Source organism: Vigna radiata, chromosome 9 (assembly GCF_000741045.1).
Source record: "Vigna radiata var. radiata cultivar VC1973A chromosome 9, Vradiata_ver6, whole genome shotgun sequence".
Lineage (NCBI taxonomy): Eukaryota > Viridiplantae > Streptophyta > Magnoliopsida > Fabales > Fabaceae > Vigna > Vigna radiata.
In genome coordinates, this window is record NC_028359.1 from 4,825,917 (window position 1) to 4,898,005 (window position 72,089).

The 72,089-nt window shown below is 30.8% G+C and overlaps 7 protein-coding genes and 1 long non-coding RNA gene across 13 annotated transcripts in view; 3 read left to right on the forward strand and 5 right to left on the reverse strand.

The window, feature by feature from the left end:
- Window positions 1-10,753: 10,753 nt before the first annotated feature.
- Window positions 10,754-18,154, forward strand: LOC106773177 (glyoxylate/succinic semialdehyde reductase 1). The gene is made up of 8 exons (XM_014659892.2): window positions 10,754-10,954; window positions 11,976-12,086; window positions 12,167-12,265; window positions 13,026-13,127; window positions 16,939-17,054; window positions 17,252-17,330; window positions 17,416-17,586; window positions 17,807-18,154. The coding sequence occupies exons 1-8, from the start codon at window positions 10,850-10,852 to the stop codon at window positions 17,894-17,896; spliced, it is 873 nt and encodes a 290-aa protein (XP_014515378.1). The 5' UTR covers window positions 10,754-10,849; the 3' UTR covers window positions 17,897-18,154.
- A 2,967-nt stretch (window positions 18,155-21,121) lies between these two features.
- On the reverse strand, window positions 21,122-25,552 carry LOC106773167 (common plant regulatory factor 1-like). Of its 6 annotated transcripts, none has more exons than XM_022786077.1 (14): window positions 25,344-25,552; window positions 24,355-24,473; window positions 24,205-24,267; window positions 23,855-23,947; window positions 23,651-23,731; window positions 23,397-23,438; window positions 23,133-23,293; window positions 22,940-22,988; window positions 22,769-22,817; window positions 22,475-22,603; window positions 22,365-22,390; window positions 22,145-22,222; window positions 21,807-21,932; window positions 21,122-21,719 (listed from the first exon to the last, which is right to left on the reverse strand). In XM_022786077.1, exons 2-14 carry the CDS (start codon window positions 24,415-24,417, stop codon window positions 21,480-21,482), a joined length of 1,200 nt encoding a protein of 399 aa, XP_022641798.1. In that variant the 5' UTR covers window positions 24,418-24,473; window positions 25,344-25,552; the 3' UTR covers window positions 21,122-21,479. The 6 variants fall into 6 exon arrangements, with proteins under 6 accessions (XP_022641798.1, XP_014515365.1, XP_022641796.1 ...); XM_014659879.2 differs by having other exon boundaries at window positions 22,475-22,600; window positions 25,344-25,550; XM_022786075.1 differs by having other exon boundaries at window positions 22,365-22,603; window positions 24,205-24,261.
- Window positions 25,553-50,700: 25,148 nt separating this feature from the next.
- LOC106773169 (GDSL esterase/lipase At4g01130) lies at window positions 50,701-53,201 on the forward strand. Its single transcript, XM_014659882.2, has 5 exons — window positions 50,701-51,023; window positions 51,108-51,317; window positions 51,415-51,584; window positions 52,280-52,550; window positions 52,718-53,201. Exons 1-5 carry the CDS (start codon window positions 50,768-50,770, stop codon window positions 52,960-52,962), a joined length of 1,152 nt encoding a protein of 383 aa, XP_014515368.1. The 5' UTR covers window positions 50,701-50,767; the 3' UTR covers window positions 52,963-53,201.
- A 279-nt stretch (window positions 53,202-53,480) lies between these two features.
- On the reverse strand, window positions 53,481-54,755 carry LOC106773134. The gene has a single exon (XM_014659823.2). The coding sequence runs from the start codon at window positions 54,549-54,551 to the stop codon at window positions 53,664-53,666; it is 888 nt and encodes a 295-aa protein (XP_014515309.1). The 5' UTR covers window positions 54,552-54,755; the 3' UTR covers window positions 53,481-53,663.
- A 2,678-nt stretch (window positions 54,756-57,433) lies between these two features.
- Window positions 57,434-59,975, reverse strand: LOC106773192 (protein CURVATURE THYLAKOID 1A, chloroplastic). The gene is made up of 5 exons (XM_014659906.2): window positions 59,711-59,975; window positions 58,570-58,664; window positions 58,282-58,389; window positions 58,076-58,147; window positions 57,434-57,768 (listed from the first exon to the last, which is right to left on the reverse strand). The coding sequence occupies exons 1-5, from the start codon at window positions 59,853-59,855 to the stop codon at window positions 57,703-57,705; spliced, it is 486 nt and encodes a 161-aa protein (XP_014515392.1). The 5' UTR covers window positions 59,856-59,975; the 3' UTR covers window positions 57,434-57,702.
- A 744-nt stretch (window positions 59,976-60,719) lies between these two features.
- LOC106773186 lies at window positions 60,720-61,850 on the forward strand. Its single transcript, XM_014659899.2, has one exon. It carries the CDS (start codon window positions 60,833-60,835, stop codon window positions 61,553-61,555), a length of 723 nt encoding a protein of 240 aa, XP_014515385.1. The 5' UTR covers window positions 60,720-60,832; the 3' UTR covers window positions 61,556-61,850.
- A 4,771-nt stretch (window positions 61,851-66,621) lies between these two features.
- LOC106773194 (eukaryotic translation initiation factor 1A-like) lies at window positions 66,622-67,378 on the reverse strand. The gene has a single exon (XM_014659909.2). The coding sequence runs from the start codon at window positions 67,214-67,216 to the stop codon at window positions 66,779-66,781; it is 438 nt and encodes a 145-aa protein (XP_014515395.1). The 5' UTR covers window positions 67,217-67,378; the 3' UTR covers window positions 66,622-66,778.
- Window positions 67,379-70,713: 3,335 nt separating this feature from the next.
- LOC106773196 overlaps window positions 70,714-72,089 on the reverse strand; it is a 4,820-nt gene continuing 3,444 nt past the window's right edge. The window contains exon 5 of the long non-coding RNA XR_001376659.2: window positions 70,714-70,742. This is a non-coding gene — a long non-coding RNA (uncharacterized LOC106773196). The remainder of the gene's footprint in view (window positions 70,743-72,089) is intronic.

A 72,089-nucleotide genomic window follows, 5' to 3' on the forward strand; every position in this document is an offset into this window, starting at 1 on the left:
AAATTATCACATTAATAATAATAATTTATATTGCAAATTAAATTTAAAAGTCCAAATTAAAATTATACGTAAAACTTTTTATAATTTATTTAGCTTTAAAATTATTTTTTCCTTCTCCTCACCCCAAATCAAAATTAAATCCATCATTTCTAATTATTGATTTTTCTTTCAATTATTTTATATTTTTCTCTTCCATTCCCTCCTTTTAATTTAAAAAAAAAAAAGGAAGAAAAAAAAAACTAACAGGAAATCAGCTAATTTTCCATTACTGGTACAAGGTATTTCAAGTTCGGGATGCGTTATTTTCTAATGCGTAATATTTATATAAAATAACCACTCCACAGTAATAACTAAGCACGTAATACTCAATCTATCAATAAAAGTCTAAGCATAACAATAATATATAATTTTATATTAGCATTTTCTACCATAAATTATTACATGTACTTTTACAATTATATAAATGATGATTTCATCAATGGGTTAATAATATATATACATAACTGATTATTAAATGACCGATAGGGTTGCTTTTGTTATTGTCCGTCTATCATATTTATACTTGCATATTATTTCATGTTTTATATTGTTTAAAAATTGATGGTTTTTTGCAATTGTGAAAATTGAAAGACCATTGAAATTGAATTTTATCTGTTATAATTTAAATGTAATTTTTTTTTTCTAACATACGTGTTGTGCAAGGCAGTTTAAACAGCTGTTTTAGGTCTGGATATTCTAATTTCAATTTCATAATCCATGAGATTTTATATAAATAATGGAAAATATATCTTTAAAAATTTTGATTTACAACTTTTTTACCATTATTTATAGGAGAATATGTAATTAACCTGTACATAGCAATCCAAATTCAAAAGGGGAAACAAATGAATAACAACCTTGAAAGTTAGTTAGTAGGAGGAACAGCTACGTGCTTCTTGGTGTTGTTCAAAGTTATCGTCCTCCACACCCACGCAACCATCTTCTTCACTGTCCATTTCTTGCGCCTTTCACTTTTCCCTATCTTCATTGCAAAAACAACTCATCACTATAATAGTCACAACGTGATGCTGGAAAGCATAGGTATATATGAGAGTATTAGAAATAGTTACATAAACGTTAGACGTCACCTCATTATTCTTCGTCTCGGCGCCGGAAACATGTCTCCGCCGTCGTCCATTATAACCACCTGCCATATGAACCCACGAAGAATATTGAAAATTGAGAGGAGTTTGCAGGTATGCTGCCATTCTATTCCTATATTTATTCCTCGAAAGGAAATAAAAGTCCTCTTGGACACAAAATATCACTATCTGGTAAGTGCTCTTGGACACAAAATATCACTATCTGGTCTCCTACGGCTACACAAGGAAATAAAAGATCCTCTACGGCAGAACGTTTTCTACTCCACAAACTCAACCTTCCATCACACATTTCTTCTCTTTTTACAATTATTGTTATTATTAATCAATGGTTAAGATTTAGTTGGAACAAAAATTATGCAAAACGGTATACAATAAGACTTTGCTATATAATAGTCAGACCCACAGGGTTATATTATCATGATTCTTTACCAATGAGAAAAAAAAAAGAAAATGATATTTTAATACCAATTTTTTATACTATTTTAATATTGTACATATTAAAATATGATTGGACGATTTCAAATTAAAAGAAGTTAAGACAAGAATATATTTGGAAGAGAAAAATTAAAGTTTATTTTTTAATTTGAAATCGTCTAATCACATTTTAACACGTATGCTATGTAGTATCAAAAAATTGATGTTAAAATATATTTTAAAAAAAAAAAAAAAACGTATCCAAATATTGGGAAATGCTTCATGAAGTCGTTTCCGCATATAATAATTCAACGGAAGTGACTGTCCCCTCATAGGGATTTTGGCTCAACAACCATCATGGTTTAAACAAAACACATTTAATTAACTCATTTATGGATATAGATTCGCATTCAAACAACAATCTCTTTTCCAGGAGTGGTAATTTCATCAATGGGTTGATATATGCAGAATAATTATAATAACAATGCATAGTTACTTTTTAATTATTAAATGACGGATAAGGTTTACTTTTGTTATTGTCCGTCTATCATATTTATAATTGCATATTATTTCATGTTTTATATATTTTTAGAAAAATTGATGTCGTAATTATGAAAATTAATTCGAATTTAATTTTATCTGTCATCATTTTAACGTAAAAAATAATTGTATTTTATTAATTGATGAATCATGATTAAGAGGTGGGGACACCCTTCAGTTTATCAAATTCTAAAATTTATGAATGAATCTATCTTAAGTTGACTTTTAAGCACGCGACTGAAAAAGATTAAGAAGGGTAAACGATACTTGGACGGTATAAGCTTTAAAAAATATTAAATGTTTCTAGAAAATAATTATTATTCTTATTCCTCTAAATTTTAAATATATCTTTTAGTTCTTACTAATAATACCAATGGAACAAAAGTTAATATGGATGTTCTTTTACAGTATAATCAGAACACATTGTTTTTGTTACTAAAAGTTCTTTTGATTTCGTTAAACTGTGTATGAAGACGGTAATCTAAGTAAACTTTTTGCTTTACAGTCATATTAAAGAAGATAGTGAGATTCAAGTTTTAAGAAGCTCTATGCTATGCTATGTAGCTTAACAAATATGTCTAAATAACATAATAATAGATTTAAATAAACAACTTAAAAGAACTATGCGTGGTTATTATTAGGTAGCTTTATCTTGTAAATGAGATTTTGAAATTTAGTATGAGTCTAAGAATAAAAATGAAAAAGTATAACATTATATAAAAGAAAAAGATTTTATGAAACTATATATTTTATGAAAGATTAATTATATAAAAATTATAAACAATATTTTAATTTGATAAAAAGTCAAATAAAAATTATTGAAACCTAAAAAAGTAATCGACCGAAAAAATCAACCATCAAAAAATAAACAGAAAAAAGAAGAAGGTATTATAGTCCCCGTATACGTAGCATGTATTTTGCTTTATATTGTCAGGAAAGAAAAACTTAAGATGAATTTAAGTTATTCCAATAATTAACTCAGATACACACATACTATTATATGAAATATTAGAAATTATTCCTTTAATTAAAGGGTTTAATTGTTTTTTATTTATAATTGATGTGGTTTTGGATATATAATATGTGCTCCTTATTGCTACAAACAAAATAAACGGTGGCCGTCCCCAAAACGCTGTTGTTGTCACTTTTAAGGTTCAATGTTGTGGTTGTGGATCTACAACCATATTGGTTTCTATTCAACCACTACTGTTTACAAATAACCTATATCATACACCTACATTTTTTTTTAAATTAAATATTATAATAAAATATAATTTATTTAATTATAGACTAAAAGTAGAAAAAAAAAAGTGTCAACTTATCAATACTCTTCCAACTATTACATCAATTACCTCTATTTCATTAACCTCAGTAGCAATAGAATATCAAATCAAGTTATTTATTAAAATATTACTTAAATTATTGAATAAAAATTTGATAAAAATAATTACAAAAGAGAAGAATAAATTTTGAATAGTATCAATCTATACTTTCTCGTTATTTACTTTTAAAAATGATATTTTAATACTTAACAAAAATTATAGTTATAAAGAGAAAATAAAAAATAAAATTTATAAATATAAAAGGAATATAAAAGTTTAACATTCATTTTAAAACTCCCAATACTATTATTTTATTAATTTTTTAAATTACAGTTTTTTATTATATGTTTCTTTTTAAAACAAGCGCGGTTGTATACAGTCCCTACATGTCAGTTTTTTAAGATGTATATTTTCAAAAGTTTATCCAGACGTGATTTTCGTTGTTTTTTCCTTGCCACCTTTCACCCTACGTCCTTTCACTCTATGCATTGCATGCGCCACGTGGCAAAAAGATAATAGTTAGCAAATAGTTTCAGATTCTTGAAATATAAAATAATTACTTTACAACTTAATCTAATAATATAATATTAAAAATAATTAAAATATTAGTATATTATTTATCACGTAACTGCCGTGTGGTTTATGATCAAAAGCAACTTTGGCATTTTCAGTGCTCGTCTATCATATTATTTCATGTTTTATAGGGTTACTTTTGAATTTTATTTGTTATCACATTTAAATGTAAAAGTGACTGTTTTTCTACTCATAGATGAATCATGGTTATCAGGTAGGGACAACCTCTTGAATTTGTCACATTTTGAATATTATAAACTCGTGTATCTATTTTACTCTCTTAATGTTCCGATAAAAAAATACCGTACACGATAAAAAAAGCTGACTTCTAAGAACGTTACTGAAAAAACTAAAAAGGTTAAAATATATTTTTACGGTAAAATTTTCAAAATATTAAATATGTCTCCAGGAAAAAAAATTATTAATTGAAAAGTTTTCCCTAACAAAAAGAAAGTTTAATTTTAAAAATATAAATTAAACTTTTTATTATGATTTTTTTTAGATAACTGGTATCCGCTAATTGGATAATAAATATTCATAAATAGTAACTGAGATTTTATAAGAAGGTGGTCTAAGTAACTAAACTTTTGTGCATAGTGATTATTAAGAAAGAATTCAAAAGATATGTATAAATTTTAAGAAGTGAAAATTATATATATAATGCTGAAAAGAAATACATATTTAAATGTTAAAAGTTTGACATGTACTTATAATAATAATTTTGCAAAAACGCATTAAAAGATCGGACGCTTATTATAAAGTTGACTTGGTAGAGGGATCTGAGATCTGAATAGTGTAATTTGCTTAAGGTTTCAAGAGAATCATATTCTTAAAAATAACCATCACAAATTTAATATTTTGGTAATTATGGCCATGGCAATGAAGATTGAAAGCAGAAACAATAATTACAACACATCATCACAGATTATTGAAGTCTAGCTTATAATTAGATGTGATGTTTGAAGCTTGAGTCAGTTAGTAGCAGAAGCAGCTGCATCCCTCTTCATGTTCTTCAAAGTTATCTTCCTCCACACCCACGCAAGCATCTTCTTAGCCACCCATTTCTTGCGCCTGCTACTTATCTTCATTGCAAAAGCAGCTCATCAGTATATAGTAACTCTATAAATTAACCCAACGAATCACGTAATAGTCTCTTATCTATTTCTCCTTGAAGAGGGTTCAAAACTGATGAAATACGAAAAGATGAATGTAAACTCATGTTCATATCCATGCAAACCCTTCACTTTGTACACAACGTGATATTCGAATGCATAGGTATCCATTAACTACCACCACAGTTTTACATGAGAGTATCAGAAACAGTAAAATAAACATTAGAACTCACCTCATTATTCTTCGTCGTCGCGTCGCCGAAAACATGCCTCCGTCGTCCATTATCACCACCTGCCATCGGTGCCACGGAGAGGGGTTGCATTACGATCTCTTATTTATTAGCTAAGACCGTGGTTAAAACAGCGATCGGCATTGTGGTTAAGTTTTGACCCTGGTTAACAAAGGGATACAAAAGTCAATAGTGTTAACTTTATCGAATAAGTTAAGACCCGAAATTTTCCCAGTTCTTTTCACGAATGAGGAATGGGAACAGGGTTTTACAATTATTTATTATCTCTCTTTTTTAATTTAAAATAATTAAATGAAATTAGTTACTACATATAAAAAACTATTTATGTATTCTACTTTTAAATTACAATCAATTGTTAATAAAATAAGTGGTATTTTATTTTTATGAACAAATTTTCATATTTTCAATTTTTCTATTAATTACTATTGAAATTAAGTATTTGTTTTAGGAATTCTTTTTTCTGAAAACTATTATAGTTCAAACTTAAATTTAAGGTTTTTATTTTTCTTAAGCTTATTCAATTTATTTTTAATATATTTTTTTAATTGTCTAAATTTTTGTCAACTTTGTTTAATTTAGTCTTTTTTTATTTTGAATAAACTGTGTTACTTAGTGATTTTTTAGTTTTTATTAATGTTTTATATTCAATTTATTTTGTTTAATTTAGTTCTATTTTTTAAATGAAACAATGTTTTATATTGTAATAATACTTTAATCAAAATTTAATTTTTTATTAAATATTTTTAATTTAAAGTTAAACTTGATTTAAAATTAGAATATTTTTAAACTAATGGTGCTATTCTTTGGTTAACTCTAAATAAAAATAATTAATAAAAATATGATTATAATATTTATATAAAAACTAAATTTGATTTTAATTTAAAAAAAGATAAAATTATTCTATTTTAAAATAAATAAAAGAGTAAATTAAAAAATTATAAGAACTAAATTCAATATTAAACATTGATCCTCATATATATTGACCCTAATTAATATGTACCATGACGTTGTATTAACACATGAATAATCTTTTATATTAAAAAAATTAAGAAAATTAAAAAAAAAATCCAAAAATTCACGAAATAAAATGGGACAAATATAATTAAGTGTTTGTTAATTATTTAGACAATATTAAAAAAATCAAACTCAGCAAAATTCACAAAAAATAAAATAAAATTTAAAACAAAATTAACTGAATTAAATAAAATCAAAAAAATAAAAACCAATATTTAAACCTAAATTTAAACATTAGTAATATAGTAGTATAGTAACCCATTATTCTTGTTTTGATAAGTAAAAGTTAATGGTATATATTATTTTATGCCTAACCATAACTTTGTTTTTCATGGTGGAAGACATTATTTTGATTGACTCAATAAAATGACAGTGGTTTTGTTGCCATGAAAGCGGTTTTCCCCTCCGACGTCCTCTCCGCGTGATGTAGTGTTTTATCTACGTGGCGAAAAATATATATAGTTTGAGATTCTTATCCAATAAAAATAATTACTTTATAACTCAGTTTAATAATATATTAATAAATAATACAAAACTATTAATATATTAATGGTTAAGTCATTGTCGTTTGTGACCAGTGTTAAATATGCTGCTAGTCTTAATTCTTTTTTATATTCTCAAAATGCATGGTAGATAATAATGGTTTAAACATTTTTTGTCCCTAAGTTAAGTATTGATGTTCAGTTTAGTCTTCGCTTTTAAAAATGTTAATCTTTAATTTCTATGATATGAAAAATGTATGTCCTTATCAGAACACTTAATGAACAATAAATCATAAGTTTTCGTACCTAGGTATCCAATATTTTTTGTTACGTTAACAAATCACAAAATATTGGATACCTAGGTACGAAAACTTATGATTTATTGTTCATTAAGTGTTCTCATGAGGACTGATTTGATACATTTTTCATATCTTAGGGACTAAAGATTGACATTTTTAAAAGCGGAGACTAAACTGAACATCAGAACTTTAGTGACCAAAAAAGGGTATAAACCATAATAATTTTATGTTTTAAAATATATTAATTTTTTTGATACATTATATGTTTATAAAGTTAAGTTGAATATCTACTTCACAAAACCTTCAACAATTTCATAATTTTTTTTAACTTTCAATTTCTAAATTTCTAAAATAGTCATATTCCTCTATGGTATATGACATTGATAAAATAAATGATACTATGCATAGAAGAGACTCCAATATTCAAATAAATGAGTATAATATTAAATGTGTAATTAATAAAAACGTAAATAAAAAGCCTCGATACAAATATAAAAAGAGTTTCAAGTGTTTTGATTATCTTTATGTCTAATTGAGTTACGAATTGTGAAAGTTGTCGAGTGCACAAGTTTTTTTAGAAGAGAATTATATTTATTATTTACTACACTATGACGACAACTCTCACAATTTACAACTCACTTAGACACAAAGATAACAAAAACACAAGAAACTTTCTTTGTATTTTTATCAAACAGTTAGTGTGCACGAAAATATAACATATAATATTTACATCTTGTTAAGAATAGAGTTCATTCACTTCATTCTCATGCATTAACAAACACCTCAATTTCATATGCATGTCAAAATCAACTCACCAATATACTCAAATCTCATCCCTAGTGACTCTGAACCTATGATAATTCATTAAGTTTCAATCCCTTAAATCCTCAACCAACAATCAAACATTAAGTCAAGAGGTCTTAAGATTACTAATGAATCATTTTCTATCTCTAGATACAAGCTTCATTAGGTATTAAATTTCAATTATAGGTTCAAGTCATATTTTCCAATACATAAAGAACCACACATCAAGCAAAGGATAATCAAGTCATAACAAACATTAAGCATATAAATCAAATACTAACTTTGAAATAAAAAAGCTTATGCATTAACATCACAAAATACATAAGATTCAATTTATTACATTTAATCTCAACAAATAAGAATTCCCTTCTCTGGTGGACAACTTAGGGTTTTATAAATTGAACATATAAGAAAGATATTGAAACCAAAGACAGACGCACACCCTTTCCCAAGGTTTTTTGGCAACTGCTCCATGTTCTAATTATGCCTCTTCTTTGCATCAACACCTATAATTTGTGAACCATCTTCCTCTCAAGCCCAACAGACGGAAAACTACCATGGATGAAGGAGGAAACCCAAGGAGCAAAAAGAGATCTTCCTAGTTCTCCACACAACCTCTAAAAGTCTTTGCCCAACACCCTAGGTGATTTTATTAGTGTAATATTAAGGAATTATAAAAACTCGCAAAAACATGATTAAATGCCCACTTTCGTGTATCAAGACTGACAAACTCGCCCATCAACTTCATATCGCTCAAGAAAGCCTAAAAATTGATGCTTTCTGACTTGTAGCTCGTTGCGCGAGCCATTTTTTGCCTAGCGACTCACATACTACAAATTTGGGCTATCATTTTGACCTAATGAGCACCCAACTCACCCATCGAGTTAGCCTGACACCCAATGATGATTTTTTTGTCGTCCATGGGTGGTCCGTGGCAACATAACCCTATAAGTGAGTCTTTTCTTCATTCTTGCAACCTTGGGTGTGATTCTAGAGTCCTTTAAGTGGGTATTTGTTTAAAAATAATTCTTTCTTGTCCAATCATGCTTTCTTGAATTCCAACTTATTTTCCTTCACCAGAATTGTTTTCTATTTACTTATTTTACACACTTAAAGAGAAATTAAAGGTAAAACAAGCATATACTAACTAAAACATAAAAACACACTAAACTTGGGGAAAAATAAGGTAAAAGTTGTAAAAGAGTATATTTATTCATGAAAATATACACACAAAACACATAAACTCAATAGTTATAAGTGTCCAAAGACATTGTGTCTCTTAAGAAGGTAAGTGTCATTCACAATGTCTATCATGGCCGAAAGGAGTATGAGGAGGAGCTCTTTTTTTTTATATAGAATTTTTTGTTCAATTACACGTTCGTCTACCCTTTGACGAGTTTACAATGGGTGTACTTAGACTTCTGAACGTAGCTTCAATACTATTACATCTGAATAGTTGGGATTGTCTTTAAGCCTTTAGGTTAATATGTAAAGCTTTATATCTTTCTCCTTCTCTCGAGTGTTTTTTTATACTTTTACCTTACATGATAAAGGGATCCGATTACCTAGTTTTCCTTGGTAAGCAAGCCAGGTACCTGCCTCTTAGGTGCATACTTTCAATCCTTCAAGAAATTAAAGAATGGATTTCTTAGGATAGTGATTAACCCTGCTGGTCACTCACACTTTTATGATGATAAAAGTAATAAGAACTTTCCTTTCTATTGGACCACAACTCTTTAGGTACAAGGAAGGATTGAAGGACATCTTGTCTGAGGAGAACCAAAGAATAATGGGGATATTGGAACAAATTCGAAAGAAGTTGCTAACCAAGAATATTGTTAGGGTTTACTTGTCCACTAAGCTAGTTACCGAGTTGAGTGGTAAGTGTAGTAGAATATATTGTAACTTGAATATTTTTTGAACAAGTCTAAACATTTTGTGGTGCTTCTAGGTTACATGGCTCAACATTATGCTAAGGTAGGAACAAATGAGGACATATTTCACCTCCTAAAGAACCAATTGGCCAATGAGGCCAAGAAGACGGGAACATTGTTCTTTCCAACTTGCAAGGATCGATGGTGGATGCCCATCAGCCAACAAGTGACAATAAGAAGCTCATTCCTTCTAAGCAGATATGTGTTAGAAAAGATAGAAAGAAACTGAGGGTTGAGTTGTTTGGCCATGTTGGAGGTTCAATCCTGAGAAGTAAATCATTTGACTTAGGTGATTTCGAAGATCCTCTAGTCCTTATGAGAAAAGGATTGTTGATCGGCCTAAAGACAATGAGTTAAAGTCGATGAAATAGACTAATATGACTATTCTTATCTGAGTCATGCTCTAATTCTAAATATCGACCAATCACAATTCAATTTAACCAATACATATTCTAAACAAGAAAATATAAACAATAAATATAAAAAAAGAAAACAATAACAAGACCTAGGTTATACAAATTTTAAAACAAATGTCATAGAGATTTTAGTCCCTTTGTTAAATTCTTCAATACAAATGTCTAAATTTAGTTTTTTAAAATTGTTACTGTACACAATAAACTTAAAAGATTTTACCAAAATATATTATTAACATATTTTAACTTATTATATTACTGGAATAATCATCACTTAAAAAAAATTTAACGGGTTAATAATATATAAAAAAATTTTGCTAGTTCTTCATTCTCAAAATTGCCATTATTTATAAATTAAAAGATTTTAAATATTTACAAACAAATTAATATTTGCCATTTTCTTTCGAAAGAACAAATGGTGACTACAAAAATGTGTTGTTTATAAACGATACTACCGATATTTGTTATGGTAAAGGAAGGGGCTTTCCTGAGAAGTTGGGAAGAAGAGAGTGGTGAGTGAGCGTGAGAAATCAGAAGAGAGGGAAAGAGATGGAGGTTGGATTTTTAGGTTTGGGGATAATGGGCAAGGCTATGGCAACCAACTTGCTACGCCATGGCTTCAAAGTCACTGTTTGGAACAGAACCCTCTCCAAGGTCTCAATACACATTCCTCCAACTTTTTCAAGTTTCACTTTTTTTCTTTACTCTTACGTTTGTGTGTGTCCTTATAATCATTTCTTTCTATAGTTCTGCTTGATTATTATGGTTAATATAAGTTTCTGCATTTTTTTTGTGTAATTTCAATTTGGGGTTCCGTAGCATAGTTTCTTCTCATATGTCATTAACCATACTTCAAGTTGCACAGAAATTTATGAGCTGAGGTATTGCTCCTGGCGTTTTGGAATGCAGCTTAGCAAATCTATCTGTTTTCTTATAGATGATGTCAGACAAGTGACTTCAGAAAATTGTTTGTGTGACAGATTTAGCTCTCTAAAATAAGGGTTAAGTAAGTAATCTCATCTGTTGTTGAGAAAATCAACTGTTGATATTGTCGTAAAAAAGCTGACAGAAGATAATAAAAGTAACAAACAAAGATTTCCCTAGATCACTGTCAACATTTTTACAACAATTTTAAGGACGCGATGTGTTATACAAGTTTTTTCATATACAACAGGAACTTCTTGATAATTTCGAGGATACAAAACTAGCAAGTAATAACGAAAACTAGGATATAAAGAAGATAAGAAAAGAAAGAAGAACCGAGAATAAAGTTCGTGGAATAATATTTCTTTTTGAGAGGGACGAAAGAGCTTGTTTTTGGTTATCCTCTTGGAATGAGGTGCTCTATTTATAGAGCTATAATCAGAAGGGTAACGACCCAATGGTCAAGACTTGCGGACTACTCTTTGCATAACGGTTTTGGCTAACATTCATCCGCACAAAAGGAACAGTGTTTTGCAATACTTATCCAATGCGTATAACAGATATTACAGCACATCCATTTTTTGTTGTGATGGTTTGTGTGACATCAATTTTTAATTCTTTTATGGGATTCCTTAGTTTACCTTCAGACATGAGTTTCAGTTTAGATATACTTTGTAGTCAGCAAATTAGAGTGTTTATTAACTATGGAGCTCACAATATATGTGTTGGCTTAGCAACTTTCTGATTGTAGTGTGAAGAACTTGTGCAACATGGTGCTTCTATTGGAGAAACGCCAGCTACTGTAGTCAAGAAATGCAAGTATACAATTGCAATGCTATCCGATCCTTCCGCTGCTTTATCGGTCAGTTGTTGTGGATATTATTTTGACTAGTAACTTCTTTTTTAGCTCTTATTTGAATTCTGTTTGTGGTGACTTTCTAGGTTGTGTTTGATAAAGATGGTGTTCTTGATCATATTAATGGAAAAGGTTACGTTGACATGTCAACAGTTGATGCTGATACATCCTCCAAGATATCTGAGGTTGGTATACCCAGCTGATGTTGTGATTTGTGTAAAATGTAGTCTCTCTACAAACTCTTGTTGCTAAACAGAAACTTGTAAATTAAAGAGAGGTTGCATCTAGTAATGTTGCATGACTTCATTTTTCATACTGCCCAGGGTATTTTGTGTGTAAATTTGTATCATTTTTGTTCTGTATTCTATTTCATCTTCGAGGCCCCCATTTTATTAAGTATTTTATAGCCGAAAAACATTGCTCTAATCCTCCCTCTTCTCTCTCTTCCCCTGGTTTGAAATCAGAATAATGTAATTTAGTTTGCAGTTTAGTTTGTAGGAATGTCGTGCATGGCAAGTTTTTATCTAATGATAAGTTTGTGATGATAGTCATTATCTGGTATTTTGCCATTCAAAATTCCCGTATAAAGGAAGTTAAATTAGCTGGGGAGTCAACAGTACTGGGGATATGTTTTTGAATGAGGAATACTTTATGTGAAGTTAATCTTTCCCAACCGTTTAAATGTGAATGGGAATGCTATATGTTACATTATTTGCAGATTCTTGCTGTAGAAATGTTTGAACATCTGCAACCCCTAAATAAATAAATGTATGCTTCGTTATATTTGTTCTTTTGTGCTATATGCATTGCTTAGGTTATTGTAGTATACTATCTCTGCCCGTTCATACTATAGCATAAGATGGTACTTCGCATTTTACCTACTCAACTTTTCAAATGGAAAGAAATCCATAGGCAAGTTGCCATTTACAGACCTGATCTCAACAGGCAATCAAAGCAAAAGGTGGTTACTTCCTTGAAGCTCCTGTTTCGGGTAGCAAGAAGCCTGCAGAAGATGGCCAGCTGGTTATACTTGCCGCTGGGGACAAGGTATTTCTAAATGTTATTCTATAAATAGTTGATAAATATTCTTCGCAAGCTTCTCTGTTTTTCCTTTAACTATGCGAGGGCAATGAAATATTCAGATGCCTCTTCTCTTCATCAAATGGCATGTTTGCATGACTGGATGTTTTCAGAGTATAGGATGCATAAGATATATCAGCAACCCGTTAATGCCCTCAAAACCTTTTAATGAATGTATATTGATGATCATGTTCTCCTGAAGTATTCTGTTGATTTCCCAAAACAAAATAAATTGATGTATATTTGAGCTATTTAAGCAATATTTTTGTTGTAAAAGGAAATCGGATGACAATAATGTGAAGGTAATATCTTCAAATTATGCAAACATCTTTTGCTTATTGTTATTCAGACTGGCTACTGACAGCAGTCAGAACTTTCAACTAGAAAGCTTAAAATACCAGGAGAGAGTCCCACCACTCAATTTTAAAATGCATAAGCAAAGGAAATTGTTGTGAACCTCATGAGAAAAATGGAGAAGTAAGCAAGGTTGCAAGACAGATGTGTCTGGTGCCCTCAATTTGTAACATATAAAGGGTGGCCAATGCAGTTTTACCCCACCAAGGAGACTGTTTCTAGGTTTTGAACCCGCTGACTTCCTATTCCAGATCACTAGGTAGTGCCTATGCTCCTCATCTTGTGTAACATGTGTACAACTAAATAAGAATATTGTTTTTGATGGGTTGGAACCCCTTGCAATTATTGCAGCCATTTAGAAGGAGAGATAAAAATAAAGCTAGTTGTCTCACAATTTAATGTTAGTAGGACACTGGTGCTCTTTTTATCTTTTGGGCCTTTTATCTCCCATTGGTATTTTAAGTGTTGTAAGGGCCATTGGAAATAGTCATCTATTGGTAGAAATGTGTATGTTCTATAGTATTGGTGCTAGTTCAGTGAAGGAGCAACCATAGTTGACCTTTTCTAAATTTATTATGAAGGTTAGGCCATGTATTTGCTGTCTGGGAATGTCCTGATAGAATTTTGTAAATTAAATGTTTCATGCCTTCTTCGTTGTATGAGCCCTTAATGGAACGTGTGAATAACCTGCAAATCACACTTGAAGCCCGTTGAGTCAAGTCAAAAACTATAAGAGAAAGAGTAAAGTATTCTCTGCCAAGGCATTACTATGTTGTCAGATGTTTGTTCGAGTAGGGTATGTAATTTTGACGTTAGGCTTTGTCGATATCGTGTGTGTTGGGAGCTGTGACCTGTGTGAAGTTTGAGTTATTTGTTTTTGTTCTGGTTCAATTAGATTTATTCTCTGATTAGGATTGATTGGTCAAACTTGTTGTATTCATGTTGATGTCTGGTATACTATAATTCGCCTCAAGTTTATGCAAATAATGGTTTTCCCCTTTAATGTAGTATAGGGTCAACCAAGAATCAATCCAAGGATAGATCAATCAATTAACTAGTTATAGTGTATGTGATGTGATTTGAGTGGGGAACAAATCTATCTAAACTTATTTATCACACACACACAGAATGCTAAAACTGCTAAAACAGAATGCAACCTAAATCTGACCCTAAGCTAGTGCTGGCATGCAAGATGAACTATAATTCTTATATTTTAGCTTCTAAATGCAAATGCAACGTCTAGGATGATGATATGAATGTATGAAATACCTAAACTAACTAATCCTAAACAAACCTGAACTCTAACAGTACCTAAAATGATGTAGAAAAGGTTATATACAAGCTGTTTGATGAAATTCCTGAGAGAAACCTAAATGCACTCTAAGTGTTTGATGAAATGTTGGTGTGAATGGAAGTGGAACTATGCCGTGCTAAGCTACAGAAATGGTATCAACACTGAATAAAACTAAAACCTATGAACAAAACTACTAAAGTCTACCTAAACTACCTAATTCGAACCGAAATGTGATAAAACTCGAAAATGAACTATGGAATGGCTGAGAATATATGCGACACACAATTATGTAATTCGAAAATCCATAACTATGAACCCTATATTATGAAAATAACTGTCAGTGAAATTTACTAAATTCTACTTCTAATGTGATGCGAATTGAATCTTGGAGGTTTTGGAAACATGTACAGCATAGAGAATAACACAATTCAACAGCAATGCAATACCGAAGAAGTACGAATGGAACCATACACAAAAAAACGGAATTAACAGTCAAACCACGTATTTGCTCCTAATCAATTTCAAATCGATTCAATTTCTGATGTTCAAGAGCCACTATGTGCTTCTTGAATGAAAGAAAAGCCTCTATGTGCTCGTTGTATTACAACAAAGACTATGCATTTTCTATAATGCAACATTATACAGAAATTTGATCAAGTTAATCTTGAATACGAGCGAAAATGGGATTTGCAATGCAAAAAACTGAAAACATGTTTAACACTACGTTTGAGTACAACAATCAGTTTGAGTAGTCCAGGATTCTTTGTATCTTCAAGAGAAAATCTACTTTACAAATTGAAGAAATGCTGTTAAAAGGTATATCTCTAGCTTTCTATGTTCAACAATTTTGAATCTTTCCTTCTCTGCCCAAGCTTCGTCCACAAATCTCCAGAACTCCACCCCCTTTATTCTATTACAAATTTCCTATTTATATCTAGCTACCTCTAAATTGGTTTTACCTACAATTACAAGTCAAAGAGACTTCCTACAGCGGGTAAACATTGGTGCAGGGGCTCCTTTCAAGTACATTTGATAATCCTGGTTCAGCAGGTCGCTGGTTTCCAGGTTAAGGTTACTTCAGCCTTCAAAAATGACTATTAGAATTCTTCACTTGCTGCAGCTCACGGTCCAGCCCTTCTCCAGTCATATATATAACACCAGGTACAGCAGCTGATGCAGTTCAAAACTAGTGCAGGTTGTCCGGGTTTTATTCTAGCTTAAGTGCTTTGATCACCTTCAATTGTAGGTCAGCGTTCCTTAACTAATGCACCTGGAACCTATCAAAAGTTGAAATAGTTTTCGTGAAAAGGAAGCTCTATGTTCTGCTGCAATTATTCATTAATAAACTGAAAGAAAACATTAACTATTTAAGCTACGAAAATATATTATACGATACTATAATGTTAACAGTCTAACATGCTAAGGAATAAAAGATATTAAAAACTTGGTTGTCAGCAACTACCACCTAAGCTGGAATTAGCATTCAACTAAGTAAAGCTAGATACAATTTAAACCAAAACAGCAAATGAGATTAAATATCCTATTTTCGGAAACAGCAACTAAAATGTAATTAGGTCTACAGTAATACTAGACAACTACAAGAGTCTACTACTAACACTACTTAACTACTACAGGCACACTAGAACCAACCTAGGATTTAAACTAATAATACAAAGTAATCAAAGCCAAAATGAGAATGAGAATGTAATGGAACAATCCTATGCTATCAACTAAAGACTAAACTAGAACAAATGAAACTTAAGAAAATCTAAGACAACACTACTATACTTCTAGATAGTCACTAAACTAAGCTAAAAACGTCCTAATAGACTAAGAATCACACAAACTTGGCCCCGAAAGAGTGATTTTAAGCTAAAAAAATTCTAGCACTTGAGGATTCATCAATGTCCATAATTCTAGTGTAGTTCAAAGCTGTACAAATAGTGTTCCTTGTTATACTCTAATTATCTGAAAACAATATTCACATTTCCTCATATTTAAGTCTGTGTGAAAGTGCTCTCATTCGGATTCCTTGTTGTGAACTGCTCCATACTGTGGAAAATATAAGAGAATTAATATGCATTGGGCATATTTCTGTAAATTACAGTTGTTGATTCTTTTGACATGCAGGCATTGTATGATGAAGCACTTCCAGCATTTGACATACTGGGGAAGAAGTCTTTCTTTTTGGGTGACGTTGGAAATGGTGCAAAAATGAAACTTGTTGTTAACATGATAATGGGCAGGTAATGTTTTCTTCCCCCTTTTCCTGGCTCCATCATTTTTAATTTGGAGTGGATAGGGGGGATTGCAGTATTTTATGAATCAGCTAACAAGAAATGATCATCCACATTATACTATTAGTATTCCTTCTTTGGCTGCAAGCCAAATGCATGTCCATATTTTCTGTCTTGTTCTGTAAATTACTTTTTCTCCGTTACAGTATGATGAATGCTTTCTCTGAGGGACTCACACTAGCTGAAAGAAGTGGTTTGAACCCTGCAACCCTTCTTGATGTGCTGGTAATTGATTTCAACCACGGAGATTCTTATTGCTACCTTTCTTTAGTACCATTTTAAACAATAATTGGGGAATTTTTGTGTGCAGGATCTTGGTGCCATAAGTAACGGCATGTTTAAATTGAAAGGACCTACAATGCTTCAAAATAGTTACTCCCCAGCTTTTCCCCTAAAACACCAGCAGAAGGACATGAGATTAGCTCTTGCTCTTGGAGATGAAAATGCTGTATCAATGCCAATAGCAGCTGCAGCAAATGAGGTAAAACTATTTTTCAAATATTCTTTTAATGGAAAAAAACGAGAGGATCTTTAGTTCACATGACTGCAAGTCCAGTGAATATAACGACTGGTGCTCAAATTACTGAATTGGCTTCATTTGTTTCTTTAGAGATGCAACCCTTTTATTTTCTATATTATGCTTTTATGTTTAGTGACTATCATGGAAGTTTCATGAAGTACTAAAAAAACCGTTTTTGTAGGCTTTCAAGAAGGCCAGAAGTTTGGGGTTGGGAGACCTTGATTTTTCTGCAGTTCATGAGACATACAAAGCACCTGATCGTTCATCTTGACTGGATAACTTTCTGAAGTGATTAAGTCACCATCTGGTCAACAGTATGACGTGAACCTTTTAAAATATCTGTTTTAGCATTGGTCATTATTGTAGAATCTTATTGAGATGAATGATCCTTTTAAAATTTTGACACCATTGCAAAAGTAAGCCTTAATATGTGAAAACGAGTTTATAAGTTCAACTCATTGCAACTGTTCAGTTACATTAATGTTTCAGTTTAAGTGAGTGGTTTGGAATAGGTTTAAGACGAATCTGACATCTGTGATAAACTCTCTTCCATATCTTTCTTCTTCGCCACATTCGTCTTATTTTGTTTCACACAATCTTTTACATGTTTCACGTATCACCAAATAACACTAAAGGTTAATTGAAAGAATAAAAAATAATTAATTACAAACTTTTGATATTCGTGCATAATATTATATATGATGACATCAATTCAAAAAACATTTACAAAAATCATATAAACATTCAATCCAAAATTTCAAAGCAATAAATCAAGCTATGACACAAAGTATTTAAGATTGTTAACAGTTTAACATGATAATTATAAAATATAAAAACATTATATTTCTTTAACTAATAAGAAACCAATATACTTAGTTGTGGTAGACTTTCACCTTTGCATAAATTACATAATAATAGGTTGTCATGTCTTAAAAATTAGCATATTGGTGTATTATTTTCTAATTATAATTTGAAGCTTCTTACAATTAAGAAAGTTTATCCATGTATTGATTCAACAACAAAAAAAATAAAAATTCAGTGTTATGAAATTGAATAATGTGAAGTGATTTTGTTGTTCTTTCAACTTCTTCATCATTCAATATTTATAAAAAATTGCAACCCTAATTAAAACTCACCCGAGAAAGTCACCACCATTAAAAAAGCATAGTTTCTAACTTCATATGTTATATAGAGATTTTAGATCATTGGTATGCACCCATCATTGTTGTGAATGGAAACATAAATGAAAAGAAAACATCACAGTTTGGCTACAATAATTTTCTAATTTATTATTGGCTGTCCTTAGTTTTGGTCTATGATCTTGATCAAATGTTATCTTATGGGATACTTTTTTTTCGGAAGACTAAGTCGTGTTCACTTGGGGTAATTGGAGGTGATTGGGAGAGAATGATTGAGTGGATTTGAGAGTAATTTTTGTTGTTGTTTATTTGAGTGAATTTGGAGGTAAATGAGAATGAATTTTGAAATAAAGTTTGTGAGAATTGGTGTAGGATTTAGTTTATATGACAAATTAAAAAAATTTACTTCAAAATTCACTCTCGTTTAATTTAGGAGTGGTACACTTTTACATTTATTTAATACAAAGTACAAGGATAAAATGATCATAAAAGTGTAAGTTTTTATATTTTTTTAAGAGAGAAAAGAGTACAAAGTAAATAAGAATAATGTTTAATAGATGTAAAAATTTTAAGTGTGTTAAAAAATATATTCTTTTTAAATTAATACAAATTTGTCTTTGAAACCCAATACTTTCATATACCAATGATTTTTTCATTCCATAATTGGCAAGATTTTGATTTTGAGAGCTTTGTATGGATAACATTAAATGATATGTACTAAAAGTATAAACTTTCACAAAAGAAAATGAAAAAGATCAACTAGATAAGTCACATATCTCATTTATGCTTAGATAAACAAGACCAAAGCATCAATCATACAAAATATAATATTCCCTTCAATTGCACCGGTGATACCCATCATTTATATTTTTATATCAATATAAATTAACATCATGTTGTATACAATAGGTATCATAAATGACCTAACTTATACTTATTATTAAGTGCCATATCTATAAACAAATGACCATAAAACATGCAAACTTAAAACACTTGAAAAACCATACACATGAAATTCATTTTTGAGACAACAAATAAGAAAATTTAACATAAAAGTTAAAACTACTTTTTATATTCACTTATTGTATTTTTCTTTAATACTTAACTTGATCTTGATCAACATGCAAATTTTCTTTTTAGTAAAACAAATCGGAACACTTGTACGTTTTAATTTAATAACTTTTTCATATAAATTTTGTAACATTCCATTTTAGCAGTAAAAAATTATTAAAATAAAATATTACATAATTAATATTCAGCAAACAAAAAAGTTATAGAATAAAATATACTAATAGAATCATCCAAAAGATAAAATTATAATAAGATAGCATTTATATATATTAAGACCAACTAAACTGTATTTCAAAACGATACAATTGGTAACAACATAATAACGTGTTTCTTTAGTGATTAACAACATAATTAAACATCTCAAAATTATGTAAAATTTTTTCCTAAAATTTACATCCGTTACTATCAATATTTATTATAGAATGATTTTTCTATTCATTGTAAAATAAACTTTGAAAATAATGAATGAAAATAATGAAGAACGTTCCATGAAGGCTTTCCCCAATCATTCAACCACATATCATGTGTACTCACTAACCGCCAAACCTCGTCTAAGTCATCAACTGTCAACATTACATAAAACATTATCTTAAATAAATATAATTAAGATTAAAAAATTAGTCATAAGTTCGATTTTTGTAAATAGAAAAAAAAAAGTGAATAAAGAGAAAAAAAAACCCACCTAAGTAATTTCGTTTAAATATGTAACAAACAATTTTAAATAAATGTTGAATAATCATGCACTGCATAATTTTGAATTTAATCTAGAGTCTAAAAAGACGAGTTTCTCTCTATAAAATAATTGGTAAAATCTATCCAAAATTTTCCAAATCTTTATTTTGTTCTTATAAAACACGACTTATTTTGCGACATTCTTTACTTTAAAAAAAAAACTAAAATCTAGACGATATCGTAATTTGTATCTTCGATTATTATTCAAATTACATAAACCAAATAAAATCAGCAAGCAGGGTTTTAAATTCAATCCGTACACAAAATTATTACTATACACACTTATTAATATTTTAATAAACTTTTTCATTTTTAACTTAAGTACTAAATATATTATTATATTATTAAATGATTAATAAAATGAAAATTTGAGAGTGTCAGTATATTTTTGTTATTTATATAATAACATCAATGATTTTTTATCATTCAAATTATAATCTCTATAAAGTTAATTCAATCCAAATGTACACTGGGAAGTTTGTTGCAAAGACATATCAAAAAGGTAACCATTGCCACACAACATGAGAAATTGCTTGCAAAATATACAAACGAAAAGAAAGAAAAGGTGAGAATACCTCAACTCAGATACCATAGGAAAGTTCACACCAATATAGTTAATACACAACCAATTATACAGAGTGTGACAACCCTATCTTTAAAGTCTAAGCTAGATCCCTAATACTCATCAATTTACAAACTTCTTTAAAGTTGTCATCCATTTCTGTCAATTCTAATAAAATACAGAGTTCATGTCCTAAGAAACTGATAAGCAAAGAATTAGTTCTGGTCTATAGATGGATTTAGGTTGTAAAACTCAGCTGATCCATCCCTCTGAAAACTGTTAGCACCAAGCTGTAATTTTGGACTTGTAATATGCCAAAATTACAAAATAAGCCAGTGCAGTTACTGGTTTCACCCAGCAGCAACAGCATCAGCTCTAGGATTTGTATCCAGTAGTTGATGCAGCTTTGCACCAGAATTTGGTTTGTTCTCACAGAAATCACTCTCATTGTCTGCACTTCTATCGTTAGAACTGGAATTATTAACTCTTGATAGCAGGTTCTCAGTACTTACTGGTGTAGACCTCTTGCTGTCAATGCTTTCCAAAATTATCTCTTCCCTTTGTCCCAGTTGAGTATTTATCAGTTTTTCCTGAGTTAAAATCAATGAAGAACTCAATCAATATCACAGAATACCTATGAAATGTCACAATAGTATGAAGGAATATTATAGCAATACCCTCAATGCAGAATTTTCCATCCTCATCTGCTCAGAACCTTCAGTCAATTTAGTTATTTCTGACTTCAGTGACACATTTTCAGCAGTTAACATCTCAACTTTTCGGGCCAATTCTTCAGTCTCGGCCTAAACAGAGAAAATATGAGAGCATTATTCATCAACTTTTCTCATTTCAGATCAGCCCTTTTCCTATTTAGTTATTCAATTTCAATTTTTGAGGGCTACATGCACGGAACTGAATAAGCATGTGATAGGAAAGAAACCAAGATTCATGTCTTTTACCAGGCAACAATAGAAACTATGGAAGATTAGCAGGTCAACAACAGAATAATTTATACCTGCTTCCTCAGCCTGGACCTTCTAGCAGATTCACGGTTAGATTGTTTCCTCCTCTCCCGTTTCAACTCACGCTCATTCTAAGGAATTCAAAGATACACACAGAATTTACCATCAGTAAAAGATTGAGGGTGCAGCATAATTATTCTAGTATGTTTCACAAGCATCTCTCTATATTAAACGTGATATAAAAGATTAGAATGAACCATTATCTGACCAGACCTGTATCCAAGCTTCAGGAGGCACAGCTGCACAAGGTTGTGGGGCACTCGTGAGATTTTCCTTAGAATGAACAGTCAAAGAGTTCCTAAGCTCCAATGCTGTGGTCATACCTGAAGAAATTACAGGACCTACAAACTTTCCTGCAATACTAGCTGGGGTAGCAGGCACAACTATTTTCGAAGATGCAGTCTCTTTGGAAATTGGGCCATCTTGTGTCTCAGTTTTCCCTTCTCCATCTGCTTGTACAGTGTGATAAAATATAACCGTCAAAACACGTATTAAACAAACAACTTAACTCCTCAAGTGAAGAGTTTAAGATGCTTAAATCAAAAGTATAATTGTGATCCAAGACAACTCAATCATTCATCAAGATGCAACAGTGAATAGGACTATTAGAGTCATACCAGTGGTTGATGTTTCCTCTCGGCTTCTTTTCATTTTTGTTTGATTAGCCTGAGCATAAAATTATAACATAGCATAAAACTTAATTCTTCAATTTGTAGAATCATTATAAATGAAACACTGTTAGTGCACAAGGACAAGAAAAAATATGTTAATAGTGAAAAAGTTCTCACCCCTGCAGTGTTGCCATCACTTCCATCGCTAGAACCCTCAGTATCCACACTGTTCATATCATCATAAAATTATTCAGTTACTCATATCGACTTACTAGTATAACACTCAGACCAAAATTCTATTACACGGGAGAAGAGGGAAGTAGAGTTCATTCTGGTAATAATCATACAGAAAGAATTTGGATCAACAAACCTCTGTGACAGCCTGTTTTCAGCTCCAAGCTCAGCACTCTCTGCATTGCAATTGCCTATTGACATTGCAAGCCCATCAAATCCTTTCAATTTCTTCATTAACCCCTGATCAGTATTTCCAGATAATTTTGTCGGTGAATCCACACTTGAAGGAGTCCCAGCCTGCATCATTTTTCCATGTCAAACTCATCATAATTCATAGTATTCGGGGATCAAGTATAAGATTAAAACTAAGAAGACAGTTAAGAGAAAATAAAAAACTTACAGCAGGTGGAGATGGAACTCCCTGGCCGTGTGAATGTGGCCCCTACATTATACCAATATAATTTATGAGTACATTGGAAATTTTCCAATCACGAAGGTTTGTTACATTAAGAAGATCATAGAATCAAAAGGTCAATAACAGCTCAAAGGCACCCACATATGAATAACATGAAAAAACCAAGGAAAAAAGGAATCCCGTCTTCATATATTCCTAACCCTTAAAAGTAAAGATTTATAAATAAGAAGTACACTTACAATAGCAACTGCAGGGTGAGTATAAACTCCACCAGGAGGATAAAATGCTGCATATGGTGGCCCATAAGGTGGCATCATAGGCTGCAAGAAACAATCAGTTGGAAAATTATTCATCGCTTCCATCTAGGATATATATCAGGAACATCCAAAAAAGCATAGAAATGGCAATGGTAAAGCAAAATAAATGTCTCTTGGGGTCACTACCTGTGGCGGACCCCACATGAATGGGTGTGGAGCATGACCAGAAGCCACAGTTGAGTTGAAGTATGGAGGAACGTTGACTCTTGGCCCATAATACTAATATATGGCAAAAATGGTTAGCAATTCGCAAGTGGGAAAAAAATAATAGGTTTCATCAGATCATTGGTTTAAGAATAGCTAAAAATAGAAATACATGAACTAAAATTGTTGATTGATCAAGTGAGTTTACAGTGCTAAAATTTTTTAGAGCAGGTATTTTATTTACATTAAAGTTATTTAGCTAAAACAATGACTTTGACATGAAGAGTTGTGTAATTAAGGCACAAAGGAAATTATGGCAAGAGGTAGGTAACCTGCATGGCAGCCCAATCAGGATAGACATGAATGTTAGGCTGATATGTCTGATTGGCCTGATCCTGTCAACAAGGTTAGAAATAAGTATTTTGGAAGACTATTTATAAAATGTGTCCTCACACATAGTGCATAAACAGTTCTCAGCTTACAGTTGTTGCTGGTGAAGAAGGACTTCCAGTTTTAACAGATTTCCCTTCCTCACTGTTTCCCATGAGGCAATCACCAGAAGAAAAGCACCGAGTCAAATATGTCCCAACAAGTTATTCAGCTGCATTCAAAGAAGCTATGTTGTTGTCAGCAAGAAAATGTTGCACAGACTAAAATATCATATAAAAGGTTCTATCTAGCAACAGTACAATATCACTGAAAATGTTGGTTTACTCTATTAATGACTTAGTTAGCATTCAGACAACACATACTACAAAATTACCCACTGCAGTTTGACATTATGCAGGTGTAAATATTATACAGATAGCATCAAACAAATATTGCTCTTTTCTTGCAAAAAAATACCACAGACAGAATGAATACTCAATCAATAACAGAATGGTAGAGGGTCAACTATGTCTTTTTGTTACCCCACAATGGATAGAAAGCGATAAACACAAACCACCAGAGCATTACATAACAAATAAAACCCAAAAGGACAATCTGAGAGCACAATGACAAAAAACCCCTCCAAATCAAAAATCTTTTTCCACCCTCATGCTAAGAGAGGAGTATTGAGACTCTAGAATTTGCTACCTGAACCTCCATACTTTACAATTTACAGGCTTAACCCCTGATCCAAAATACCACCACTTCTTCCCTTGTTATTTTTTCCAGCTATTTCATAGAAGAAAACTAAATTCCCAACAACAAAAAATTGAAAAACAAGAATCAAAGCACAGAAGGCACCAAATTCAAATAATTTAGCTCACACAACACGAGATCCAGGGCACTCAAAACTCTAATCCTTTGCTCAATTAACTAGAACATATATTTGAAAAAAAAAATATATGAACAAAAACCACCTTATGCTTGCGTTCCTTGTTTCTATAAATTTTCTAACACCTTTTCCCTAATCATAAAACTTCAAACCCAAAAATAAAAATCAAATCTTTCTGAGCTAGAATCACAGCACCGAAATTCGACGTACCTGATACCTGAAGGGATTAAGATATCAAACTCTTGACCAAAACAAGGAAAAAGAAAATCCCAGAATGAAAAAGCAAAAAAGGAACAACAATTGGTTCTGGTGGGTTGAAAATATCCTGAAATTAAGGTTTGGAAAAACAATTCCGGTGGTTCTCTATCTACTTTCTCTCTCTTAAAAAACGAGGGAAAGAGCTTGCTTGGGTTTCAGAGAGAAGGAAGGGGTGGTGAAAAAGAAAGAGAGGAGAGAGAAGGGGCCATATCCACGTCACCACACACGTGTCTAATACAGAAGCTTGCGTATGCCTACGCGTATATACGATAGGTTGGGCGAGTGTGGTGGTTGTTGAGGTGGCCATTAATTTATTCCAGTGTCATTGACATCGCACACGTGGTCATCTTTTGTGGGGTCCACACCAGTTTATCCGGTCATGTGAGCTTACGTGTCTTTTGGATTTAAATACTTTTTTATTAATTAATTAATCAGAAGATATTTCTTACCGCTAAAATTAATAGATATATAGTACGTGATTGAAATTATCTTTCTTTCAAAAATGATATTAAAATGAATGCTGATGTAATGTAATTCTACTGTTAATATTTGTAAACAACCGTTAATGTTCATATTTATCTTGTGAAGGTATATAATAAAATAGTTATAAGAAAATTAGTATAAACATATTGAATAAAAACAAATATTATACAAAGAATAAACTTATTAAATGAGATAAAAATTAATTAATTTGTTTGCATTTGAAAAATTTATATGTTATAGATTCTTTTAGCATTTGAAAAATGTTTCTTAATTCATTCTTTTCAATATATGTTTTACTGTTTGTTAAATGTACTTTTATAACTCTTTCCTCGTATTTAACAAGTTTTGCAATCCAAATCTTTAAAATATGAATTAACTTTTTTCTTTAAAATATTATTTTTTATAATAATAAAATTATTATTATTATATTTACAAAATTAAATATAAATATAATTTATAATTTCATTATAAATATTTTTATTTATTTTATAGATAGTTTTATACTTAGAAAAATTATTAAATTTAAGATGAAACTAAAAATACGATTAAATTTAGAAAAAGGTAAAATTGATAATATGTTTTTTTTTAATTTAAAAGAATTTGTGTAAGGATAAGTTTGGCAAATAAATGTGGAAATCCTTTTAAATGTATATTTCTACCATAATATTAATCAATATAAAAAAATTAGGTTAAAGATTTGAGTGAAAGAATAATAACTAATTAAGTCTTTTGGTAAAAACAAATAATTATGAATAACAGTTATATATATATATATATATATATATATATATATATATATATATATATATATATATATATATATCAATTCACACAAGCTAAATAAAACGTGTTAAGTGAAATGTTTAATGTTTCAATAAGTTTTTATTTTCATTCGTAATCTTAAATAGTTTTCTTTTTTTTTTCTCAATTATTTCTTGTTTTTGTAAAATTAAAGTAATTAGAGGTTTATTGTCAAATTGGACAAGCATTCGTTTAAGTTTGGATTACGTGACAATAGTTAGTGTATTGATTAATCACATGTGGCATTAAAAGCGAGTTTGAATTGATTTTTGTATTAAAAAATGGATTGTACATAGCTCAAATCAGATGTACTCAAAGGCAAATTGGACAAACCCCTTCTCTTCTTTGATTGGAAGCGCGAGGACGGGGAACCCCTTTTCTTCTTATGAACCCTAAAATCCTAAGGGATATGCACAAAAAGGGAAAAAAAGAAATGCCTCTTCTTTCAACCTCCAACGTGGCAGTCCTTACCCTTCGTCATGCCTTGATAAAGGTTGATTTAACGTGTTTATTTGTGTATATTTTATGAACAAATCAACTCCTTCATAGCTTTTACCTTCTTTTATCCTCACGTTTAGTGTGTTTTCTAGTTTTCTTGTGTTTTATTTAGTATATGCTTGTTTTTACCTCTAATCTCTTTGTTTGAGTGTGTGAAATAAATGAATAGGAAGCTAGTGGAGGAAAACAAGCAAGAACTCAAGGAAACATGTTTTGGGACAATAAAAGATTAATTTGAAGCAAACACCCATGTTGGACACCTTTGGAATTGCACAAGAACTTGAATTTTAGAATGCTGTCAAAAATGCCTGTAACTGAGCTACAGTTGAGCTATATGTCTTTGGAATGTTGCAGCTAGGGTACAGCTGAGGTACAACTGAGTGCCCTGCTCTCTGGAATGCTGGCGCTGGGGTGTAGCTGAGCGCTCTATCATTGGAAATTTGTCGCTGGGCTGCAGCTGAGCGCCCTGCTCTCTGGAATGCTGCAACTGAGGTGCAGTTAAGCGGTGACGACGCTGATGTGTCAAAATGGGTTATTTAAACATGGTCTCGCAATTTTTTGGGCATTCTTCTCCTCCTACACTTCATTCTTCACCTAGAGAGATTGGGAGAGGCCCTTGGAGGCTATTTGGGGTGTTGGGAAGCTCTCCCACTCCTCCTTAGGTCTTCAAGCTTCATCAATGGTGATTTTATCCCTTTTGGGTTGAGGAAAAAGATGGGTCACAAATTGGAGATGGAGATGCGAAGGGGAGGCGCAAATGGAGCATGGAGTAGCTGCGAAGAACCTTGGGAAAGGCTTCGCATCTTCTCTTTGGTTCCAATTTCTTCCCTATCTCTTCAATTTTGTAGAACCATAAGTTCTCCACCATGGAGGGCTTTTCCTATTTGTTGAGATTATTTGTAAAACATGGAATTCTTATGTATTTTGTGATGTTAATGATATATGTTTTTTCAATTCATGTTAGTATTTGATTTCTATGCTTAATGTTTGTTGTGGCATGATCACCCATGGCATGAATTTTGCTTCTTGATGTATTGAGAAATATGATTGAACCTAGAATTGAAATTGAAGACTTATTGGATGGAATNGAGATGTTTGTGAATGCATGAGAATGAAATGGATGAATTCTAGTCTTGACAAANTGNAAATACACTATGTTAAATTCCTTGCACACCAACTGTTTGATAAAATACCAAAAAGAGTTTCTTGTGTTGTTTTTGTGCACTTTGATGTCTAATTGAGTTATAAAAGGAAGAATTGTCATGTGTTGTATAAGTCCCTTGGGAGAGAACGATATTTATCACTTGCTATGCTGCGACCGGTGCACTTGCCGTTGGTTTTGCAGCCAACATGCCTTCCTTTCACCGGCCAAGAGCGTTGCCGACGACGCCACCCACGCCAGACAGAGCAACCCAAACTTTGTCCTCCTTTTTGCGTGCGAGAGAGAAATCTCGTCTCTCCCTGCGACGTCGCTGGCACGAACCAGGATCGCCACCATCGACGTCGTCCTCAATAATTAGTCGGAGTCGTGAGGACTAGTCTCCTCTGCCACCGTTAGTCATCGTCGAACCACTCTCTTTAGTCGGGATGTTCGAGACACCAACCACCACCTCCCACCGTGTTTCTCCGCCTCAATCCATCGCACCTCCTCTTCCTACTACTAGGATAACCTTTGCTTTATGAGGGTTGCCATGAACAACCAGCTTCGGTTCGATGGTGTCTGCACGAGATAGCAATGGTAGCTTCGGGGTTTTTGATGCAAATGAAAAATGAGCTTGAGATGAAGAGGGTAAGTTGGTATCTTGCTTGGGAGAAGATATGGAACCATGGAAGATTAAATTCCGGTCAGTGTTGGTATTGAAAGGAATTGAGGACCAATTTCATGGATTGTGTATGTTGGATAGGATCTATCTCACTTAGTGGGATATTTAGAAGAAAACTAAACCTTGCTTATAGAGTCATGCGACTCCAGCCATACTAGAGACTGCAGATTTTGTTGTTACCCAGGTTGATGGTGTGGAAGAAGTTGCACTTCCAATCAAAGAAGAAAAGAAGATTGCCCAATTTGTCCTTGAGTATATCTGATTTTCCCTCTTTGCAATCCATTTTTAAATACAAAATACAATTCAAACTCCTTTTTAATGTCACGTATGATTAAACAAATGTCAGGTCTGATTAAACAATACACTGATCATGCCATGTAATCTTAAATGGTTATCTCTAATTTAAGGACAAACCTCTAATTGTTTCAATTTTACAAAAATAAGGATCCAATAAAGACAATGAACAAAAAAAAATAACCTATTTGAAATTTTGGACAAAAATAGAAACCTACCAAAACATTAATAGAAAATTAATATATGTAGATAATTAACTTTAACTTTTTTTTTATATATACTTCAGTTAAGATTTCATTTTGATAATATGCTATAACAAATCTGTTATTTAATTTTATATTTATATATTTTTTTAAGCAAACTGAATTAAATTACTTATTATATTTAAATATAATATTATATTCAGAATTACTTAAAAAAATATGATTACAATTTTTTTTTATATTTAATTATATTATAACTATAATTTTGACACAGTGGTAGCAAACATGGAAATATGTACAGTAGTTTTTGGCAAGATTAGTAATTTATTTATCTAATTAGATGGCAAACATAGTAATTATAAAAAAACACCGCATTTTTATTTTATAATTTTCTAAATATATTAATTATTTTATAGTTATAAAATTAAAAGATCAAATCGAAACTAAATTGTAAAGTATTATTTAATTTGATTATATATTACATTAAAATAATACAAAATTAAATTAAATAATCAATTTTTATATTTGATTCCGTTTGCTTTAATTAAACTCGTGTTTTCGTGAAAGAAAATTTATGAACTACTATAAAATCTTATTAAATAAAATATACTGAATTCTTTTTAAATTTATCATCTAACATCTCATTTTAAAAGTATAAAACTACTAGTAGCTGCTTTAATAAATTTATGAACTACTAGAAAATTTTATTAAATAAAATGGAGGGTTTTTCCTATTTGTTGAGATTAGTTATAAACCATGAAATTCTTATGTATTTTGTGAGGTTAATGATATATGTTTTTCCAATTCATGTAGTATTCAATTTCTATGCTTAATGCTTGCTTTGGATTGATCACCCATGAATGAATTTTGGTTCTTGATGTATTGAGAAATATGGTTGAACCTAGAATTGAAATTGAATACCTATTGGATAGAATTGAGATGTTTGTGAATGNATGAGAATGAAATGGATGAATTCTAGGCTTGACAAATTGGAAAAGCCCTCCATGGTGGAGAACTTAGGGTTCTACAAAATTGAAGAGATAAGGAAGAAATTGGAACCAAAGAGAAAATGCACGGCCTTTCCCAAGGTTTTAGGCAACTGCTCCATGTTCCATTTCTGCCTCCCTTTCGCAATTTTATCTCCAATCTGGACCCATCTTCTTCCTCAACCTAAAAGGGATTAAATCACCATTGATGAAGCTTGAAGACCCAAGGAGGAGTGAGAGAGCTTCCCAAAACCCCAAACAGCCTCCAAGGGTCTCTCTCAATCTCTCTAGGTGAAGAATGAAGTGTAGGAGGAGAAGAATGCTCAAAAAATCGCGAGACCCATGTTTAAATAACCCATTTTGACACATTAGCGTCGCCACCACTCAGCTGCACCCCAGCGGCAGCATTCCAGAGAGCAGGGTGCTCAGCTGCACCCCATCTATATCCCAGCGGCAGAATTCCAGTGATAGAGCGCTCAGTTGCACCCTAACGCCAGCAATCCATAGACCGGTAGCTCAGCTGCACCCTGACTGCAGCATTCCAAAAACATATAGCTCAACTGCCACTTAGCTTCCGCTCAACTATAGGCAGTTTTAACAATGTTATAGAATTCAAGTTCTTGTGCAATTCCAAATGCTTCCACATGGGTATTTGCTTCAAATTGATCTTTTATTGTCCCAAAACATGTTCCCTTGAGTTCTTGCTTGTTTTCCTCCACTAGAATTGCTTCCTATTTATTTATTTCACACACTCAAATAAAGAGATTAAGGTAAAAACAAGCATATACTAAATAAAACACAAGAAAACTAGGAAACACACTAAACTTTAGGATAAAACAAGGTAAAAGCTATGAAGGAGTTTATTTATTCACAAAATCTACACACAAAAACACGTAAAATCAATCGTTATCAGTATCCCTGCTAAAAAGAAGATGATGTAGTCGTGAAGTAGTTAACTTTGTGCTCATGGCATTTGATGCTCTTAACAGAAGACTCTACCAACTTGAAGAGGCTAAGGAATTGAGCTTGTGTCCGATCAAGCATGCAGATTTGAAAGCCTGCAATACTTTGATGACCAAAGGAATTCAGACAAACATGAGGAAGAGAATAGGATCAACTCCTGGGGTTGAGATTGGTGACATTTTCTTTTTCAAAAAAAAAAAAGAGAAACATGATACACACATATCAAGAAACTGGTATCATAGCCACCTCACAGAAAATCTAACATCGTTACTTTTAAAGACTAAAAATACGAGTTTCTAAAGAAGATAAAAATGAGCAAACCTTTCGAGAATAGGCGAAACCAAAATAGTATGATAATTCAGAAATTAAAAACATATTTAACCATAAAATTAATTATTTTAAATAAGTAGAAAGTTTACTTATATTTGTTTTTAGTAATATGTTTTATAGGATGTTAGCTCACTGAAATGTCAAAATTTATATACTGTATAGTAATATTTAACATATTTTATAAAAAGATAATTAGAAAATGACGGTTATTTATTAATATTTATCTGTACTGAATAACCAAACACAGTAGTAAAAAAAGGTGCAGTGGCAGGCACATTCTGCTTTCAGATGTGGAGAGCACTGAATGTATCATGCACGCAGCTGCAGCTTTCATTTCATCTTTTACGCACCAAATTCACCTTCCATTTCTCACGTCACATCCTTTATCTTCCCATATCTTCATCTCACTTTTTAAGTATAAAGTTATAAACATAAGAAATTTCAAACCTCATTCTAAAAATATTTCGTCATTTTTTCTAACTTCTTCCTAATTTTTTAAAGAATCTATCATTTCTTTCTTTTATCGAAGCCCATCATAGAGTCCTTAATAAAGAATAAAAGAAGTCTATTTGATAAAAAAAGAAATTGGAATATAAGTTCATCTTTATCTTTTTTTTTTGAGTTGATTTTTTTTTATTAAAAGCATATTAGTAGTTCTTGCATGTGGCATTTTTTGAGCAAATATGTTAGTCGAAGATCATATAAGTGTGTTCAGATTATCAATATGATGGTTTTGATAGTACTTTAAGATAAAACATATAGACCCTCAAGGTGTGACATAGTTATAATAGTATATATTTTACATAGTGGTGTTCTCTGATAAAAGTTTTCAAAATTATATATTTTGGAAGTGTAAAGATGTGATGAAATTTTCGTTTCATATTTAAATTTTGATTTTGATGTTGTAATATTGAATGATATTATGTATGAATTGTTTGAAGTTTAAATAGTTGTGAAATGTGTTATTCTAATTAGTTGAGTTTTGAAGTCTTAGATATATATCTGTGAGTTTATGTTATATTTGAGCACTTTAAAACCTTAGAAATCTTTATATATGTATAAAAGTTGTAAAATTTTATAATAAGGTTGCATAAAGACTTTGAAATCATGTTTTAGGTTTTATGGCTTTTTTGATATTTTTGTTCATGCAAAACTAGAGCAAAAATAAGAATATGTTCAACCCTTTTCGCTACAAAAATTTACTGTAAATCGATCATTTTTTCTTAAGCGAAAATAGTACTACAAATAAAATCTGTTTCTGTTAGATTTTCGACAAATGAGTTCAAACGAGACAACTCCCATTTAAGCTAAAATTAATTTGAAAAGAAAGAATCTTTATTTTCTTCTATGTTATTTGTTTGTTGTCTCTTTTAATTGATTTAAATATAAATGTTAATTATTCATGCGATTTTAATTATTTATGTGATTAGTTTTACATGATAAATTATAGACTTATTTATTTTAATAAAAAAAATAGTATATTAAAATATTTAGGTTACTTATTGAATTGAGATTCGTGAAGATATATTTTAAATATACAAATATTAGAATCACAGAGTTAAATATTAGCTAGAGAGAATTGAAGGAGGTTCTTATGACGTAGTTTATAGAGTGAAAGAAAAAATATATGGATAGATTTTAGGGATTTATCCTGTTATATGAGTGGAAAGATATTCTTAATATTTAGTTTTGTTGTCTTTATAACTTAATGAAGATAGTGTGCATATCTTTGAGTCTAACTCAATGCCCATGTTTTGTAAAAGCAGAGTCAAGTATACGTGGATATTATTGTTATTAGTATTTTGACATGTGATGTAGCTATTGAGCCGTTATTTAGACACTTGATTCTATTGTTGAATAAATTAATGGATTAAAATTGTATTCATTTTATTATGTCAATGCAATGTAAATAGAATGTGTGTATGATTTGATTTATAGGCATATATGAAAGTATTTTCTAAAACTTTGAGTTTATCCTGTTTTGTGTGGTATTATTGTTTATCAATTGTGGTACTTGTGTGTTACATGAAAAAAATGATGTTATAAGAGGACAATCTAAACAAATATGAATTAAAGGTAGAAATTGTGAGAACTCCTAATTTTATTTTATTTTTTTTAGAAAACCATTCCTTAATCATCCTTTTTCCCTAGATATCATCTTTCTAACCACAACTCACATGTCTCGCTTCTTTTTTTCTCACCAAGAGAGCATAACAGACAAAACCCTCAACTTTCCCCAGCATCGATTAGCTTCTAGTAAGATCCAATCACCATTATCATCCTAACTAGTATCCATCACTCCAACTGATTTGGGGTCCTCTTGACAAGAACTACCACGTATCAAACATAGCTACCGACTTCCATTACCACACTCATTGGATGAAGTCACCTCCATTTTAGCCCTTGGAATCCTTCAATATTAGAGCCTACGTGTCTTTTTGTCTTTGTCGTTGATGTCACCACCATTGGAGTTGTCATCTAGTAACTGTTACCGCATTGTCTCATCTTTGGTGAGCTTTATTTGTCATTGCCTTTCACTGCCAGACCTTCATCGGGCTAGACCTTCCTTTATCCAACACCATTGTAGTGATGTCAAAAATGGTTTTTTCCTTATTAGATAATATTACACCAGCTTCATTATTTATCAAAATATTTCACAAAATTCTTTTTTATTCATAAAGCTAATATTTTACATCAGTGTACACCATAATCATACAAGATAGACTTATATTACATACATATTATTTATTTATTTATTTGTACATGCATTTAAACGTTAAACGTTAAACGTTCATTAACATTTAGCTTGATACATGTACTATAGCATCATGCGTTTAGGATGTTTACACAAATATAACATTTAGTTTAGGATGTTTACACAAATATAACATTTAGTGTGTTATCCTATAAAGTTTTATTTCATTAGATACTATTTCATTCGACACTATTATTAAATTTCAGACAAAGATTAGTAGACAATCTTGTCTTAACATGAGATTCCTTTTTACCCAACCTTATCACAATAACAGTATTATTATAAGTACATGATATATGCTTATATATGATACTATCCTTTCAAAATATTATGATTATATTTTTATTATTGGAGAAGAGGGGTGGAAAGAGAGACAGAGGGGGAAGAGAGAGAGAGAGAGGAAGAGGGAGAGAGAGAGGTCAATTTATATATAAAAAATTAATGATAAACTTAATACATTAAGGTGAGTTCCAATTTATGTTCTTTTCTCCATTGAGCAATCTATTTCCCCTTGCATGCATGTTTTCTATTAATTGCATGTTGTCTCTATTTGTTCTTGATGAAACCTCCTCCAGTTGAAATCCTAAGATTTTATCTTGATATGTTGTTTGGGCTTTTTTGTGTGTAGATAGAGTGATTCTATAAGTGAAGGTTGTTTCGGGGAAAAGAGTAGTGCTAGGAAAAGTTTACAAGGTTATGGAAGTTGATCATTTAAATTGTTTTAAAATAAAATTGATAATTGTAGAACATTTGAATGATTACTTAATATTGATTTAGTTAATTTTTTGGTGGCTTTGAGTGTTTTATGTTGCATTTTAGAAATGGGTATGTTTGGTTGTTGATGAAGTATAGAGTGATGAAATATTTGATTGGATAAATTGCGTGAAATGATGCTGAATAGAAATTATACTGATGAGTATTGAAATTATGTTAATGCATAATGATGATGGTGTTAAGATGATTGAGGCTTTTTATTTGAATCTTGATATATCATATCTTGAAGAAAATGGTTCTTGATAGAAGCCATATGTGTATGAATTTCGTCTTATGGAAAGAGAGAAACATAGGTAATGAAAACTGATATGTTAGACTCTTTGTGAGATTCTTAAATCTATTATGACATTGTGTGATATGAATGTGAGTTATAATTTGTTTAGTGAGCAAAATTTAAGAAAATTTATAGTAGTATCACTATGCTAGTGGAACTTGAAAAGATTGGAAGCTTATTGTGTCGAATATGAAATAATTGTTATGAGATTTTTATGATGGTTCTGGGATATTATTGCGTGGAACTTGAAAAGATTGGAAGCTTATTGTGTTGGATATGAAATAATTGTTATGAGATTTTTATGATGGTGTTGGAATATTATTGCTTTGGAATGTTGTACATGTAAACGAAATTTTTGTATGATTGGTGGACAATGTTTAAGTGTGCTTATTGAAATTGAAGGTACAATAGAAATAGAAATGGTCTTGAAAGGGTTGGGTTTTAAGTAGTTTGATAGTTTGAAATGCTAAAGGGCTTTAGCATGACTTTCATGCACTATACTTTATAAGATTGGTAAATAATATTATTTAGTTTTCAAATTCATTTAAGTTGATGTTGTTACTGAATATGGAATGGGATGATTTGATAACATGGTTTTATGTTATTAGAGTTTTGAAAATATAAAGATTTTAGAACTTGGTTTGAAGTAGTGATGTATAGTTGAGTTCTAGTAGTTATTTTCATGAAAAAATACTACTACTTAGGGTGTCAAAGTGTATTGAAGGAGATTTTGAAGGTGATAGTATCTTGACTCAACTAGTACCTTACTCACATAGAGTTTGATATATGGGTGATGTGAGTTGAAGAAGACTCCACATGACAGACGATATGATATGAAAGATGATCATATTTAAGGAACTAATGGAGTTTACCTTGTCATGGTTTGGTTTGGGACATTGGTCCTAAATGTTGAAACATGAAAGATTATGGAGCAAGCATGACACATGCAGAGATTAAAAAAAATCTATGTGTTATAGTAGTTTGATGTTTAAAACTAAGTTAAATACTTTTATATTATATATTTTACAAAAAATTATTTATACAAATTTTGTAAAAGATAGTATGTATTTAAAAATTTGAGTTTATTATTGTGAAAATTAGTTTACCGTTATATTTTGTGTGTTCTTTTATTTTTTTATTTATTTTGACGATAATAGTGTATTCTATATATGTATGAGGAGTTAATGGTAATAATGATCCTAAAAATGAAAGATTGGGATAGAAATATTACAGTAATAATGAATTATAATTTTAAAAATTTGTATTAAGTTTCCTAATTTATAATTTAAAGTACTTATAGATTATTTTAAATGTATTTTTAAGTATCTCATTGTCTAATATAAGAACTATAAAATCAAAATTGATTTAATGTTATATATGTTAATTAAGTATTACTAAATATTATGTAGATATAGAAATTATATTTTTATTGACTCGTATAATTTAGTGAAAAATTGTTAAATTTTTGTTAACTATTGAGTTATTCGGAAATACTTTATTGTGGTTATAATTTAGAAATATTTTTACTTTAGAATAATAAAAGAAAGACCAACAACCATTTATCATCCGTTAATTTTGGTTCTTAACAAGATACGGTGTTCACTTTTTATTTAATCTTTTTCTACAAAATACTTTATCACCAAATGACAACTCATATTCAAAGAAAACCGGATGAACTCTTTTCAACATCAGTTCCTAGCACCATCATCCCCATAATAATAGAGTCAGATGAGCTAGTGTAACAATGTTTATAAACTTAACGTAGTATAGAATAACAAATTTTAATTGGAGGACCAAAATAAACCCTAACCCTAATTTAAATGGGTAAAAATATATTTAATTTAAATATAAAATATTCAACTTATTTCTAAAAAAAGATATTGAAGGATTATGGTAAAGATTGATATAAGAAATAAGATTTTAGATTTGAAAATGACATGCAAGGTGGTGGGACCTAGTGTGGTATGGCACATTATCTTGCTCTGAAGCATCTCATCTCACAATATATAGAATAAAAAAGGATAATGAGTGAAGGCACACTCATACTTATCACAATATATACTTGTTTCAAAAACAAGTTATAGACAAATAAGGAAAAAAAATATATATTTAAATTATTTTTCTTTTCTTATTTATTTAGTGACTTACATTTATCAATATATTCATATTTTAAATTACTTTTCTTTTATCTTTATTCTTATTTTAATTATAATTTTTTTATTTCTTTACATTTATCCCTCTTAGGCCTAGACTAGCTTATGGAACAAGTATTTAAAAAAAAAAACTGAAAAGTGGTTAAAAACATAAACTAAAAAGACAATCTCGAGCTTCAACTAAATAACGTTCAAACAAAAATAGATATATATGGTATGAGTCTCAATTTCATTTAATCAGAAATAAGTCTTGATAATTTTTTATACACGCTTTATCATATATAGTATAATATTTTACAGCCTGGTTAGTGCTACTAAAATAAAGATAATAATATAAAATAACTAAAAAAAACGTTTTTTTATCAGCAAAAATAAAAAAATACGTAAGGACTTGTTTTTCACGTGTGAATAAAATAGTTCATGAAATATATTGTAAGGAATAATTTAATTGGTTTTATGTTTCTACTTCAAACCCATTAATTATATTTTCCTTCCTCCATGCCAGAGAGATTAAAATATCTTCCTTCTTCTTCGAATTCTCCCTTAAAGATATATATGCATATGGATTTATTTCACATGAGTTTGTTTATAGGTAATTAGATTTTATTACTCGAACGATTAATGAATTTTTAGAATGTTTTGTTCCGTTGTCTCCTTCAAAATTCAAGAAAATAAAAGGTAAGACAAACTACCTTTATTCTAAATTTTAAATTAAATTATGATTAGACGAGTGATTTTAGGTTGTAGAAATGAGTTTGCATACTTATGATAACCAATTTATAGGTAGTTCACAAATGAAATTAAGAAATTATTTAGTACTAGTATGTGAAGTTATATATAAAAGCCTAGAATTTTGGTATTAGTGTAGACTTAGTTGATCTTTTGTGTGATATAAATTCTGTTAATAAAGTGGTATAATAGATGAATAATGATACTTCTTAATTGATTTTGGTTTAATATGGTTATTTACATGATTCCGTGTGAATGATTTTGGTATACCATTCTAATTTTATATGACCATATTAAATTGTAATTGATTTTAGAAGCTTAAATAATTTGATCAATATATTTTAAAATTTTATTATATTTTTATTTTTGTTGAATTTTATTAACAAAATTGTTGATGTTATTGATTGAAAGGTGGATTGTGAGGAAGGTATAATCTAACCTTGTATGGTATAATGTGTATTGAATTATGAAATGAATAGATAAGATATATCTAAACTTTTTATTGATTATCATGCTATAAGTTTATAAATATGGTCAATTTATAATATATATTTGGATGAAAATCTCATTTTATAAGTTAATTTTATGAGATTGAATTAAATTTTAATTTCACTTCTTAATAATGGTATGAGAATCATGGGTTAAAGTTTATTTTAACAAAATTTGTATTTATTTGACATACCATTTCATCTATTATGAAACTATTTATTAATGTTTGTTTATACATGAGATATAACTCTTAAATGGTCAAAAGTGGATGAAAACTCTTTTTTTCAATTTATCATAAAATGAAAAAGATATTGAAAACTAAATGAATGTATAAGAAACTACTTCATAGAGAATTTGAAGTTGAACAAAATTCAAAATCAAATTACAGAATTTGAAGTCTAACAAAATTGAAAATCAAATTGAATGATTAAGTATATAATAATGTATTATAAATATTTGTATATATTAAATTCAATACAATATTTCCAAATCCATAGTGTGTTATTTGTTTTGTGATACTTTTGTTAAATAAGTATGATAACATTATTAAATGAGTAATAAAATTTCCTTAATAATGATAAAATTGTAAATTTTTTTATGTGTTATCTTTGAATAATGATCATGTTTTTAATATGGGAGAAGATAATAGTTAAGATATTGGACCATGGTTATAAATAATAATTGACGAGAAGATATATGTTTCAAATTTTGTTTTTATTCTAGAGAATTTTATATTTCATAGTGTGTGTATATAATACTTGGAACTCGGACATGTTTTTTTGTTAGTAGTTAAGCTATATTATATTTGCTCTTTGTTACATACACTTTCTTATTCTTCCCATTATTCTTCATCCAAACTTTGAAATCTATCCTTCTTGAATTTCTTTTAAATAAACATTAATATCATAGACTCACATTCACTGTACAATCTTGACTTCCTATGAATGAATTATCATTGACGTCGACAATCATACCAATAAGGTTTTTTCTTCTTCTTTTTTTTTAACACAACCACTAATTTCTCTTATGGGATTTGATGTTTTTTTTATAGGAAGGGTGGGATACATTTTTTATTTGGTATGAAAAAACATAATTATACAATATGTTTTAATTCATTTTTTATAATTTAATGTATCAAATTAATTTCTATTTTTCAAGTCTATATTGATCTTCTATTGATACTAAACTATGCACTTTATATTCAATTCGCCTTAACACAAATAACTAATATACATGTTATAATATAACATACAATATCCCAACGATTATAAAAACTCTAACATAGATACATTAAATAGTAAAAATGCAATGATAAAATTTGCAAGAGAAAAATATATTTAGACTGATTTTTTCTACTAATTTAAAAATAAAAAGTAAATTATTTTATATATAAGTGGGCCCCTCCAAGTGATGTCGGTGATTGTGGTCCAGACGAAAAGAGAGTGGTGACGTGTGTCTAAGTGCGTTGTGAATGAATGATTGATACGATAGAAGCTGTTTGTTGCGTACCCAACTCAACGCGTTTTTTCTTCATAAACCTTCTTTTCACACCAAATCTGCTTCTACGTACCCCACCAATATCAATATATCAAAATAAGTTTACTCCTTTCTCTCGAATCTTTACGTTTTAATTGTAAAAGATACAACAAGAAAAGTAAATAATTAGTAAAGTACTTTTCAATAAACTTTAATTTTATTTTGTCACGTTGTAAAAAAATTGGAAAATGATACTTTGACAATCTTGAGGATGACAAATTTTTTACACCGATGTCGTGTCACATTGTCATTGGTCGATTTTTAAGAAAATGAAAAAAATAAATCTTATTTTCTTAAAAGTCGACCAATGACAACGTGACACGTTATCGGTGTCAAAAATTTGTCATCCAGAAGTTGTCAAATATCATTTTCCAAAAAAATTATAGAGTAATTTTGATCTTCGTATGTTTGTGCCAGGAAGGTGAAAATGAAATTATAAATCGGGTTATTTTGTTTTTAGTTCAGAATAAATAATGAGGACTTTATTATATTAATTTTTTTTAACACACTTGATAATATATATTTTTCTTAGTTGTAGAAGATTTTAATTTTTTGTAATCAAACCAGTAACATCCAGTTATTTATTTATTTATTATAGAGAGATGATTTAAAAAATAAAATAAAGGTATAAGTATTACTTTATATTTAATGTTAAATTGAAATTTTAATCTTCAAGTTATTTTTTGTACAAAATATAGTTCACAATTTTAAATTTTGTTCTTTCACATTCTTTTTAAACTCTTGCGATTTTTCTTTTTCAATTTTTTAATCAGAAAATCTAATTTATGTGACAACAAAATTAAAAAAACCTAATTTAATCAAACTTTTGTTTTAAATAAGTTTTCTTTTACCTCATGTTCCAATTTTTTTTTCTAGTGAAGCTTGCGTGTATAATTTTTTTTTTAATTATAGATAAGATTTAGACCTAACAGATTTAGTTTTATGTTTTACAATTGAGTTTTAGGTTATTTTAAGCACTTCGAAAAATTTAATTACCAATTGTTTTGAATTCTATGTAGTAGAAACATGAAATTTATGTTTGTAATGAAATATGTATAAATTGTTTGTTTATGTGTTGATATATAATGTATGAAGTTTGTTCATGTAAAGAAATGAAGGGTTAATATATCAAATGGATTGATATCAACTTGGTAAAAAAATGATTTTTTTTTTCAAAGTCATTCTAAGTTCTTCCTAGGATAAACCTACTTGAACTTAGGTGGATAATACATTATGAAATTATCAAAATCATGTTGTATCACATGTATTATTTCTGTATAGATACAAAAGTATATCAATAACATTATTTGGTTTAAACATTATCAGCCAATTGATTTAACATTAACTCAAAATTATTAATCATGTTATTAACAACACTGACTTAATAACACTGTAATAATGATTATTAGAGTGTATTGGAGTTTCTAATATAGATCAAGGTTCATTAAAGGAGATATAAATAGGTAAACATCTCAAAGTAAAAGTGTTATATTTAACATTGAACCCGCTTTGAAGAATTGATTTGAGTATTATAATATTATTATGGTATGTCGTGTCAAGATTGAAGAGTGAAAGTTTAAATATAAAATCCTGGGACATCAACTAGTATGACAAGTGGTTTTATAAGAATAATTCAATTTTATAAGAATAAATATGAACAAGGTGCGAACTACATTTGTTTATTTGACTATGTGAACTACATTTAGTTTTCAATCAAATAATTAACTTCTACAAAATAAACTAAAACTTCGATGAATAAGATGAATATTCTTTAGAACTTCATACCACTTAACAAACTCATTAAGTATTATTTAGACTCGTAACTACTTTTAACTAATATCTTAAGCATGGTTTAAACTCATAATAATTCATAAATAGTCTTTTAGTATTCCTTCAACAAGGTGTCATTAAAAATCAAAATATTGGAATTGGACTTTTCAATCGATTTAAAACCTTTCAATCACAACTAATGTTTATACGGACTCCTTTCACTTATAGGAATATATTTTTGATCTATTGATTATATTATGACCAAAGTCTTACTCAAGACTATTGTTCCGGTATGAGGTCGAGTCACCTAATCCCTTCACAATTTTCCTTCTCCACCGACTGTCTTCTCCGTCTTCCTTCGTCCAAGTCCGTCCGGGAGGTACCTGCCAAAGGTTCTCCGATGCCAAAGTCAGTTAATGAATCCGCTCGGTAATCAGGGTGTAATATTAAATGTGCAATAAATGAATCCACTCACCTTGTACCTTTGACCTCTATATATAGTGTTGGCTATGGGATCAGGATTAGGGTGATCCTAATCACGACCCAATCACAGCCCAATAATATTAAACCTCATCTCCCCTAATTAAATTCATCTTACCTTAATCTCCCCACACTCCTTCAGATTTGGTCGTTCGGTTCTCTGTATTACTGGTTGTCCGTGCCATCCGATGGGTCCCAGTACAGTTATTCTGTGAAATTAGGAGAAGTTGAAGGTATTATTGTGTGACAATCATTGAAGAATCAAACATTTAATGAACATTTCATTAATGTATTTAAATTTTTTCAAAAATATAAATTCCTATACCATAAAATGAGTTTTAGCTTAGAATCTAATGAATATAAGATTGTTTTCGTTCAATGAAAAATTCCATAATATAATAGTATATGAGATTAGAGTGATAAACATTATACTAGAGTTTCAAGAATAAATATTTTACCTTTTTTTGTTAACTTCTATATTTTTATTGAAAAATTTAAAGTAGTTTTTTTTAATTAATTAATTTTATGAAATGTTTAAATTAAAAAAATCTAGTGTTTGATCGAAAACGAAAATAGTATGATGTAGAACTGTCAAAATGGGTCACAATACGCAGGTCAACCTGGCCCACCACGGGTTCGGATCGGGCTAGGTTTGAAAATTTGTATTTTTTATGCGGATCAGATTTCAACCTAGCTTGTTTAAACCCGGCTCATGCGGGTTGAACCCGTGCTGGGCTGGGTTGGCCCACCAACCTACCTACCTAATTTTGTTTTATTAAAATTTAATTTTAATTTTATAAAAAGATATTTATTTATTTTTTTGCTTAAAAAAATTATTTAAGTTTCCTATTTTTAAAATTAATTAAATACCCATGTTAAGATTGAAATTTGAGAGTGAAATTTGTTTAGATTTGAATTATAGAAAGTTTGTAATTTTTTTATTTTTAAAAAATTGTAATTAAGTGAGCCAACCCGTTTACCCACCAACCCGTGGTGGGTCGAGCCGGGTTCAAATTTTTTTGACTCGCTAATAAATGAGTCGGGTTGGGTTGACTCACTAAGTGACCAACCCGTGATGGGCCGGGCCGAGTTGGGCTGGGTTACCCGTTTTGACAGCTCATTGAAAAATTTAAATTAGTTTTTATTAATTAGGCTTAATATCCCTGATGGTCCCTATTTTCGTCAAGTGCATTCACTTTGGTCCCCATGTTTTTTTCTGTTCAATATTGTCCTAAAGAATGTAAATTTTGTTCAATTTGGTCCATTTTGCTAACGCCGTTTAAATTGTTAACGACAGACAGTCCAAGTGTGTACAACAGTGTTGAGATGGCATTTAACTACTGCCACATCACCATCTTCTTCAACCTTCAGTTCACCGAACCCTACTGCCACCGAACCCTAACGCCACCGCCGCCACAAAGATCGTTCGAAGTCACCATGTTGTCATGAAGTCGCACCTGCAGAGAACCATGGCAGCCATCATGCGCAACCTCCATGGCCACCACCATCAAAGTCGCAATCTCCCCCAAATCACGAAACCCTAATCTCGAACTACATTCGAATCTTCATTCTCGCGCATCAGCCATGAATCATCCAAATCGAGAGCTTCATCGTCAACGCGACAATCCTTGCCGTCATTGTGCAAAGCTCTAGGGCCATCATCTTCTCCAACCTACAGAGAACTACGACGAAATCCAGAAAAATCCCACATCAAAGAAACCTAGAATCGCGCCGCTGCTTGCCTTTGTAAGGTCCCGGCAACTCACAGGAATGCTGACTGCCATCCCACAGATCACCACAACGCTTTCCAGTGTGCTTTGTCCTCACTCACACACTTTCCGGGAAAACTTCCCAGAAGGTCACCCATCCCAGAATTTCTCCAAGTTAAGCATGCTTAACTATGGAGTTCTTATGGGTTAGGCTACCGAAAAGCAAATGCATTTGGTGATATGAGTTGCCAAATCAATTCCTTTAAGCTATCCTTCAACTGTATAGTCCCATACCTATACAGTCTCTGGATCCCTCTCATTCCAGTGTTTGTTCGATTCATCCATGTGTCCCTTCCACTTCGAAGCCTGCCAGGAGCCGCACTCCGTGCCTCTCGCATCGGCAGTCACTCCCCGCCCTCGCTAGTGCCCGGGTGTCACATGCCCACCAGCTTCCGCTCTGGTTTGCTGACTGCCATCCCACAGATCACCACAACGCTTTCCGGGAAAACTTCCCAGAAGGTCACCCATCCCAGAATTTCTCCAAGTTAAGCACGCTTAACTATGGAGTTCTTATGGGTTAGGCTGCCGAAAAGCAAATGCATTTGGTGATATGAGTTGCCAAATCAATTCCTTTAAGCTATCCTTCAACTGTATAGTCTCATACCTATACAGTCTCTGGATCCCTTTCATTCCAGTGTTTGTTCGATTCATCCATGTGTCCCTTCCACTTCGAAGCCTGCCAGGAGCCGCACTCTGTGCCTCTCGCATCGACAGTCACTCCCCGCCCTCACCAGTGCCCGGGTGTCACAGCCTTCACCGGTCACCATGAGTGCTTTCTTACACAACTAGGTTTTTCTTCTTCATGCTACCATGAGCTGCACAATTTGCGAAATCATCCTACATTGAAGCAAAACGAGCAACGTTTTCCTTCTTCTCGCGGCGCAGGTGCAGTAAGGTTTCCCCCAAATGCATAACCCTAATTTTGGGGTGGGGCTGCCACGAAACTCTACTTTAGGTGATGTGACAGTAGTTAAATGTCATCTTAGCACTGTTGTGCACACCTGGACTGTCTGTCGTTAATGATTTAAACAATATTAGTAAAAAGGACCAAATTGAACAAAATTTACACCCTTTAGGACAACATTGAACAAAAAAAAAAACACATGAGGACCAAAGTGAACGCGCGTGACGAAAATAGAGACCATCAGAAGTATTAAGCCTTTTAATTCATTAATTTTATGAAATGTTTAAATTAAAAGAAATCTAGTGTTTGATCGAAAACGAAAATAGTATGATGGATAAAAATATATATATTGAAAATGGAGAATTTAATTTCTCATCTTAACAATATCTTTTTTTTTTCTTCTATTCTTCAAGTTTTGTTTGTTAGACTAATTCCGGGTAAATATTTATTCTTTTTCCTGTTTATAGATCACAATATGTATGTTCTCGTTTTTAAACTAATGTTCATTTGGAACAAAGAAATAATTGTATATATACCACTGGAAATACATCCGTCATCGTGCTTACCTCTTCATATATTTTCTCGTGATAATTAAAAATCATTAATGTAATTACTTTAGTATAACTGTTATATTATAATAAAAATAATTATTAAGACATAAAGAGTACATTTATAATAATATGAAACATAAAAAAGGTAAAATAAAAAAAAAAGTGTATAAAAAGTGTTTTCCTTAACTCAACTTTCAATCCTAAGGCGATGATCATGTAATAGCGTAGTCATTGGTTGGAAGCAAGAAAACTCATTAGAATTAAATAAAACTTAAACATAAAGTTATTTAAATTAAGTAAAACTAAAATGTAGTTTCTCTATTCATTTAAACAATATTATAATTATAATTATAATTATAATTTCATTTTAAACAAAGACATTTGGCTTTCCATTTTTTAAAATAGATGGTTTTAATCAAATTGTATGAATTAAAATTCGAAATTGAAGATATCAACAGTGACCAACGCATATATAATTGACATTTGACATTTCATGAGTATATATATTTAAATTGTTGTCTTAAAATAAAAGAAGATGATATTTATAAGAATTGACTAGAGATGAGAAAAAATCCGCAAATACGAATATTTATGGATAAAATCCACGGTCAATAGTTATTACTTACGGATATTTAATATCAACAGATAATGGATAGTGAATATTTTAATATTCATCTTTAAACGGATTGAGTACAGATAGTCTATTACCCGCGGATACTCATTATCTACAAAAAATAATAACAAAAGTTAATTTACATATTTTTTAATTAAATTTAATTAAAACATAAATTAAATTATATTTTATTAGGTTAAATTTAATTTAATTTAATTTATATTACATTATATATATATATATATATATATATTGTAATTTTATTTCAAAATGTATAAAATATTTTTTTTAGATATCTACTAGTACCTACATATTTTAAATATTCATAAATATTTTTTAAACGGGTACTCGTCGACGAGTAAACGATGGAATAAGGAGTAAATTTTATCATCGCAAGTAGGCAGTATTGATTAAAAAAATCTAAATATGAGTGTACTTTGTAAAAGCTAAGATCACATAAAAATTTTCTATTGAGTTAGACAATTAATTCAATAAACTAGATATTTTATTTTGGAATGAGAAATTAAGAATTAAAAAAAAGTGAGAAATTGAAATGATATTTTAATTTTAATAATTTGAAAACAGAAATGATGGCTGCGTTGCATGTGAGTGGGCCTAGTGGGGTGTGACGCGTGCATTAAAGGGAACACGTCAGATAGAAACGCTGACCGTTGATTCTGTTTGGAGATGCGATTTTTGCGGTGGATTTGCGTTGTGACGTGTTCTGCTTTTCTCTTCCAATGCCTTCCTTTCTCGCTACCGACAAAATGACGTGTCCCCGCATTCACATGCCATTTCTTTACTAGCTACATACGGTGGGGCCCAACCATTTTGTTTTTAGACTATTTTACCCTTCTTTTCCATGTTCACATTTGCAGATAATGAACTTGGTAGCATAGTGTAGCATAGCATTATTGTTACTCTATCATCCCATTTAATGACAATTATTCTATAAACATGACTCTTACTTTGACCCCTTCAACAAATAAGTAATTTCACATATTTAATTTGAATAATGGGTAACTATTTTAAAATAATTTTATCAAAATCACTGTACCTAAATTTAAGGCTGATTTTACGATTGACCTTGACAAACTCACTAAATTAAATTTGACTTTTTTTCATTTATATTTCCTTTTTCTTAATCAGGTTTTGGTCAGTTAACTCACGCTATTAGTAAAACAAGAATTAAGGTTAAGCCAGGTGGCATTTTTTTTAAATAATAAGGTGGATGTTTTTCACTTGATTTGTGATAGTTCTTGGAGTTCATTTTTTTATTCAATGGAGAAGATAGTGTATGAACTATTAGAATAACGTTGTTTTTACTGATCAAGCATTATTTTAAGGAAAATAGATCAAAGTAAATGTTTTTTTCATTTTTTTTACATTAATAAAGTACATTGTAATAAACATAAATTGATTCTCTTGTATTTAATACAAAAGCTTACTAAAAACTGAAAGTCCAGTTTGTTGTTAAAGTTAGATCACACGTTATATAGGTACTATAATTTATGATTAGGATTAGTAGTACCACTTTTTCTTTCAATGTTTCAATTTTTTATTTTTTATTTTATTTTTAGAAATATTATTTTTTATCCTTTATACTAGCAATGTTTCATTTGCTTGTAGTGATGGAACTTATGAGATTCATGTTAACAATAACACATGTAACTAAAATAAATAATGCCACAGTTTATTTTTATTTTCCTATAATATTAAAACCTTAAATTAAGTACACTTTTATTTGATTCCCAGAATTTTAAGAACCATTTTTTAATCTCTCAAATTTTAAAAATAACCTTTTAGTGCCTTATATATAAAACTGATTTATTTTTTAGTTTTAAATTAAAACTGATATGTATTTTTACTTCTACAGTGAAAAAGGTGAATTAAAATCTGTAATTAAACCTTTTCGTCAATATTTAAGATGGGCCCATTACATCTACGATGATTTTTTTATATTTTATGAATAGATTTAAGTAATTAAGAATACGATTTCTAAAAAAACTAAAAATAACGCATAACTGTCAAAATGGGTCATAATCTGCAAGCCAATCTAGTTCACTACGGGTTCAAACGGAGTTGAGTTTGAAAAAATTGAATTTTTTTTATGCGGGTCAAATTTCAACCCGGCTCATTTAAACCTAGCTCATGCGGGTTGAACCCGTGGTGGGCCGGGTTAACCCGCCAACCCACTTACCTAATTTTATTTTTTTAATTTATTATTTTATTTATGAAACCCTAAAAAATAAAGTATTCTCTTCACACTCACTGTGTATATCAAAAAAGTAACTTATGCTCTCACAAATCACTCTCACAGAACTTGCTCTCATTTATGGTGCTGTCACTCTCACTTCTTCACTGAAATTCTTCAAAGAACAAGTTTTTTGTGTTTCTTTTTGGATGACATTTGGATTATATTGTACTTTTTATTATTATTTTGAATTGTCTTAGTTTAACATCATTTTTGGAGAGTGAAATTTGTTTAAATTTGAATATAGAAAGTTTGTAATTTTTTTTATTTTAAAGAAATATAATTATATGGGTTAGTGAGCTAACCCATTTACCCACCAATCCGCAGTGGGTCGAGCCGGGTTTATATTTTTCTGACTTGCTAATAAATGAGTCGGATTGGGTTGGCTCACTAAGTGATCAACCCATGGTGAGCCGGATCAGATCGAACCAAATTATTCGTTTTGACAGCTCTAAAATAACGTATTAAATAATATTTTAAAATATTTTTTTGTATATCGTTTTAAACGAGAAATCTAATGAAAAATAAATAAATAAAACGGTTAAAATTTTTTCAACAACGTCAACTTTAAAAATCAGAATAAATTATTTCCTAAATAAAAGACTAAAAATTTTAAATCTAGGGACTAAAAAATTTAAATTTTTTAAATATTATTTTTATGAAATTAAATTATATGAAATGGACGAACTGTGTTTTCCTCAAAAGAAGAAAGTCTCACTGATGGAGTTTTTCCATTGGGCTTGCTCGGCCCATCTATTCATGGTAGTAAGTAGATGAAACTACTTTTGTCAACTTCTATTTCCACCAAACAAACGTATCATATAATCACTCCAAATATAAATTAAATTACATCAAAACAAATGATGTAGATATTTTCACCAAGCAACAAATGTAAAAACACTTTAACCAAGTGTTTTACGTTTCATCTCTTGACTAAATAATGTTTAATGTGTTTAATTGCACCCCTTTTGATTATATCCTAATTATATGATCAGGCAAAGCATATATTACATTACATTTCTGCATATCAAACATGCTGTAATTGTAAATTACAATATTGATATATAATACTCCAACAAGGATTAATATAAAAGAAGATTCTTATTTAATTGATTACTTTATCTATAATTATAATAATAATAATAATAATTATAGATAAATTTCTATAATCTTCTTAGGGTTTTCTTGTTGTAGACTTAAAATGTTATAATATCACTTTTTTTTTTTTCAAACTAGTGAATAAATATTTATCATTATCAAAATTTATATATAAAATCATAAAATGTTCAATGACAAGTTATTCAGTAAACAAGTACGTTAAGTGAAATCCTAAACTCTAAACTCAAATGAAATATAAAAAACAATAATAAACCTAGAATTGAGTTTTCATTTAATAAAATGTCAATTTATATTTATGTGTTTGGTTGAATTTATAAAATAACAATAACTTTCCCAATAGAGAAGTAGGTTGAAGTGTTGCTACATGCATGCAATAACATGAATAGGAAATTAACCTATTTTAAATTCTAAAGCATTTAGTGTGTTTGTTAATTAGTTAACATTAGTTTACTTAATTGAATGATTTAGCTTCGAATATATAGAAAGGAAGCGACCCTATAATCCTATAGTTTTATAAATGTCCTTATCCTTAGCTCCTTTTAGCAGAATTAGATTTTGTGACAACTTTAGAGCTCATAGTAAAAGAATGAGTTATTTCTAGAATCATATGAATTTATATGTTGGAAGCTTTTAGCCTTTTATATTCATTGTAGGTAAGTTCATCTTCCATAGGTTTGTTAACCAGTCACTGTTCTAAAATAACCTATTCAATGTTTGGCTTTATCTTGAGAAGCATGCAGTTCCTATAATATGGGTCTCCGTTTGCTACCTTTATCAAGATTAGTCTCTGGAAGAGCTTTTATCAAAGTGAAAAAAATAAGCAAAATGGGTACCCTTAAGGTGTCCTACAGTTCATGCACATTTTCAAAATTCTTGGTAATTTGCATGGTGGCATTTTCTTTGGTTGGTTCAAGTTATGGTGACTGTGATTTTAAGGCAATCTTCAATTTTGGGGATTCAAATTCGGATACTGGTGGGTTTCATGCAGCCTTTCCTGCACAGCCTGATCCCTATGGAATGACCTTTTTCAAAAAACCAGTTGGTCGTGCTTCTGATGGAAGGCTCATTCTTGATTTTCTTGGTAATCAATCTATTGTTATAATAATATTATAACTTTCTGATATATTTTAACGTATTCTGTTGAAAAATATTTGATAACATGCAGCTCAGGGTCTAGGGCTTCCATTTTTGAGTCCATATCTTGAGTCTATTGGATCAGACTATAGCCATGGAGCTAACTTTGCATCTTCAGCTTCTACTGTGATTCCTCCCTTTACTTCCTTCTTTCATAGTGGACTCAGTCCATTTTCCCTTTCCATTCAACTCAGCCAAATGAGACAATTCAAAGCCAGAGTTGATGAATTTCATAAAACAGGTACACAGAAAAATGTTATACTACAGATTTACATTTACTTAATCTAATAATGGTACACTCAGCCATGAATCTTTCTTTCCATGCATGCACCACACAGGAACTATACCATCATCTGGTCTTCCTTCACCAGATATATTCAAAAAGGCCATTTACATGTTATACATTGGCCAAAATGATCTCACTTCCAAAATAGCAGCCACCGGTAGTATTAATGGAGTCATGGACACCTTTCCTCAAATTGTTTCACAAATTAATGATGCTGTCAAGGTTTGAGTATATTCTACATTTTATTTAGTAATTTTTCACAAGATTTTTGTCTTATATGTTCATTCAACCTTGTTGGCAAATTATATATGACATGTCACACTGTTTTAATAAAGCATCTCAGGGCCAGTTGTGCAAGAAATTTGGACTATTATGTGTCATATAATTCTGCATGATTTAAATTATGTGACCATTTTTAAAAAAGTTAAATGACTTTTTGAAAAGCTTATATATCTTTTGACCATTATCAAAGAACCTTTTTCATATGATTAGTTCTTTAAGAAAAGTTTTTATAAATAATTCTGCTCCTTCCTGTACACAGAAAAAAAAGATGGTAAGTTCTCTTAAGCTGTACAAACTTTTCTTATTAAGTTTCTTATAAAATATTTTCTTCTTACTTAGTTGAAAATCATCTCATTTGTTTAAATATAAAGGAATTTAGTGTAAAAGAGAGTCTTATATATAGCACAACTAGGACTTAATTATGTTCTTGATTGAGAAAACTTTCAGAACTGAATTTGTTTTGGAAGAGACTCCTACTGTGTGTATATATATACATAATAAATTCATAAAACATTTTTTACATTAATTTCTCTTTCATTTTCTTTCATCTTATCAATACTTTACATTACACACTCTCTGTTTTCTGTAACATTATTTGTATAAATTTTTTGTACTTATAAAGTTTGTGTTTTTAGGAGCTTTATGCACAAGGGGCACGCACAATTATGGTGTTCAATCTTGGTCCTGTGGGATGTTATCCAGGATATTTGGTGCAGCTTCCTCATGCTCCTTCTGATTTTGATGAGTTTGGATGCATGGTTTCTTACCAGAATGTTGTAAATTATTACAACAAATTGTTGAAGGAGACAATGAGCCAAACCAGACAAAGTTTAGCAGATGTTTCCCTCATTCATGTAGACACTTACTCTGCTTTGTCGGAGCTCTTTCACCATCCCACACTTTATGGTACAAACAGATTCCCTTCACTTGTTTATCTCTGCAGTTCTTCTAACTGGTGATTTCAAATGGTTGAATAGCATTACCAAGTTTATATGCTGCAATTATACACCAAAACATGCTGATTTAACATATGCAACTTTTGTTTATGGTTCAAGTTTGTTTTCTTTGAACAGGGTTTAAGTATGGTACTAAAACATGTTGTGGATATGGAGGGGGTGACCACAACTATAACCCTAAAATTTTGTGTGGTAATATGCTAGCAAGTGCTTGTGCTGAACCCCGAGAATACGTGAGTTGGGATGGAATCCATTTCACAGAAGCAGCAAACAAGATTGTTGCAAATGCTATTCTAAATGGTTCTCTTTTTGACCCCCCTTTCCCTCTCCGTGAACATTGTGATCTAAAACCTATTGTTTGATCCAGTGCTACCAGCCAAAGGTCTTTATTATGTAGCAATTTAATTATTTTGAAGTACTCAGCTGTCAAATTGTTAAATAATGTTTCGATTTATGGGGTGTTGTTACTTTTACCCTTGTGTGTGTAGCAGTTCAAACAAAAACATGGTACTTATTGGTAGCATTACTGTTTGGAGAAAAAAAAAACATGTTATCATATATATGTTGGACTTTGGTTATTATATATGGTATCTGATATGAACTACCCTGGTTCATGTTATGCAGAAAATAATTTTTAGTATCTAGAGTTGATTTATCTTCCTTGAAAAGTTGTTATGAGTGTGTTGTAGTGCTTTGATTTGAGTTCCAATAAAAAATTCATAAGGTTTGAGTTTTAATGATTGTCACTTTCATTGATTTAAGAAAAACTCAAGGGTGTAAGACATAAATCAAGCTACACAAACTCTGGTACTTCGTGTTCAAATGTAGACAGCAGAAGAGAATACAAACGTTTTGTTCACATATTCCTAAAACGAAATTGAAGTGAAAACAGAACATGAAATAAAAGTGCTATTAACAGCTGTAATAACTACATAAATATAGGATAGTTTCTATTGTTGTTGATTGAACAATTGTTTTGTTGATAAGGACCAAAGTTGAAAAGATAACATTTATGTACTCATCTGTTTGCATAAAAGTATCACAAGTGATATTAATGTACATTTTAATTCTCAAGGATTGGTTGTGTTCTAATCGATGTAGCTAATGGTAATTTAGTTTCTCCAATCCAAAATGTGTCAAAAAGCTCTTCCCCAGCTGAATTTTTCTCCATTTTTCTTATTTTTCTCTTCTTGACCTCCATAACCAAAGCTAACAAGATCAAACCCAAAACAACCAACCCAATGAAACCTATTGCAAACCCCAACACCCACCATGTGGCAAATCTCCTGCCATGACTGTGAGTATGAAGTTCATTTGGAAAAGGAAATGATGGAATTACAAGAGTGTAATGCCCTTGTCTGTGTACTTCACAAACATATGGCTTAGTCATGTTCTTCAATTTCACCAACCCATTATCAGTAAACTTAGCACAAAGAGGAGTGTGATTTCTCCCACGTTCATCAGCAAGAGGAAACCAAATTTTGATGGGATCACCATGAATGGTAAAGTTAATCTTCTCATCCACGAATGCTGAGTCTGAAGAACTGTAAGCCATGACACCGAAAACTGGAGCCACCATTGTGTGGTTAGGCACATTGTAGTAATAAGAAGAAAAATTGCCTAAGTTTTCGTACAAAATGGCTATTCTTTTCTGGCTTGGCCGAGACATAATCCGTGGTGGAAGGTTGAAGAAACTGTAGTTCATTCCTCTTGACCATAAAGAAAAACTGCGCAATCTAACGACTGAAACTTCCATACCTGTTAAGTTGGAAGGAAGGGAAACATTATAGAGAACACCTGTTTTAGGATTTTTTATCTCTTCATTTGCTTGCATGCGAAGAAAGGAATCCAGTGATTTACGATCAGAATAAGTGTTCAAACCTTCAACAAGAGATGATGAAAACAAACACACAATTACCAATGTAACTTGCCACCATCTATGAAGCCCCATGAATGTCACCCCAGAAGCCTTTTCTTGTCTCTAATGTTCAATTCTTGAATGATTCTCAAGGAAATCCATGCATGCACTAAACCCATTGAAGCTTTTATGATGCAGTAGTAACTTCACTACTCATCAATGGAAGAAGGATGAGTTTTCTCCCCACAAACTTTCTTTTACTCTAATTTTATCAAAGATAACTGAATGTAACTCACAATCAGAATCCTTCCCTAATCAAGTATATATATATATAATATAACAGACCAGAATCTGTTTATAACACTTGGTTTTCTTTTCTTAACACATAAGAAAAGTTGTACAAGGTTCCTTGATGATGTGATGCAAGACACTTAATGGATTTGGTTGAGAAGTTACGTCTATAGCATGTTATGAAAATGATTAGGTTCCAAAGTGGAACAAGAACAGAAGCCTGAATTGTTCAACTCTTGTTATATGTATGTGGAGATCTATTGGAGTTTGTTGTGCCTAGAAATGAGAGGTGTATGTGGAAGAATGTGGGTGTAGAGAAATTAATGAGGCGATGAAATATGAGTGAAAATGTTGTATTGTGATGACATTGGTCAACAAATGAAAAGGGGAATGGAAACTTTCAGAGTTGGTGATGCGTAATAGGGTGTTGTTTTGCTATTAACTATTTGTCATTATTAATTATTGGGTTGTTGAAGAAGGAGGATATTTATTGAGGCACATATTTTTGGTCCCACATCGGTTCTATTTAGAGCTTTGGTCAAAGAGATAAAAGGGAAAGAATGAGTTGGCGAACACCTGTGCCAACCACATGGGGCGGAAGCCATGCAACTCCAATGCCTATTTAAGGTTACAAATTAGTTTGAGTTTTAAATTACTAGTGTTATTCTAATTCATCTAGCTGTAATTAGTGTAGTCTGGTTAAAAATATGTTAATCAATTACTAAGATGCCATTCTTTAAGTAAAAGAGCGTTTCTCTTAACATATTAAAATTAATCATATCATATAATCTGTAAACTTATATTTTATGTACATGAACCAATTTTTAAAGGAAAATAATGAAAGTGATTTAAAAGGAAAACAATGAAAAATATCTTCAAAAACTTTGATATGTATATATATGTATCTTTGTATGGTTAATTATAGTTAAAAAATACAAAACACTTGGATTTAAAAATACTTGCACGATGTTTGGATTTTGGTAAAATAAGAAATTTTATTAGTCATAATAATCTTACAAGGGTGTTTGGTAAGTTTGTATAGGAAGTCTCTTTCAACTTATTTATCCTTTTTTTCTTCAAATTGTTATTCATATCAAGATGTGTAGATATTAAAATAGTTAGATTCTCATTTGTGAGAGTTGACCAAATCTAACTCACCTTATTGCCCAATTTATTTATATATAATTCTAAAAATATTAACTTGATCTAATCTAAACAGGCCAATCTATATAAATTTTAAATTTTTATTTTTAAAATAATAAAATAAAAATAATATTGTATATTTAGCATAACATACATAAAAATTAAAGTTCTATAATTAAGAATTAAATCTTTCATATAACACATATTGCATAATAAATTACAAAACTAAAAAGTCATATTAACTTTCTCTTTAATATTCGAAGCTTTATGTTTTATTGGTTTTAACATTAATTTTGTCCATCAATACCAATTTTTTGAAGTATTCATAAAATAAATTAAAAAAAATTAATATTACTATTGTAATTAAGCTAAGTTTTAGACGAGTTGGTCAGTAACCTTGAATATGGATTTTGAGTTGTTTTAATGACTCTTAATAAAATGTTCTAATTAATATATACAAAAATGATTTTTTTTTTAAAAAAAAAGGCTAATATAGCGAATTTTATGTATACAAATCTCTTTTTGCGTTGCAACATTCGTTGTTTTACATGAAATAAAAGAAAATCATATATTATTTCGCATTTAATGTTGCGTGTTAGAGATTACATGCTCACTAATGTCAACTTCTATTTTATAAAGCAGAATTACATAATCTAAAGTGTGAGATTTTGTACCCTCTCAATCAAAGTTTTCTAATATTATCCTTTTTTTTTTCTTTCTCATTTACATGTGTATTTCAGACACTACCTGTAATTAGGAAAACAATTTCTCTTTTTTTCCCCAAATATGTTTTCTTAAAAAGTATATCATTTCATCATACCCTCATTTATTCCTGTTTCTAAATACATTTAAATATTTTTTTAAAAGAAACTGTCAACAGATAAAATAACAAAATATATATCATAATTTAAATTCTTCATTGTAAATTGAAAATATAATTTATTTTATACAAATATGTTTATGAATTATAAATTTTAATTATAATACAATTTATATATTAAATTTTCTTATGATAAATTTTTATTTTATAAAAATGAATTTTGTCCTACCCGAAATACTAGTTTGTAGTTAACTTTTTTTTTAACAAAAATATATTGTGTATGCATTGTTCGCGTTAGAGTCTTTGCCAAGTATCCGATTATATGCTTATATTCGAAGTCGTAGAGGAATTTGATTAAGGATATTCAAGGTAACATAAAAGTGTGAAGGAGTTGTCGAGAGTGATTTTCGACCCTACGCTGAAACAATATTCATCCACATGTTCAAAAAAATCTAAAATAGTATTTCTCATAATTAATTATAAAAATGATAAATAATAAATAATTAAATGAGAATATATATTTTTTTTTTTTTATGGACAGGAGTTAGAAATAACAAATGAAATTTCCAAATTAATTTGTAAATGCCCCATTTACTTTATGCTTGCTGTAAAATTTCTACATGATTGATTTAAAGTTTTACTTCTAGCAAATTATGTGCTTTAAACTAGTAGTAGATCTTCAATCTATCATGGTCTACACACAGAAACAACTGGTCCCATATATGATATAATTCCTCCTTCTATACTCATATATCACTTAAATTTCTTACACAGGAAAGAAGTGGAAAGATAATGGTTCCATTCAGAGCCATATACATAAAATTTGCTACATTATTTTAACAATGAAATGGGTTCATTACAGGGGCAATAGAGGTTGAGAGGAATTCTATTCTACTTCAAGGGATACATACTTATACAGCAGATAAGAGCAAACAAAAACAAATGGTGCTCACAGAAGATAAACTTCACTTAGTATTTGCTAACACCATTCTATTCAGTTCCAGTAATTTTCTTCTTCAGTCCCTCAATGTCTGTAGCTAGCTCCTTCCTGCTAGACTGTATAGAAAATACACATAAATAATCACTTGTAAAATTTACATTTTACAATACATGTCTTGTTGCAGAGGTAAAAAAGTTATCATTCAATCACTTTTGAATTCATTCAGTAGCTCATTTACCCTATGCCAAATCATCATAGCACTCAAAAGGAAAAAAAAAAAAAATGAAAACAAAACGTACAACTGTATCAACACCAGCACCAAAAACTCAGCAGAGAATCCAAATTCCTCAGGTAGTGGTAAAACAAAACATCTTATATTCTAAAATCTAAAAGAGTGAAGTATTAATGATGTGTGTTACTTACCTTGAACAGAAGGTATCGGTAGACAAACCATCCAGAGTATCCTAGACCTACCAACTCCAAGATCTTTGGAAGCTGAAACATAAATGGTATTATTCCAGAATGGTTCACCAAGGTTTTATATAGATGATGTACTCAGAAATGTATAACCAGAAGTGATGATACAATAAGGTAAAAGTGAATTATATTCATAAAGAGAGAAGGCTTACCAAGGGAACTGAGTTGACTGCGCTCACGAGAATGGAAGATAGCCAAACAGCAACTAAAGCCCCACCACCATAGATAAGCACTGTGGACTTGTTTTCAACAGCATCCCACTGATTATGATAAACGGAGGATATTATTTCCAGTTGGTTAAAAAATGAGTTTGTACCAAACATTGTGTAAAATAAGGGTTGGCATGGCAGGGAGGAGAAAGCGCATGCTTGTGGATTTGTTAAAAGGAAGTTCAGGACAAAACCAAATTGCTGAAATCAGCCAAGTAGTAAACTTCTTGCCTTTTCCTTCAAATCTGTGAACAACTCATTGGCATCTACCGAGGATGATTCCTCTGAAGAAGCTCTGGTCTGAAGCAGAAAAGATTTTCGGGACACTGAAAAAGGAAAAGAAACATCATCTTAGAATTATTATAAGATAAATGAACAGAAAAGAGATGTGAAGAACTAACATGAAAATTGAATATGCAACAGAAGAATTACTAGTCCTAAAGCTAGGGAGGGGCGGACGCTAAAACTACAAGCACAGAAGGCTTAACCAAGTAACCAAGTGTTAAAAGCCTTGGACAAGTATTAATTGGTGGTGGCATGAATTGCCCCATTCACATTGCAGAAACTAAATTAACTTTCTGATTAGACTTTGATTTGGCAAAGTGTAACCACTCAATACAAGATGTTTACTACCCTTATCAATTTCAAAATGCACAAGTGTTTCCGTTACATAATGAACATCACCTTGGACAGGGATGATCAAAACATGGAATAAGTTCAAACTAGATACTTACATAACACTCCTACTTAATCAGGGAATAAGGATTAAAACACATAAAAGAGGAAGTGAGATAAATTATTTCAGGAGAGGACAAGATAAAAGTATTGGACAACAGCTTAATAGCGCTGACAGGCCTCAAATTAAAGATATAACAATGTAAAAATACAAACATACTATACATGACAATAATAATGCAGCATACTTCATGATTTTAGGTAAATGAATCCCTTTTTCGTGTTCCATTTCCTGATAAAACTAATCTTTGACTGCCGGAAACTAAACATTGGCATCGCCCAGAAGGAATTTGAACGTGTTTCGTCACTTCATTAAAGTCTAACTAACCCCATCAGTAAATCAAATCAATCCAATTAAAAATTTCTACCCAATTGTTTGGAGCCACCAAATTTTACACCTTTTTGTACATTAACTTTTGAAGAAACAAGATTTCAAAATTAAGACTAACAAGGAGAATGGCATACCAAATAGAAAACGAGAGAACAAGCAAATGCATCTCAATTGTAAAAAGAAAGACAGTTTTTTTCTTTTTTCTTTTTCTTTGTCACAAATTTTAAAAACAACTTACTAGAAAAACGCAATATTCCTAAAGATTCAATGTTTTGAGAGGAACAAGGAAAAAGAGGAAAAGCGAACCTGAAAAGTGGTTGAGGGAAGGTGAGAACAAGGTGGTGCTGGTTACACGTGGAGGCAGAGAAGGCAAAGCAGAACAGCGGGTAACGTTGGTGGTGGTCGGAATCCTAGGTGGGAGTAGCACCGTCACTGCCGCCGCCGCTGCCATTATTATTATTAATTAATATGAGAAATATGAACAGTGTGATGGGTATCACTCTATCTATCCCCAAACCAAGAAATTGGCACTTTGGTTGGTCTCACTTTCTTCTTCCTATTCAAATTCAATAGATATTTATTTTTATAAAAAAAAAAATAAAGAAAGTAGAGAAGAACTTGTTGCTTACACTGACTTGTTATCCATTACCTTAATTCAATATTCCAACCTCTTGACACGTGGACTAACTTCGCTCTCTCATTGGCCACTTCCCTATCTTCTAAATCCACATCTCTATCAAAATTTCAACTCCTCCCGAAATCAACCCTACTATGCCTACACATTTATACCTACTAAATACAATTTTTTAGGCTATTACTTTCTCCACCCCCACCATTATTAAGTGCGTTCGTACATTAATAAAATTTAAAAAGACTAAAATATCCTTCATTATTGTAACAAACCATCGTTATAGAAGAAGAAAAAGAGAGAATGAGAAAATAAACTCGTTCTGTAAAATTAATTATGGAAAACTTATTCCAGAAATTATTATATACATAAGGTATTATTATATGCATTTTAAAAAGTTTATTTTTGAAATTCTATTTTATGAAACTTGTTTCAAAATATATTTCATAAAATTCTAGATATTTTATTCTGAAAATCTTATTTCGAAAATTCCAGAAAACTTATTTTGAAAAATTTCTAAAACATGTGGTTCAGAAATTACTTTAAAATTTGGAATGTGTGAAGAAGTTGTGGGGTGCAGGAAGTAAAAGAACAATTTCTCCATTCAATACTCTAACAAAGCTTGGTCCTTTATGCTGTGACAACCCATTGAAAATTTCTTTTTGGGCCGGCCCATTGTGCGCCATCCCTCTCCCTGTTGCTCTTTCTTGCCCTAACTCTGCTACCCACAGTTACCTTGCTCCAAACCACCAACTTCTTAGTCCTTAGAGAACAAACCACCACCGACCCGTCACGGAATTATGTTCCGCCTCGCAAAGCCGAATCCTTTTCTCTCCGGGCACCACCTCATACAGCGCTGCTCCGTCAGCGGCACAGCGAAGGGCAAGGCGAAGATCAAAGCGGGCCAAGCCCTGAAACGCTCCCGCGTCACCACCAAGAAATCAGGACCATCCCAAACCGCAGCCCCACCAATGTCGCGCGAGCGACAAGAGCGTGAGAATCTATACGAGCGGTGCCTCCAGGCCCCCACCCCGCTCCGCTACCTCACCCCGCGGCAGCGCGAGCGAGAAGCGGAGCGCGAGAAGATGGGGCTCATCAGCAAGGAACGGCAGCGAGAAATCGACATTATGAGAAGGAAAGACAACAAATTTAAGGTTTCAGAGAAACCCACGATAATTGGGACACCTGGGTTGGACTATGTCTCTCTGGGGTTGGTGGATGTGGAGAAGTTGCCCAAGTATGAGCTAACGGTTGAAGATGGGAGGAGGTTGGCGAAGGAGTATAGTAGGGTTTTGATGAGGAAGCATAGGGCTAGACAGGCTGCGGAATCGAATCTTTTGAGAATGAAAAAGGAGGCAATTGAGGCTTTGCCTGAAGGGTTGAGAGAAGCTGCTTTGGTTCCTGATTTGAGTCCTTTTCCTGTTAATAGGTTTATGGCTACTCTCACTCCTCCAATTGAGGGTTACATTGAGCAGGTTAGGGAAGCTGCTAATAGGATCAGTGGAACGGAGAAAATTAGGTGACTTTGTATTGGAATGGAATTGGTTTTGTTTGTGAATTTTGTCCACTGTTTGGTGGAATGGATTGGAATAGCAAATAATGTTGGTTGTTTTTTGGACTGATTAAATAGGATGTAATGTGATGAGAATGAAATATATTTAGTCTGATGTTTTCCATTGTTTTTGTTGTTGTTGTTTAGAGGTATGCGATGAAATGATGTTATCCGGTTTAGATGGTTTGAAGTTGGATGGAACGAAACAGGCTGGCTAGCTGATTTACATTGTTTGAAATTGAATGAAATGAAATGTGATGTGAGTACGACTTTGATTTGTTTTCTGTCATTTTGAGGTATTGGATGAAATTAACTAGTTTTCTAATTTATGTTTGGGTTCATTTATTTTCTAGATATTGGAATGGGATGAAATACCTACTAATGGTATCATGATTTTATTTCAATTCATTACATTACACATTAATTGTTGCATGATTCTATCTCCTTTCCCCTTGTTTTTAGATGAACAATTTTAAAGGAGGAGGTTTTGAATTGTATAAGTGACTTGACCTTAGTGTGTGATATTGTCATTGTTATGATTGAACTGGTTTCTTTTTTGTGAAATAAAACAGGGTGAAAAAAATTGGAAAAAAGGATAGACTAGGGAACAGGAAAAGTTATGTTTGTAAACTGGTGAAAATCTTGCTGGATGTTATGCTCAAAGAAACCTGTGATTACTTCTTATCTGGTGCACATTGGAGTGGGATTGCTCTGTGTTGTTTGCTTGTTTGGAGTGCACATATTAAATGGCTAGTATTAGCTGAATTCATTGCATTGGAATTAATTGTTAAAGAAATTCAACATGTCAAATTAGTGAATTGTGCAAGTGATTCAGTTGTTGAGTGAAATGTGTCACTCAAGTTAGAAATGACTCAATTAACTGAAGATTCTGAAATTCTGCAATGAGTATTCCTTTATACTGTCGTGTCATTTTGTATTATTGAGTTTAACTAAGGAAAAACTGAGAAATACTCAACTGGGACAAGGGGAAGACATGGTTTTGACCAGTATTGACAGCAAGAGGGTAATTACAGAAAACTTGATTCAAGACTTAATAATTCCATTTTTAATGATAGAAGTGCAGAGAATGAGAAAGACTTGTGTTAGAACAAACCAAATTCTGGTGAAAACTGCATCAACTACTCCATAAAAATCGTAGAGCTGATGTGGCTGCTGGTTGAGACCAGTAATTGCACTGGCCGATAATGCAATTATGGCACATCACAAGCCTAAATTACAGCTTGGTGCTAACAGTTTTTGGAGGGATGGATCAACTAAAAATTCTTATGTAGACCAGAAATAATTCTTTGGTTGTCAGTTTCTTGGACATGAATTCTGTATTTTATTAGATTTGAAAGAAATGGATGACAACATTATATAAGTTTGTAATTGAAGAGTATAATAGAGGGTTGTTAGCCGCAGTAAAATTTTGGTTGTGTTTTAACTATATAGGTGTGAAATTTCTTAAGATATCTGAGTAAGGTTTCTAAAATTTCTGTAGTTTTGGTTTGGATAATTTTGCATTCAACTTTTGGCTGAGGTTGCCTTTTAACATGTCTTTGTAACTACTAGTGTGCATTTGAATTGAATTATTTTTAGAGACTATAATATGAATGATATAAAAAAACATTAACAATACTTGTTATGTAAGGTTTTAAACCACTTATCAGTAAGCCGACAACTTTAATTTGGATAATAATTAAATATTATAATCTTCCTAAAGGAAATATTATTCTATAACAAAATAAATTTTCTGACAATACATGAAAAACTAATAAATTGTTTTTAAAATTAATTTAAGTACATTATGAATTTCAATGTTTTTTTATTGTATTAAGATTTTTCTTTTTTAAAAAATAATTCAGTCGAAATACACTACTTCACACTTATTTTCATTTAATTTATTTAAAAGAATTTATTTTCCTGATTTATTTTACCAATAATTTGAAATAGCTCAGTGAGGGCCTTTTCTCAATTTCCTTTCTAAGATATGTTTCGATAAATTTATTCATAAACATTTTTTTTATAAAAGAAAATAAGAAAAAAATGAATTTCTTTATAAATTAAAATTAGTTCATATATAAAATAATTTGTAAAATTTCTTTTATATATTTGATCCAAATTTTTATTTTTTATTTGTCAATAAATTAATCATAATTTATAAAGAAATTCATTTGAATTTACAAAAAAATCCTTTCATTTTTTTTTATTTCTGCTCTTAAAATTTTGTTCAAGCTACCTTAATATACAAAATTTAAATTTCAAATAACCATAATATTTTATATTTTTTGAAATAGTTTTGAAGATAATTTTTGATACGTAAGAGACATGAAGTCTTCATTTTCTTTTGGTAAGTTTCATTCTCGTGTCATTTTATGGTCATACAAGAGTTTTATAAAGCATGTTTTTAATAATTTCTTGTCTATATTTTATCTTTTTCAAACTTAAAAAATTATTTAACTATTAAATTCAAATTTTATTTTGAACTTGTTCAAAGAAAAAATATTTTTAAGATAAAAAAAAATTTATTCTTATAATTGGAGGACTTACATCAGATCCAAAATTTTAAATTTCATACAATATTAATATTTTTAAAAGAAAATTCTTTTACAATTCAACACTCACGTAAATTTAAAGATTAAATATATTTTTAGTTATGTGAAATTAAAATTTATTTTTATCTTACATTTTTGTTTCAAACTTTAAAAATGAATTTATATATATTTTTAATTAAATGACATTAAATTTATTTTATGCATTAAAATTTATAGATTAAAATCATATTTATCTTTAAATTTAATTAGGGAAAGAAGAAAATACCCAAGTTGACGATAATGATGGAGGAGAATGGAAAATCATTTGAAAAAACAATAGAAAAGAGAATGAAGACAAATTTCATGGTATTCTGGAAAATATTTAACATATAAAAATGCTAATATATATCTTCCAAAAATTTGAATTTTAATGATGGTATAACAATTTTAAGATCCATGTCCCGCAGAGAATCTAAATGGCTTGCTAGTCATTCATATGTTTCCTATTGTTAATGTCGTCGAGTGACTAGGAAAAGCCTTCGTGGAACGTCATAGATTTCGAACATTTTTTTGTTTGGTGGGGTTTGTAACGTATTTTCAAACATGTACATATATAATCATATCATATAACTAATTTGTTTTCAAACAGACCCGAATTCAGTAAATTGAATGTAGATTATGCATCATGCACTAACTAGGTCATTGCTGAGGGAAGTGAATGACAAGTTAAATTTTTGGCCTCACTGGGTCAAATCTCGAAACTATCCTCAGTTTTGAAGCTGCCACAACTTCATAATTTAAACAAATGAGGCACATTTTTCAGCTTTAGAACGAGGCAAAATCATATTATGATTTACCCAAGACTCAACATTTGAAATCACTGGTCAAGTAAATTTAGTACTTGACATTTAGAAGTTGTCCATTCTTTATATCTTCATCACACTGCTAATAAACTTAACAATATGACGTTTTTCTGCTTAAAATCCTTGCTCATCATGAATTCCTATATAGTTACTGCAGTCTGATCTTGCATTAAGCATCATGTATTCACTTGCATTTATGATAGATTTATCTTCATATTTCCAAAACAGGAGGAAGCTATATTTCGGATGGCATCCCAGTTCCACAACATTGATCACCACAGAATTACATTTCATAATTTATACCCACACCAAAACTATAACCAAGCAGAAAATTAGACAGACATAAATAGTCCATAAGACGATAATAATGATAAAACTCTTTAAGAGTATTAAGTTTAGGACTAATTTGAAGGGTTTTACAAAATTTAAGCGACTATGTATTAGTACTACTGCTTCAATGAATATACCTTGAAGAGGGAGTTATCCTAGTAATATCAAATTGGTCGTTTACTTAAAATCAACCACTCCAACAAACAACTGCCTAGGAAATCAAATCTCATCACATATCTAACAGGTAGAAATAAGAGTACTGCCACAGGACTAGGTTCATAACGGATTGGGCCATGTTTGCTCAAATAGGCAACACATACAGAACGTAGGATCTGTGAAACATTATAATCTACTGGCCTACACCCAATTACCCGAGTTGCCTGAATAATTGAAACAGAATCCCTTGCTAACATTCTATACAGGACAATATCCTAAATGAACTAGCCTATGATAAACTAGCTCCAAGGACAGAACAATACACTAGCAACTAACTATGAATGACTACAAAAACTGAAAACTCCAATCACTAATTTTGCACAACGACAAAATGATTCACATATCAAGCTATAGCCACCAACACAAGCATAACTCCATCAAAATCCTAATAAGAATTACAACCAAACCAAACTTCCCATGACCTTGTTTATTGTCTCTGATGATGATGGAGAAACAAAGAGAAAGGAACCAGGAGAACAGATCCAAACACCCTTTACATATTCAATAAAAGAAGAAAATAAACGCCTCCAACTATGTCAAACATATTTTCATCCCCATTTCAAAACTAAATCAAAGGTATTTTCAAAACTAAACCAAAACCAAGGTATTGAAATACAGTAATCAAATGTACAAAACCACCAAGGATTACTGTGATTGTAACTACAACCACATTGGTCACTCGTGTTTGCAATCTCCTGTGAAGCGTGATTAACCAAAAGTACTCCCAACAGCTTGTTTCTTTTCAAGTGTTAGATGTGATAAATTGTTATAAATCTCCGTACATGACTTTCAAGAATTAATGGTATATAACTTTTACATGCCAAACGTGATTCTTCCATCCTCAAGACAAGTTTACAAATTGAGAACTTTTTGGATAACCCTGCTAGAGGTGAATCCAAACACCTAAAACACACTATAAGTACATATGCTTGGATGACCCTTCCAAAAGTACGCGCAGAATAAAAGATACAATAAACAACCTCCTCCAAACTCTACGTTAAAAATTGTCAAAGCATGTACTATTCCATCTCATTCGCAACCAGATCAATAAAACAGAACAAAGGAATCAATCAAGAAACACAGAACAGTACAAGTATACCACCGTATAACAGAATATCTTATTTCATTAACACTCACCATCCATACATGGCACAGTACACAGACAGACAACACCTTAAAACCACATACAGTTAAATATAATCTCAACATAAAAAAAAAAAAGCCAAAAACCGTTACCGAAACCCTAATATTTCAAATCTTATCGATATCCTCATCCTCGAACTCAATATAATCATTCCCAGCGCCATCGTCTTCCTCGTCGAGGCCAGCGCCGATACCCTCATTGAGCCTGGTGCTATCAGGAAGCTCACCGTAGGCCTTGAGGAGACGAGCCTCGTCGGGCATGTACTTGAGGATGACGTCGGCCTTGTCGTCCTGGTAGTCGCGAAGGCCGACTAGGATAATGTCGCCGGCGGCGATCCAGACCTTCTTGTGCATCTTGCCACGGATGTGGCAGAGCCGCTTGGTTCCGTCGATGCACATGGCCTCGCAGCGACCGTTGCCGAGCATCCGGAGCACCTGCGCGTACTCCTGGCCGTCCTCCTTGAAGACGAGCTCACGCTTCTCGTCGTCCGCCTCGTTCTTCCCACGCTTCCGGTTCTTTCCTCCCTTTCCCTTGTTCTTCGGCATCCTCGATTCGAAACCCTAACAATTGATCCTCGCGCGCCGATTTCTTTTCCCCTTTCCGTTTCTGTTTCACGAATGCAGAATTTGCGTTGCCTTGCGTTGAGACGCAGAGAAATTGGGGTCGTTTGAGTAGGGGTATGCGTGGGGAATACGAATTGAGGGTGAGTTCGAATTGACACTATTGCCCCGGGTGTAACGTCACTCTTATAATAATATAATACCACTATTTTTTTTTAATGTAAGAAGAAAATAATATATAACGTTGTTTTGTTGCTTGACAACCAAGGTTTAGATTGATTAAATCATGACTGTTGATAGTTTTATACCAATTGGACACTACTTATATAAATTTTAATCTATATATTAATTTAATTAAAATATTATGCCAGTTTAATCAAAGTGTTGGTGTCATAAAAAATAGTTATGATATTAATATTTCTATCATACCATAATAAAGTAACAATCGATTTTTCTTATTATTATAAGATTGATGATGATTATGAAAGTATTTTAATAATTATATAATATTTAAATATGTTATAATTAATATATTAATTCAGATATAAAATAAATCAATAATTATACTAATTTAACTAAAACATTGTATTAATTTAACTAATATTTTTTGTAAATTATAGGAGTAGTTCCAAAGTGTGAGAACTTTAACATTTCTTTATGTAAAGTAGCATATAAAATTATATCCAAATCACTTATTAACATATTTAAGAGGGTGATCTGAGTTTGGGACTATAATTTTGAAATGTCAGTTTACTGCATAATTTTTGAAACGTTTGTAAAGAGACAAACTAATTTTGTTGCTCATATATACCTTTCTCTAGCTAGAGTATCTTTGTTTCTGAGGTTGTACTCAGCGAATGGTTGAACTTGTTTTCACGTAATCAATGTAAGCGACTTCCTATATAAAAAGATGAGCGTTGATTTGATAGAACAAGATTAACCAAATGTTAAATGAAAGATAATACTAAATTATTTACATAACAGTGCTATATTTTGAAATAAATAAAATAAATGAAATTTTGGAAACATAATCCATTAATCATCTTATTCTATTTTCATAATATTATTATATACTTAATGATCAAAGTAATAAGAAAAATAATTAAGCTTGAGAACTTAACAAATAAATTAAAAATTTCAAAACAATTTACTATATTTTTTAAAGGACCAATGCTATAACAAATTAATGATTTATGCAATTTTTTAATAATATTTATAGGAATAAAATTATGACCTATTTAGTTTATCAAATTGCAAACTTTAGTAACTAAAATTAAAAATTTAAAAACAATTCAAAATTTATAATTTGTTCAATCTCACCTAAACTTACCACTTTTATAATTTTTAAACTAAATACATGTAAAATTCAGCTTTATACAAAAATGAATATCATATATAAAAAGTCATATCCTAAACACTTAAAGGTGACTTTTGTTGTTATTTTGAACTTCTATTACACAACATAACACAAATACACAAAATGGTAAACTAAAAAAAAAGAAAAAAAAAAGAAAAAAAAAGAAAAAAGAAGAAGAAGATATACACTTTAAATCACATTTACACCACCTTACCAAAAAATGCACATCTATTTCCCAATTCTTATAAAGGAATCATAAATATATTTACACAACAATAAAAAGCCTTGATAATTTTTAAAAGAGAAATATTGAGTAGATTCACCCAAAATTAAGAATTAGCTGACTCAAATGCAAGTAGGGAAATCCTTGCACTTACTTTCCAAAGTGTTATATATAAATCTTCATTGACTTTTGGTCATTTGATATTTTCATCTACATTGAATTAAAATGAAACTAGGATATTTATATTCATGGTTTCACAATTTAGTAATTACCCTATACATAAACTATTTTATTCATGATTTCACAATTTAATAATTACCTTTTACACAAACTAGGTCAAATTACCATGTAACTACTTTTCACACCATTTGTACAATTAATGTCATCTCGATCTCAATTGGTAATAAAACATAAACATTTAAAATATTTTGAACAAAAGCATTTCATCATATTATAATAGACTTATACATATCATTCATAACATTTAAAAATATTTTGAACAATGAAACATATAATATAATATAAAAAAATATTACTAATGTTAGATTCTTTCACTAGAACCATATTACCTAATAAAATATGCATTTGACTCTTTCCTTGAATAACAAGTTTACACTTAAACAATACTTTTCCACTTGAAGAGTTGTAAAACCATAGGTTTTGCATTCAACCTTTATTTCACTTAACCAATACATACAAATAACTACAACACAACATAAAATAAAACGATCCAAAACATTTTGTACTTAGCAAATAATTTTGATATTAAAACTATAAATTAGTTTTAATATTTCAATTCAATTTATACCTTATGATTTCAATGACCAAGTCAATAAAAAATTTGTTATCTAATTCAATTATGTATAGTATGGATCAATGAGTAGGGATTTGGAAACAAATGACGGATGAGATTACCACACCACTATCCTCCAAGTTAACAAGAACACTGGTAATATATCTTTTCGTCGATGGATCATGATATTTTAACAACTTTTTGACAATAGATTATATGTCACTATGTTATTAGTTTATATATTTGAAACGGACCAATCACAAACTGTCACATAAGTAGTTGTAAAAAATTGTCAAAAAAAGTTATTAAAAATACATTTTTCTTAAGAAAATAAATACCAATTCTAGGTAAGGTGATTGACTTTATTTAATATCGTTCTCTACTCATTCATTGTGATATTATACAATTATGTCCCTGAAAATAATTCAAACTGAGCTGTATCAATGACTGTAATGTAAACAACCTTTAAAAGTTTCTATAAACTATTAAGGACGCATTGATACCTTTTACAACTACTTCAAACTTTGTAAGTTCCATAAAATTTGAAACCATGATAACCTTCTTATCCTTCTTATTTCAGGTTTGGTGTTTTAAAAATGAGTTCAAAGTCTTATAAACAAACTGAAGTTTGAAAGTAACATGACAACCTTAGACAAACCGTATCAATCAATTTTTATAGTTGATCCACCTGGTATAACTATCCGTAAAAAATGTATGGGAATGTTTTAAACATGAATTTATAATCTATATTTAAATTAAAATTCCTTTTTTAAGTAGTTTATATAATCTCCTCTACTTCATGTCTTCCATCAACAAAATAACCCTTTCTATAAAATATTTTGTGATACATTTTCTCAAAAATCTTCATGCCCTCATCAACTTTCTTTTATAAAGAATATGCATGTATATTGCCTATGTGACAACAGGGGACTCAAAAATGAACTATGATAAAAGTTGAGTACTCGATAGAATCATTATGATCACATGAAGATAAAATTAACACCAAATGAATACAAGCACACATAATTTTTTTTTTCAGCATAACACATATGTTAATACACAGAATATTTAGTTCACCTTCAATATTCATGACCGTTCATCACTTTTAATCAATATTCATGACAATTCATCAGTTCACCTTCAATCAATATTCATGACCGTTCATCACTTTTAATCTCACACATTACATAATACAAATAATGTATTTCATCTTCAACTACATAGAACAATACAGTTTTTTTTTTTTTTAACACAATCATAATAAAATAGGGACACATTTATATTCATCTAGGTAGAACAACACTTTTTTTTTCAATTTTTTAAAACACAATCACACGTAATAAATTGGGACACATTCATCTTCATCCATTTTTTATGCCTTCAATCTCTGTAATTACTGCGTTGGAGTCGGCAACAGAGGCTCAATCTAGACCAATTATAAAAGCAATTACTATACTTTCATAAAAACATTTTAAAAAAGTAATAAATTAAAATATGGAAGAAGTAAGAGTAGCGAATATCATGGTGTAGGTAAGTCTCATAAATAAAAATTGACAAAGAAATATATCCACTTAAATAGATATAATGTTATGCTGTGAAAAACTGCTTCTAATTAATCATCATCTGCACGGACATAGGATAGTATCACTTACAATAAATAAAAAGTTACCAATTTTAGTAGCATCAACTTTGTGTGAGATTTTAATCCTCCCAAAAAGAGGTTTAATTGAGTGGGAACGTCAAACCCATGAATGGGAGTCTTTCTAAGCAACCCCTTGAACCTATCCCATGTCTTGCCCAAAGTCTCATCAGGTTCCTGTTGGAAGGATGATATCTCCTGCTAGCCTTTATTTATCTTCGATTGAGGGAAATATTTGTGTAAAAACTTTGCCACCACGTCATCCCAATCTGTCAGACTTTCCTCTGGAAAAGAATTTAACCATTTATTTGCCTCTCCAGCCAGAGAGAAGGGAAACAGACTAAGTCTGATTGCCTCATCTGACACATTTAACATCTTCACAGTATTGCAATATTGATTGAACGTTGTCAGATGATCATAGGGATTTTCGTGTGACAATCCTGAAAATGGGTTACTTTGAACAAGGTGAATCAATGATGGCCTCATTTCCATGTTAGCTGCAATCACCACAGGTTTGGCTATACTGTTGAAAGATGCAGGTAAAGACACTGATGCAAAATCTTCCAACATACGCCTATCCCTTTGTTCATTGTCCCTATTTCCCTCCATTCCTTTGTCCTCTTGATCAGATGAAGAAAGAGTGTTTGAAGTAGCAGATAAGCTAGCTTCTCTAGCTTCTTTTTTTCTGTTTTCTCTTCGACACCTACTATTATTTCTACGGGCAGTCCTCTCGATCTCAGAATCAAATAATAAATTCTCAGATTTTGTTCTGCTTCTCATGCAGAACAAAAATCTCTACAGATCAGCCCACAGAAATAACAGAGGAATAGAACAACACAATATATA

Excerpts from the sequence above, each read along its gene's own strand:
- LOC106773177 (XM_014659892.2), top strand. The coding sequence starts at position 10,850 with ATGGAGGTTGGATTTTTAGGTTTGGGGATAATGGGCAAGGCTATGGCA. Across the intron at positions 12,087-12,166 it reads ATCCTTCCGCTGCTTTATCG|GTTGTGTTTGATAAAGATGG; the intron begins GTCAGTTGTTGT and ends GTGACTTTCTAG. Across the intron at positions 13,128-16,938 it reads TACTTGCCGCTGGGGACAAG|GCATTGTATGATGAAGCACT; the intron begins GTATTTCTAAAT and ends TTTGACATGCAG.
- LOC106773167 (XM_022786074.1), bottom strand. The coding sequence starts at position 24,417 with ATGGGAAACAGTGAGGAAGGGAAATCTGTTAAAACTGGAAGTCCTTCT. Across the intron at positions 23,439-23,650 it reads CTCACCCTGCAGTTGCTATT|GGGCCACATTCACACGGCCA; the intron begins GTAAGTGTACTT and ends GGTATAATGTAG. Across the intron at positions 22,223-22,364 it reads CTCCTGAAGCTTGGATACAG|AATGAGCGTGAGTTGAAACG; the intron begins GTCTGGTCAGAT and ends TGAATTCCTTAG.
- LOC106773169 (XM_014659882.2), top strand. The coding sequence starts at position 50,768 with ATGGGTACCCTTAAGGTGTCCTACAGTTCATGCACATTTTCAAAATTC. Across the intron at positions 51,585-52,279 it reads AAATTAATGATGCTGTCAAG|GAGCTTTATGCACAAGGGGC; the intron begins GTTTGAGTATAT and ends TTGTGTTTTTAG. Across the intron at positions 52,551-52,717 it reads TCACCATCCCACACTTTATG|GGTTTAAGTATGGTACTAAA; the intron begins GTACAAACAGAT and ends TTCTTTGAACAG.
- LOC106773134 (XM_014659823.2), bottom strand. The coding sequence starts at position 54,551 with ATGGGGCTTCATAGATGGTGGCAAGTTACATTGGTAATTGTGTGTTTG.
- LOC106773192 (XM_014659906.2), bottom strand. The coding sequence starts at position 59,855 with ATGGCAGCGGCGGCGGCAGTGACGGTGCTACTCCCACCTAGGATTCCG. Across the intron at positions 58,390-58,569 it reads TCACAGATTTGAAGGAAAAG|TGGGATGCTGTTGAAAACAA; the intron begins GCAAGAAGTTTA and ends TATCATAATCAG. Across the intron at positions 57,769-58,075 it reads ACCGATACCTTCTGTTCAAG|TCTAGCAGGAAGGAGCTAGC; the intron begins GTAAGTAACACA and ends TTTTCTATACAG.
- LOC106773186 (XM_014659899.2), top strand. The coding sequence starts at position 60,833 with ATGTTCCGCCTCGCAAAGCCGAATCCTTTTCTCTCCGGGCACCACCTC.
- LOC106773194 (XM_014659909.2), bottom strand. The coding sequence starts at position 67,216 with ATGCCGAAGAACAAGGGAAAGGGAGGAAAGAACCGGAAGCGTGGGAAG.